At 31.2% G+C, this 69,181-nt stretch overlaps 7 protein-coding genes and 1 pseudogene across 9 annotated transcripts; 6 read left to right on the top strand and 2 right to left on the bottom strand.

Moving 5' to 3' along the window:
- The first annotated feature begins 4,028 nt into the window (after positions 1–4,028).
- Positions 4,029–5,526, top strand: LOC114415866 (annotated as a pseudogene).
- Positions 5,527–9,934: 4,408 nt separating this feature from the next.
- LOC114416480 (NADH dehydrogenase [ubiquinone] 1 alpha subcomplex subunit 2-like) lies at positions 9,935–13,442 on the bottom strand. The gene is made up of 4 exons (XM_028381352.1): positions 13,297–13,442; positions 11,861–12,043; positions 11,607–11,713; positions 9,935–10,495 (listed from the first exon to the last, which is right to left on the bottom strand). The coding sequence occupies exons 2-4, from the start codon at positions 11,944–11,946 to the stop codon at positions 10,392–10,394; spliced, it is 297 nt and encodes a 98-aa protein (XP_028237153.1). The 5' UTR covers positions 11,947–12,043; positions 13,297–13,442; the 3' UTR covers positions 9,935–10,391.
- Positions 13,443–14,101: 659 nt separating this feature from the next.
- On the top strand, positions 14,102–19,599 carry LOC114416479 (protein farnesyltransferase subunit beta-like). 3 transcript variants are annotated; one of them, XM_028381351.1, is made up of 14 exons: positions 14,102–14,319; positions 14,402–14,488; positions 14,596–14,701; positions 15,197–15,232; positions 15,787–15,869; positions 15,992–16,045; positions 16,448–16,499; positions 16,810–16,874; positions 17,748–17,804; positions 17,922–17,994; positions 18,100–18,186; positions 18,260–18,401; positions 18,539–18,663; positions 19,096–19,599. In XM_028381351.1, the coding sequence occupies exons 1-14, from the start codon at positions 14,159–14,161 to the stop codon at positions 19,333–19,335; spliced, it is 1,368 nt and encodes a 455-aa protein (XP_028237152.1). In that variant the 5' UTR covers positions 14,102–14,158; the 3' UTR covers positions 19,336–19,599. The 3 variants fall into 3 exon arrangements, with proteins under 3 accessions (XP_028237152.1, XP_028237150.1, XP_028237151.1); XM_028381349.1 differs by having other exon boundaries at positions 18,260–18,413; XM_028381350.1 differs by having other exon boundaries at positions 14,103–14,307; positions 18,260–18,413.
- Positions 19,600–22,643: 3,044 nt separating this feature from the next.
- Positions 22,644–24,807, top strand: LOC114416478 (U-box domain-containing protein 38-like). The gene has a single exon (XM_028381348.1). It carries the CDS (start codon positions 22,830–22,832, stop codon positions 24,384–24,386), a length of 1,557 nt encoding a protein of 518 aa, XP_028237149.1. The 5' UTR covers positions 22,644–22,829; the 3' UTR covers positions 24,387–24,807.
- Positions 24,808–34,310: 9,503 nt separating this feature from the next.
- LOC114416477 (snakin-2-like) lies at positions 34,311–35,688 on the top strand. The gene is made up of 4 exons (XM_028381347.1): positions 34,311–34,481; positions 34,652–34,726; positions 34,973–35,015; positions 35,236–35,688. Exons 1-4 carry the CDS (start codon positions 34,425–34,427, stop codon positions 35,418–35,420), a joined length of 360 nt encoding a protein of 119 aa, XP_028237148.1. The 5' UTR covers positions 34,311–34,424; the 3' UTR covers positions 35,421–35,688.
- Positions 35,689–41,864: 6,176 nt separating this feature from the next.
- On the bottom strand, positions 41,865–45,691 carry LOC114416476 (uncharacterized protein At5g50100, chloroplastic-like). Its single transcript, XM_028381345.1, has 7 exons — positions 45,292–45,691; positions 45,076–45,183; positions 44,386–44,442; positions 43,843–43,908; positions 43,637–43,697; positions 42,806–42,849; positions 41,865–42,320 (listed from the first exon to the last, which is right to left on the bottom strand). The coding sequence occupies exons 1-7, from the start codon at positions 45,598–45,600 to the stop codon at positions 42,282–42,284; spliced, it is 684 nt and encodes a 227-aa protein (XP_028237146.1). The 5' UTR covers positions 45,601–45,691; the 3' UTR covers positions 41,865–42,281.
- Positions 45,692–52,523: 6,832 nt separating this feature from the next.
- LOC114416475 (succinate dehydrogenase subunit 7A, mitochondrial-like) lies at positions 52,524–55,436 on the top strand. Its single transcript, XM_028381344.1, has 4 exons — positions 52,524–52,697; positions 52,789–52,857; positions 53,364–53,466; positions 55,018–55,436. The coding sequence occupies exons 1-4, from the start codon at positions 52,641–52,643 to the stop codon at positions 55,074–55,076; spliced, it is 288 nt and encodes a 95-aa protein (XP_028237145.1). The 5' UTR covers positions 52,524–52,640; the 3' UTR covers positions 55,077–55,436.
- Positions 55,437–58,475: 3,039 nt separating this feature from the next.
- Positions 58,476–62,039, top strand: LOC114416474 (LIM domain-containing protein WLIM1-like). Its single transcript, XM_028381343.1, has 5 exons — positions 58,476–58,826; positions 60,121–60,217; positions 60,296–60,336; positions 60,472–60,561; positions 61,559–62,039. The coding sequence occupies exons 1-5, from the start codon at positions 58,686–58,688 to the stop codon at positions 61,766–61,768; spliced, it is 579 nt and encodes a 192-aa protein (XP_028237144.1). The 5' UTR covers positions 58,476–58,685; the 3' UTR covers positions 61,769–62,039.
- The last annotated feature ends 7,142 nt before the right edge of the window (positions 62,040–69,181 follow it).

The raw sequence follows: 69,181 nt of genomic DNA, 5'->3' as shown, positions 1-69,181 counted from the left end.
CACCTTCACCAACACAACAAGGAGCTACCTTCACACACTAAACAAGGTCACAAGCAAGCACAAGGGGAAGTTGATGACAAAGTGAAAAGGTAATGTTTGCTTATGCTTATGAGTGAACCCTAGTTGCTTTTTTGGTTGGAGTGAAAAGGGTCTTTGTTGGTTTTGCTGCAAGATCCAACAACTCCTCCTGGGGAATCAAGCATCTTGGTCCGATCCGTTTCAGTTTTGGCTATGACTATGAGTATATTCCGTGTTACTAAGTAACCCTTTTTTCTCCTTTTAGAATAATCATGTAGCAATATTCAGCTTTAATTTGATTCGCATGACAATTAATTAAACACCGGTTTCTTTTTCAATTATATTGTTCTTCATCCCTCTCCTCATTTCCCACTTTCTGGGTGTGTATGTGTTTCTCTGATTAGTAGATCTCTGCAAAGAAAAAATTGGGTGAAAGTGCAATGTTTATTTCAACCTTTTTTTTTCTGCTAAAGATGTTGTTTATGCAGAAACTACATTCAGAGAGAAAAATTTAATATGTTATTGGCATTTCATGATTTATTTATTTATTTCAAACAATGAAAAAGCAACCTCAGGTATATGTTGTTGTTGTTTTAAAAGGAAGATATACGTTGTTGTAATTAAGAGTCTCCACTACAAGAATTCTTGATAATACATGCTACATACTTTTTTTTAAAAAAAAAAAACTTAAACTGATGGCTTACCGACTGTTAGTGATCCTTCTGTAAAAACCTGGTAGGTAATTTTTATCAATCCTCTAATATACGCTACGCCTCAGTAATACAAGCTCGTTCAACCACTTTGTCAACATGCTCTCAATCTAGAAGTACTCATGAGTCATGATAGTTATCCTACTAATTGCTTTGCTGGGTCTAACTAGGGTTTGCCAGTTTTGGCTATAAGTATCTTATTATTTCCTTTCAATCCTTAGCACGTATAGTACTAATCTTTACTCCCATACATATATGAAAAGAATATGCTCAGAAGTTGCTGACCAAAAATAATATATATGCTCAGGAGTCAAAAAACTCCACTTAAGATTAGCTATCTATAGAGACATGTTCAATTGCCTAACTAAAATAATAATAGAAAGCAAAAAGTCCTTAAAAGAATTGAATTTATATTAATTAGCCTGACACAATTTTACATTGAAATCTTAATTTATATATCATGTATATCTTATTTTAATCCTAGTCTTGAGTGTTAATTCTATGTACATGTGTTAATTTAATTTATGTATATCTTAATTTATACTTTATCTAACCTTGAATTATTCCTAGTTTACAAGATTTGGTGCATATTTGGTTCGACGACTAACTTCTCATATGAAAGACGAGGCTAACTAAAGTGCTTATCACAAATGACACAGCTAAAAGTAATCAGAATATATAATTTGCCAATGACTCCGCATGCTTCACAAGGAAGTCAATTCTAGACCAAAGAGTCAGTAATTGTGTGCTAAACATACATATGTAGCCGATTAGACACAATCTCCTAATTAGTACTATGTTGTGGAGCTTATCATTTTTCCTTCATGGTTCATGTCACAGTTTTAGAATCTAGGCACCGTATAAAAGCACGGTCACGGGCAAATTATTATTATTATTTTTTTACCGGACCTGGAACATGCTAGCATTGTCGTTATCACATATTGATTACATACCCATTTGTAGTTAATTAAGGGATCAAACTGCTCGCTATTTAATTCCATCCCTGATAATAAGACAAAGTCCATCTCGGCTTAACAATTCTGTTAATTCATTCTACCTTAACACTAGTGAAAAAGGAACATTCTAAGTGATTTTAGATCGATTATTTAATAACCGACAATGACAATATAATAAAAATACGGTAATAATTTTGTAATTTGCTTAAAGTTTTCTACATCAGTTACTAATAGATGTAAAATCACCTTTTTTTACATTTGTTATAAACCTTGTCTTCCCTCTGATGTCCCATTGCGTGTCTTGTCTTCCCAAATGTGAACCCTTCTAACCTACAACCTCTGTGAACCTAGCTTGGTCCTTGTTGTTGACGACAGGTACAACCACCATTGGTTGCTGTCATTGCTTCTCCTATCTAAGCCTCACCTTCTTCTTATTCGACTTGTTTTGGATCTCTGACCGTTCATCATTGTTTGTCATTCTTCTTCTTCATTAGGAAATAGACTTGAAGTCGAAACTCCTAATGAAATGACTATTATTTTGAACAGTTTATAAACATCATTTGCCCTTGACGGACGACGGGCAATACCTTGAATGCAATGGGGGCTAACAATGGAGTGAACTTGAGATCATAAAGTTGTTTAATTTCTAGAGAATCTAGGAAAATTGACTAGTAATTTTGAGGTCTTGGATAAATTTTATATTTGACTCTTACTTTAATATAATTTATTGGTTTTCATTTTATATTCTTCTAAATTTTTGAATTGCAAAATTGTTAAATAAAGTTTAATAATCAAGCAATTTTTACATGTTACTCAATGGTAATTCATTTAATCGCTATCTTACAATATAGTTGATCTAAAATTGAATCCCAAAAATATATATTTGAAAAAAATCACAATGACAATAATTTTAATAATTTTAAGTATTATTAATAATATTATATAAACATTATATACATGCATGAAAAAAAATATTTTCTTAATATAGTTTAATACATCAAATATGACATTAATTTTTTTTGCTAGTATTTCTTTTAATACCTTCAATTAAAAAAAAAACCTCAAGACCATTAATATCAAATTAATCCTCACTAAAACTTAAATTTAATTATTTAAGATATTTAATACAATATTTCTATCAATTCATTGTCTTTTAAAATTCTCAACTATTTGGGATTTAAAGTAAATGTAAACTAATTTAAATAAAATGAATTATTTATTTACAAGATCCAAAGAAGTAGTTGTTAATTGAATGTGTGATCTCATCATTATCATTTTCATCAAATTATTTTTTTATGGATCATACTAGTTTTATGAAATTTAATTGCTATATATTCATTTCAATGCATTCTTATTGATGAAAAAAACTCAATACCCATTTTTTGGTTGAATGCAATGTGAATGTAAACTATTTTTTTTTCTGTATTATTTAAAAAGAATAATAAATTTCTCAAATAATTAAGACAGAAATTAACCAACCGCAGCTTACACACCTTTTCTCACACACAACAATACATATTTAACCAAACCAAGATCGGTTAACAATAATACAATTAACAATTCATATAACAGTTTGCACAAGAATATTTGTTGTGTCTATCCCTTTCTCTCCTATACATCATTTATTACATGTTATAATGATAGAGAGATAGACACAAAATAAACTTGTAAGAATTGTTGTGTGTATCAAATCTCTAATTAATTTACTTACTTTCGTAAAGAATTTATTTACTATTATTGTCCATTTAGGTAACAAGCGTTAACTAAAAAAATTAATTTCATTAACTTTTAAATGCTACATTACTACTTAATTATTTATATTTTATTGTGTCATGCATTAAACAATAATTTAATTTATTTTCTTTTTTAATATCTTTTAAACTCGGTGCCCTTTGAAATTTTCAATATATAATTCTATCTTTTTTGTTGTTTCATTTTGTATACCCTTAAAACAATAATTAAAATACAAGTTATTGGGTGATAATATATAAGTTGAAAAACTGAATCCTTAATCTTAATTTTATACATACTCAATTACTATATATATAGTAACTTCAAAATAGAATTACACCAATAAAAATAATTTAGTGAGGGAAGAAGGCATGTTTTATCATTGCATATATAGAAACTTTTTGCAATCTGTGTTTACAACGTATAGATCTTATAATAGAGATTTAATTGAGTGCATGACAACTACAGAAAACAATAACACAATATCATGGAGGAGTAATAAACCCGTATTCAAGGACATAATTAATTTGGTTAAATACATATCTTATATTACAACTCGTGACTCACTTTTTTAAGAATCGTAATAGTTATAAGCATGTTATAAACCCGTATTATGAAGATCTTCATTCTCTTTATCTTTAGCATAACATTAGCTTGTGGTTTACTTGGAAATGTTGTTTCAAATGCCAATATTCTTCCATATGAAGTCATTTTTAAGTTTAGTGTGATTCTATAAGTGACACTCGAAATGCTGCTATATACCACCCAGTTATGCCTAGTAATAGTCCTTAAGGTTCAACATACTTTAAACATCCTTCTGGACGAATGTCAAATGGGCGACTAATCATAGATTTCATAGGTACATGGCTCTTCCTTTTTTTTTGAGATAGCTTAAATAAAATATTTGTGTGTGCAAGAGAGAATATGCCATAATATATCTTAGAAATCACACATTGTAGATTACACTAACCTATGATCTTTTTAATTGTAGTTGAGGCATATGGGATGCCAATGTTATCAGCCTATTTGAGTCTCACCGAAGGACAAGACATTAAGAAATGAGTATATTTTGCATTTTCCTAATCAAGAGCACTCAATAAGAATTCTTTTGAAGAAAAAAGAATCAAATTAGATGAAGCTGCTTATTCATTGAGTACTCAACTTGATTGGTTTAAGAAACTCATGCCCTCCCTTTGTAATAGCATAAAAGGTTTCACCAAAACTCTTTTAATAATGTTTCTACCAAATATTTGAAATTTTTTCCAATGTGACTAACAACGTTTATTCCATTTTATGATAGAGTGCAATAACTACATCAAAAACTCATTGTTTCTAGTGGGTGAGATTGGTGGGAATGATATTAATACAATAATCCCATATAAAAATATCACAGCACTTGGTGAATTGGTTTCACCAATTGTTGAAACAATTATCGATACCGCCTCCATATGTTATATCAAATTTATGTCAACTTCAATTTTAATAGACTAATTAAATTTGGATTTGAAATATGATTGATTAGAAATTGATTTTTTTTTCTTATATTTGCTAGGAATTAATAGAAGAAGGAGCAGTAAATCTAGTCATACCAGGAAACTTCCCAATTGGGTGCTTGATGGCTTACAATGCTTTCATCAAGTATTATAATGAGCAACTCAAAAAGGCTATAAAGATATTAAGACAAGAAAACACAAATGCTAAGATAACATATTTCGATTATTATGGTGCTACCGAATGTTTATTTCAAGCACTATGGTAGGTTGAGTTTTTTATTATGTTATTTTTTTAGATGAACAATATATAATAAAACATTATTGTTAATTTTGCAGCAATTTTTTCTTATCATGTTCATTATATTATGTTATGTAGGCTTTTCTTCCGATAAAATCGAGACTTTCAGAGCATGTTGTGGAAATGATGAACCTTACAATCTCAGTTTACAAATATATTGTGGAAGTCCTGCTGCAACAGTTTGCCCTGATCTTTCAAAACATATAAATTGAGATGGACCCCATTTTAATGAAGCTGCCTATAGGCTAATAGCAAAGGGAATAATTGAGTGCCCTTTTGCTAATCCTTCTCTCAAAGCCCCTCCTTTCAAGATAACTTAGAATGGAAGCAAGCACCGAGGAGAAATTAATAAGAATTTCAATATATTTTTATACATGTTTTATCCTTCATGGATGAAACAAGCAAAGAGTTGGTAGAACATGGATCTTGTATTCTTCAATGGAAAACCATTATTAATTGTTGCATAGTTATAACTCGTATGCTTTCTTGCCTAGGATAAATGGGACCAAAATGAAAAAAAAAGGTGCAAATGGTTGTTTTTGAAGGCTTTCGTCTTGTATCTCATTTGTTTGTTATGTTATAACCATGAACTATATATTGTTTTGTAATGACAACAAGTTTGATGGAATTTGTATTGTATCAATAAAAAAATCCATTAATTAGTCTATGCTGGTGTGCTACAAATAATGGGTGAGGGGCAACAATGCCAACTTGGTTAGGATTGCAATCCTCATAGTGATGCATTAGCATGTCTTTTTTACCTTAAAAAAAGTCTTCACATTTTTTTTGTGCGATCTTGTTATTTTTAAGAAAACAAGCTTGAATGATTTAATTGACTACTTCAATAGAGAAATAGATCAATGGTTTGATAGTCTCTTTAAACAAAAAATCAACCACTATGTGATTTGAATGGTGATCTTTATGCCCCTAGGAATTAAAAAAATGTCAAAAATTGATTAGATCGCATAATTTGATTGGACAACCTCTTTAAATTATAAAATTTATACCAATGTTATGAAAATTGATAGTCATTGATCCAGTCGAAATAGTGGATCAGTGGTCCATCTGGTGGACCAATAATTGTGTATCTATTATATATAAGTATATAACTAATATTATTTGATTAAGAAAAGTTCATCCATATTCCAAAATCTAAAATAACAACTGATAATAATGAGACATCAAGACGACATCGTAGAGGTGATCCATTTTTTTTTTGCGTGCATAGCTCAGTCCGAGTTTGTAAAATCAAGCTGAGTCATCGGGCTCCCTCAAAACCTATCAGGTTTGGCCGGATCATCCCAGGCCACATGCATGAACAGTCCAATAGTAAAACTGATCCGGTTAACTCATTAGATATCGGTTGAACCAATCCGACTAGTGGGACTGAACCGATTTTTATAACATTGGTTTATACAAATCAATTTGTAAATTAACAATAAATTGTCCAAATTTTTAATTAAATATATCACTTTTAATTTAATTTAAATTCAATTCAAATTCAATTCTAAATTGACTTGATTTTACAAAAAAAAATTAAAACAACATTAATTTTAAATCAAAGGGATATATAACTTTTCAAAGGCCTACAAATACGCTTTTCTTTTAGTTTTTTTAGGCAAAAGCTTCAATGTTTCCTGGGATTGACCTTGGGCTATATTATGAAAGATTCCAACCATACTACCAAAACTGAGCCCCTAATTGAAAATATCAATAAAATGTCGTGATGGCTAATTTGCATAGCCCCTCCCAAAAATAATCCCAAACAACCTAAAAATTCAACCAAAATTTAATATCTCTCTAGTGCTCCACAGACATAAAAACACTTGTGAAACTCGACCATAAATTTTTTATTCCCCAAACATATATAAAAAAAAATCCATAAAATCCTAAAAACCAATACATCCTTAAACCTGTTCAAAATCACTGAATCAATCGAAAATCAGTAAATCAAATTGGCTAATCAGTTTAATTGGTCTCGTTTAAAACTATTTTAAAAAAAAAAAACTTTCAAAACGATATTGTTTTAATTTTAAAAAAAGAATATGATAACTTGTAACATTTTAAGTGAAGTTTACTTTTTATTATTATCAATTTATATATGTTATGTTATTTTTTTTAATATTATTAGGATATTATATTAAAATATTAAAAAAAATTATTAACAATGTTCAATCTATCCCGATTAAACCATTAACTTTTAAATTAGTCCCTTTATTAGTTTGATGACTGGTTCTGACAACATTGGTTAAAACACTCTAAATAGTTGTTATGATTTAAAAATCTTGTAATCAAATCCTTCACTGATGCAACATTATTACACCTCTGTTAGTTTATGCTAATTAGATATTATGATTTAAAAATCTTGTAATTAAATCTGTTAATTCTTATGAGGCTTCTTTCTAGAGGTTACTGTATGCTAAATCCTTACTGCAATCTCAGCAGGTATATTTGTGTATAATCAAGGGAGAACTATTATCTGAAACCCCATTTTCAGAGAGGTCAATCAAGTGGCTGATGAAATAGCAAAGCAAGCAATGGAGGTGCATATATACTAGATATCATGTGTTTCTGTTTGCTCCTAATTTTATTTTATATGCTTTAAGAGTTGATATAGCTCGGGTTTTTTTCGCTAGAGGCTTTTAGTTTCTTCTCTTGTAAAAAATTTAAATTTAAATTACAATTTTTTGTGGTTTTAAAATCGCCAAAATTAATTCAAGCCCCCCCCCCCCCCAAAAAAAAAAAAAAAAAAAAAACTAGACCTTGACTTCTTTCCCTCATCTTCATTCTAACTTGCATAAACCATGCCCACTGGTATATACCACTTTTACACACAATAGATCTTCACTACCAACCACAGCGTACACACCTTTCCTCACACAAAACCATACATATTTAACCAATCCAAAATCAGTTAACAATGCAAACAATAGCAATACGAACCACCAGCTACCACTCCCCTGTGTACCCACTTTATGACAGACCCTCAACCATCATTGGAACCAGAATCAGCCATCCAGATTTAATAAGCACGAACCTGGAGCATTGACCCATTTAGAAAAGAGACTATAAATCTCGTTTAGGCATTTCACCAAACACCATCCACGCATCTGCCAACATCCTCACACACAAGCAACACGACTTGATTCTAACGATTTTAAATTCGTCAGAATTTGTAATTTAAATTTTTAAATGAATGTTAACAGCTTTTAAATTGCTAAAAATCGCATTTTAATTTTTTTAACTGACATGTCAGATATCTAAAACAAAAATTTCAACAAAAAAAATATTAGAGAACCAAAACAACATTTGCTCATTTGTTAAGAAATTAAAATATATTAGTCTTTTTTATTTTTAAGGGTTTATATATCCTTAACTTTAACTGCTGGCGGAGACAAGAACAAAACCTTTTTCTCATATTTGACACTTTTTGCAGAGTGAAAGAGGAGGGAAAACAGAAGCTAACAACTAAAGAAACAAGACAAAGTTTAGCTTCAAGTTTTCATTATATTATCTAATGTTTGGTTAATCAAAAAGGGGAAGGAAAGTGGGATAAAAAACTGCAGCTTTCATCGGATATTTTTCGGAGCCAAACAAATGGAATAGTTAGCTATAATTAGAAGAATGGTTAAGATGAATAATCTCGTCAGTGGTATTATTAATTTTATATAATAACTATGGACGAAATGCAAACTTAATTAACCTTCTGAACGTAAAAGAAACAAATCCATCAAAATTTGGAGACTTAGGATTTCAATTATAATCAATGCTCAAGTATATGTACAATACAATTTAATTAGAAAAGAAATAATAAGGACATTCTGAACATGGGAATTGAAACAACTACATTTTAATTTACTATTGCACAAATGAAAAATGGATTATGCCAACAGAATCAGTGTTTCACTATATCACTTCTCTTGTGCATTGAGCGGCAACAAATATTCGAATGCTTTCGCACAAAGGACACACGTATTAAAATTAGGGATTCCTCCCTACGCAGAATTTTTTTCTCTTCGTGGCTCTAGCAGCAGTTAAAATTAGGGATTTAGAAACCCTTAAAAAATATGAAATAAAAGAGTAATTACCATATTAGGATACCATGTCTGCATAATAAAAATAGTTAATCGCCAGGTTATATTATCCAATCAGCAATGTCAAAAAAAAAAGTTCAATCAACATAAACTAACAGAGTTGTAACGGTGTTTGCTAGTGGTAAGTTTAATAATAATATTCTTAAATTATCAAGACTTCCTTAAAGTATTTTTTAACTCTAAAGACAGATTTAAAAACTAAAAAACAATATAGAGACCTATACAGGTTAATTTAATCAAATAAGTATAAGGTGCTTCTACTCCAATGAATTTATCAGCCAAACTTGGAGTAGGGGGATAATCCAAACATGCTTTCTACATCATGTTTGCCGTTTGTTTCAACAAGTTTGGTTGAACAAATGGGAAACCAAATACTAGACATTACAGCATGTTTGCCGTTTGTTTCAACAAGTTAAAAAATGTTTTCTTTAACCATATAAAATTAAAATCCAGCTGTATCTCAAACATGCTTTCTACATCATGTTTGCTGTTTTTTATATATATTTCAGATCATGGTTACATAATACATGTATCCATGATCTAAATTGTAGTTAAATAAACATTTTGAAAGTTGAATGGAAAAATGTTCAAATTTTAATTTGGTCCCAAAATTTGCAAAACTGTAAGAGATGGGTGCCAAAAATGCAACTAAGCCTTTATATATATATATATTAGATCATGGACACATAATACAGGAACAGGGAAAGAAACCATTCCAGCAACATAAAATGGTCTACTACTTTAGGAGAAAACATCATAGATGGGTTTATGCTTTGGTTTTAGTTACACAGCCAATACAGAATCACGTTCTCTGGCAAGTCAACCTTTGACATAGACCAGTAGTCATATAATCTTTGGTCTGAATAAATCTCCCTCGACAAGTGTGCTCAACATGAAAAACCAGGGTTTTGAACTTACAATGAACAGTGTCATACTTGAAATGATGTAAGATGCAGAGACAGGCTGAAACCAGAGGCCATAGAACAGAGAAAAAAAAAGGCCTGGCTTATTTTAAATCAAACAGCAATTTGCAATAACAAGGGCAGCAAGAGAGCATTTATTCCACTTAAGACAGTGCATAAGCAGCAATATCAAGCTTTCAAAGACTGTCCTGCTTTTGACAAATCTTCAAGTGCCTTAAAGATCTGTGCTTCGGACAAGCCTTCCAATTTGATGCCTTTCTCAACACCCAAATCTAGTATTAAGGAACAAATTACTGGAAATCAGGGTCCATCACAAATAGATTTATTGAAAATGATGCAAATTAAAAATAAAAAAAAAAAGATACCTTAACAAGATATAATCAGAAAGGCACGTCAAAGATGGACAATATTAAGTCAGTTTGGATGAATTTCTCAACAAAAGAAGGAAACAAAATGAATCAAACTGTTCGCATAAGTTAAGATTAACTCGTGAATATCAAGTATTTTAGAAGCTGTCTCGTCTAACTTTTCCATAAGCATCCCTTTACTAGAATTCTAGCCTTGGAAATGTTTTAAACAGTTGAGTTTTACAATTGAAAAGCTCCCATAAGCTAGAAGCTAATCGAAAATAGATCATTATATGTAACTTCATGCCTTTCCTAAAGCAAGTGCAATATTCATTTTCCTTATTTTAGATTCTCCCTTCCTAAGAAATTTGTCATGCATACCTATTTTGTTTACATTACATAAGAAAGCATGTTGACCAAATATTTTAAAAAATGATAACATAATTTCTTTCAGCGGTAATCTAGAAGTGCCCAATAGGAGGGTATTTCTTACAACTAAATAAAAGCATGTAAAGTTATTGTGTTTGAGTATCAATTATGCCCAAAAAATAAAGCACAGATTGCAGAAGGCACGAACCTCATCCCTATGAAATTATTCTCTTGCAATCTAGATATATTAATGTAATATTTAATACATGGATGAATTCAGCAGGCTGAGATTTCAGCCATACCAATTCAACACCTGTACGGCTGAATTTTCAGCCACATTATATGATTTCACTGTGTGCAAGAAAGAAGCATAATTTTGCTTTTAGATAACAGTCAAAATTGGGATAATATTAAATTTTACTTTCTACCGACTACTAATACTATTATTTTTTCAGAACTTTGCAGCCCCAGATATGAAATTAAGGGGACAATGCAGATTAACCAATTTTCTGTCTAAGTGCATTAATGTCAATGCATAAATCCTTAGTTCCTATGATAAAACTAGGGCAGGAAAGGGTTGGTAACGGTGATACATAATATGAATGCAAGACTGAAGGTGACAAATTCAAATGAAAAAGATAAAGAATTAAATTTAAGATGGTTGTACCATATCTTGCCCATAATTGAGGTTCAACTCCACTGCACTCACGAATTAATATTGGCAATTTTGGGTTCAATGTCTTTAGTTCCTTATAATTCCTCTCCACAAAAGCCCTGAGATATCAAAAAAGAATAAGAACTCATTTTATATTCAAATACATATGACACGCAAGTATAACTAGTCAACCAAGCAATATACACAAATAATAAATAATGCTGAGAAATTTCAGCCCAAAGAAAGGTAAAATATCCGTTTATAACCTTGCAGGTGAGCTTGCAGGAGATGACTGGCACATCAAAAACCGAAGTTCTTTTATGTTTTTCGAAAGATGTCCTCTCCATGCCATTGCTTCCCCAGATCAAAGTTATAATATTTGTGAGTTTTACCTCAATACAAGGCAGAGAAAAAAAGGAGATATGGCCTAACAATGCTACTGCTACCACCTGAAATAGTATAAAAGGAAAAGCATGTGTTCAAATCCTATTCCACAATAGCTTTGAAAAATGTTCACAAATATCAAAAGTGCACTAAATACAAAAGTATTGCATGTCTAAACTACAAATAGTTACAATGGATAAAAAGGCCCAAAAAGATATTTCCATGTTTTTGGAGACATTTTTGCACTGTTTTCAATTGCACATAGGCGTAAAGGTGTAGATGCCAAGATTATGTAGAGTAAAACTGAAAACAGTAAAGTTCCAAAAGCAATAGCATTCTAAACAGTCAAGAAATTCAAGCAGATGGTGTCTGAAAATGTGTTCACCGAGTTTTCAAAAATTATTTTTCATTTTAGCCCAACCCATATTCAGTCTTCTTCCGATATGCAAGTAGCACTCAACACTAGGACCTAGAGAAGTTTTAAACCTCCAACTTCGGCAACTTGTTTGCAAGAATGCTAAAAGCATGAAAGAAGAACTACACCTTCCAAGAACATTACAATCTATGCCTAGTTGATATGAATATTCTATTATTCTTAAATATGAATCAAATCATGAGTAAATTAACTTGGCTGAAAAAATAGAATAGAATACTTGCAGCAAAAAATTCAACAGTTTTTCAAAACAAGGGGGTCCGGGGGAACAATTAACTCTTAGCAGGAATTAAGAAAAAAAAAACTAAAGCATTAAGAAATTTATAGCTGACAAATTTTTAATTGGAGACTCAACTCAGGTTTTTGTAACTAAATATTAGCTAAAATAATGTATTTACGGAATGTCTTAGTATTCTTTAGTTGATTACACTCAATAATGTTTTACATAAGAAAAAGAAAGGTATTGGACTCAAATATGAAACCCTAAGACCCGACCCATAAACAATACTGTTAGCTTGCACCGTCCCTATCCCTATGGATGAGTGAAAGGTCAGCGACGGCAAGATGGAGGCCGCAGAAGCTGTCACCGGCGACGGCGAAGGTCGCAAGGCCTTGTCCAGTGACGGCGAAGATCGCTATTTGACCCAACATGTTCCAGAATCCTGCGATTCAAACAGAAATCACGATTCCAGCGACTCTCGCGAATTGATACGAGAATCGCTATAGTAGCTATACTTATTACCATGTCCTAGACTATCAATTCGGATAATAGAAGGCATATTTATTCGAATCTAAGTAGGAAAATACGATAGCAGGCAACAATTTCGTAACATATAACATGGATTTTCTAAATAAATAAAAGAAAAAGGACATTGCTTGAAATACCTTAACTGTGCCCCAAACCGTGTCTGGTCTCGGTGTCGTTCAGGAAGGTAAAGAACGGAGATGAGTAAAACTGATAGGAATCGAAGCTCAGTGGGGTGGAATGGATGTCACTCAAAGTCCATCCAAGCCCAACCTTCTTGGGTCAGCTTAGTGGGCCCGTTTAAATGTTCAAGTCCATTCCTAATTATCCTATATTTTCTCTTTGGGACTTTTGTTTTTTCTATGTTCTTAATTTTGGAGTAAGGATGAAATTCCTTTTTCCTCCTAGAGGGATGTGTTCCATAAAACTAGTTGAGTTAAAAGCTGATAAATAAAAAATTATTTCATTGCATTATAAGTGTGTGGTAATATTATCTATTGAGATAATTAAAAAATACAAAATTACATTAAAGATAAAAAATAATAAATTTTTATCTTAAATATAAAAGATTAAAAAGAAAATTAAAAAATTAAAAAATTAAAAATTAACTTATTAAATTATAAGTGTTCAATAAAATTAATCTTCAAAATAAATAAAAAATAAAAAATAATATAAAAATAATAAAATCATGTTTTGTTAAAAAAACTTATAAGAAAATTTGATAAATGTATTAAGGATAAAAATAAAAATTTAATGTTTTAAAAAAATTTATTTCAAATAAAAATATTAAAAATTAGTAAACAGACTTAATTATCAAATCGTTAAACAACATTTTTAGCAAATAAAAAAAAATTAAACCTAACTAAAATATTATATAAAAGCTGTGTTTTAGTTTTTTTTAAAAAAAAAAACTAAACTAAGTTAAAAGATTAGTGAAGATAGTGTAGTAAGTGCTAACAAAACAAGCTTGACTCTTAAACTCTCGCAGTTTCTGGCGAAACCATGAGTGAAGAGAGCGAGAGAGATACGAATCCGGCGGCGGCGCCACCGTGTCCGACGGTGAGTCAACGGGACCAGTGGATGGTAGAGTCGCAGGTGTTTCAGATTTACCAACTCTTTGCCACCATTCCTGGCAGCGCCCAAAACCTCATGTATCTATCACAGTAACTGCAACAAACATCACTTCTCTTCATTCTCCGTTTTGTATTATTTCGTTTTCTTAACGTTTTTTTTTCCTCCTCGAAGGTTAGAGCTGCAACGCGATAATCACATGCAGTATCTCTCCAAAGGCCTACGCCATCTCAGTTCCGCGTTTTCTGTCTTGGACGCTAAGTGAGTCTCTCTCTCTCACACACACACTCTGTGTTTGTGTGGTTTGAATCTGTCGCAATTTCGGTTATTGTTTTTGGATTGAATTTAAACTTTGTGGTTAAACACAGTCGACCCTGGCTCTGTTACTGGATCTTCCATTCCATTGCTTTGCTGGGAGAATCCGTCGACGACGAACTCGAAGATAACACTATCGATTTTCTTAACCGTTGCCAGGTTTCTAATTCTAATTCTAATTCTAATTCCCCTTGCATTGCTTGCTTTTTTTTTTCGCTTCCATTGATTGCAAACTAATAATTTAGCTTTAAAACAGGCCTGTTTGGATAATTTCTGAAAAGCACTTATATGAGAAGGAAATAAAATAAGCTTCTCCATAAACTAAAATTAGCTCTAATAGCTTACGCGTAAGTTAAAAATCTGAATTTAACATTTTAAATTCTGATATAAGAATATTTTTAATTATTGACAATTTCTTTAAAAAAAATATGGCAATTCAATCTAGAGAGATAAAAAAGGATAGATTAAAAGGCACAATTATGTATGCACTATGTATTGAGTTTTTCTGATTGTGTCTGCCAAACATTGCCTAGCTGATCCTTTAGTTTTCATGTTTTATAATCTTTTGATTTAAGACTAGATTTCTTGGCTAGCCACATTTTTCTCGTCCCATTTCTATCCCTTCTTAAATTTCTTCTTCTTTGTATTCAACAGGATCCGAATGGTGGATATGCTGGGGGACCAGGCCAGGCAAGCAACTATTCTAATCTTTTGCCAATTTCTACTTGATTACTGAGCTATGGTTTTATTCAATTTGATTCCTACCTTCTCCTTCTCCAAATCTAAAACTTCATTTTTTATCTCTTGCTACCAACTCTAATGTATATGGATAAAAAAACTGACTAATGTTGTGGTTAGTTATGAAGTAAAACATGCTTCTATAATTATGTATATTATATAACTGCTGCTTTTACAAACACTAAAGAAAATATGTCAAAGGGAGGTTATGTCGTACTGTTTTAGTTGGAACAAATTCAGTTGAATAAGTTTAGGCTGTATTTTTATTCAGTTTTTATTTTATTTATGTTGTTGATTGTTTTTTTGTCTAATAGTTTTAATCTTTTATGTGTGTGGCATGTGCATGCTTGTGAGACTTATATGCTTTATATTTTTTAGGGTTACTTTCTTATTTCAGTAACTGTAGTCTTGGAAGAGTATAAAACTTCTCAAAATATAAGTTGCATGTCTTTCAGTGTTTGAGAAGCCTGAATTAATGATTAATGTCATTGAAATTTTCTCTACAGATGCCTCACATTGCCACAACATATGCTGCAGTTAATACACTTATTACTTTGGGTGGTCAGAAATCCCTGGCATCAATTAATAGGTGGTCAGTTTATGCACCCAAAGCAAGTTTATAAGATATTATGTTGCATTATTTATTTGCTAGAGTTAGTCTTCATTTGTGTGGAATTGATTGGTTTAGTACTTTGAACATATTATTCTCAGAGATAAACTGTATGGGTTTCTGCGGCGGATGAAGCAATCAAATGGGGGATTCAGGTTTGATATCCTATACATCTCTGCGACTTCAATTAACATTAAGTTATACTTATATCCTGTATCCATTTATACTTGTATTTGATAAATATGCACTAAATTTGTATAAATAAAAGATAACCATGTTGTGATATTGCTTACAAGTCCATATATTTACACACTGCTTGCACTTGCATCATTCACACCCTGTGACAGATTTTGATTTGCTTGTGTTTTGTGGAGCCAGTTGGGCAGACATTAATCCACCATCATACACAAATCTGAAGGGTGTGACTTCAAGTGCTGTGTTAAAATCATTTCTAAAAGCAAAGTATTCTCATTGTTGTTGACACATGCAGAATTGATTTGAGAAACCATTTTTCTTAACCCATTCTTTCCTTTTCCATCATCAAATACTTTATTCAGGATGCATGATGAAGGAGAAATTGATGTTCGAGCTTGCTACACTGCCATTTCTGTAAGTTGGTATCTGTCTTTATTTCGCACATGCTTATGTATGTATGCGAATGATCAGACATTTTTACTTTATGTATCAGCTCCATGCATAATTCTTATTTACATGGTTATTTCATTTTAGTTAACATGGCTAATGGCTAAGATAGCATATTACTAATTAAGAATTACAGGGTGTTTAAAAAAAAAACTCTTGGCTAAATGAGACAGTTTTGCTGTCATCATGACTTCTATTATCTTTCATATCAGAGGGTTTTTTTTAATGGTATAAAACAGTGTCTATTGCTTAACATAGAGATTCTTATTGGAACCAGGTTGCAAGTGTTTTGAACATTTTGGATGATGAGCTGATCAAGAATGTTGGAGACTACATTTTAAGGTTAGTTTCAAGAAGCAATAACTTTAATTTTGGCACTAAATCTTACTGTTTGTTTCCAGCTTGGAGGCAATGTAGAAGAGAAACTTCATACAACTTAAACTCATTATTTTTTGTTTCTGTTGCTTAGATTGTTGATTGATTTTCCTTAATAAGCTCAATTGGCAAGCATCAAAATATGCCTGCATCAAGCAAACTCTTTTATTATTTCTTCAGTAACCATGTGTGGCCTCACAAGTGACCTTTAAGTACAGCCACTGGTAATAATTGGAAGCTGCACAATGTTAATACAGATTTTTCTCCATTTTTTTTTATGTTCATTTTCTTGGTGCTCTAAATGGTTTTTGGCATTAAGGAAAACTATTTTATGATCCTTTCGTTAATTTACCTTAAATGGGATTGGGACTTGTATTATTTGAAATTTGAAAGTGAATTCTCTCCAGTTTTTGGTGCTGCAAAGTGCCTTTGGCAGTTTTTATGTTAGAATTAGACATGGTTTAGATGGCTAATTATTGTTCCAGCTATTTGATGGCTTTGCACTGCAGAACTTAGGATTTCTTGGTATTAATGTCAGTCCAATAGTCAACTATAAATGAAATAATTAATAGGTTCTGCTAATGAGTGCCTTGAGGGTACTGTTAAAAAATTAAAAAAAATAATATATATATATATATATATATATATTTATTCAAAATCATGTTGGGTTGCATTTGAAATCACAGTAGGAGTACAATGATAACACCTATACACAAAATTTTTACTTTTGATTCTTTAACTTCAATCTTAAGGGCATTTGCTTACATTTTAAATAATTAATTCTTCTTGTGTAGTTATGCAATACATGTTTTATTATTTGGTGTCTGTGGTTCTTTGCAGCTGTCAAACATATGAGGGTGGCATTGCAGGTGAACCTGGTTCTGAGGCTCATGGTGGGTATGTGTCATCATACACTCTCCCTCCCTCTTATTATACCACTTCACCAAGAAAGGTGTGATTAAAAACAAAAGGAGGTACAAGGCACATTCTTATTCTTGACTATTTGTTTATCAGGTACACCTTTTGTGGATTAGCTACAATGATTCTGATTGGTGAGGTTAATCGCTTGGATCTGCCTCGACTAGTTGTAAGAGAATTGTTCCTTTTCTACTGGCTTCCAGTTCATAAGAACTTTTAAGTTTCTGACACTTAAGTTATATGAACGATTTAATTATCTGAGGCATTGCATTAGGACTGGGCGGTATTCCGGCAAGGTAAGGAATGTGGATTCCAGGGGAGAACAAATAAATTGGTGGATGGATGCTATTCCTTTTGGCAGGTGATTGAAATTTTACTTTTTCTTCATCAATCTTCTTTGTGATATAGTTCGATTGAAACTTGAATGTAATCAGGGAGGTGCTGTTGCTCTATTGCAAAGATTATCTTCCATTATCAATAAACAAATGGAAGAGGCATCACAGACTTTTACGATATCTGATGTATCTGAAGCAAAAGAAAGTTTGGATGGGACCTCTAGTCATGCAACATGCCATGGTAAGCATGAAGGTAGGTTGACTTTGAAGTACATGCTTGAAAACTTTATATGATAAGTTTTCCCCTTAATGATCTATATTTCTATCTAATTTTATTTTTCATGCTATTAATACTTTGTAAAATTTTAATTCTTGCAGGCACTAGTCAGTCCTGTTCAGCTGATTATAAAAGTATCGGTTATAACTTTATTAATGAGTGGAGAGCACAAGAACCACTTTTTCACAGCATTGCTTTACAGCAATATATTCTCTTATGTGCACAGGTCTGCATTTTATCTACTAGTTCCATTTCATGATCCTCATATTTCTAATTTCTCTCTTTAGGTGCCTTGTTGATTTTTGGAAATTTTGAATTGAAAGTTTAGCTTTATTAATATGATTGCATCTTGTCCAATAATTTGAACATTCGAAATTTTGATCCATCTGACATTATGTTTTGTAAACATACAGATGGATGATAAGTTAGAAATTTTAAATTTCTGTATGAACTTTGACATAATCAAAATGTTAGTTGAATCATTTGACTCCTTGCCAAAACAAAAAGGCGTTGAATCAGTTGTTGACTTCATTTTCAGACAAATTAAAAACAAAGTTTAACCTTTTAGTAATTAATTTCTTTTAACCAATTCTATCTTTGTACTTACATTGCTAGCTTCAATTTGTTGAAAATTGCATTATTGTTTGGCTTGATGCAGGACCAAGCGGGTGGACTGAGAGACAAACCGGGTAAACGTAGAGATCACTATCACACATGTTACTGTTTAAGTGGACTCTCATTGTGCCAGTATAGCTGGTCAAAGCACCCAGATTCTCCACCGCTGCCTAACCTAGTATTGGGCCCCTACTCTAATCTCTTAGAACCAATCCATCCCCTCTTTAATGTTGTCTTGGATCGATATCGTGAAGCTCATGAATTCTTCTTTACTGAGTCCTGACCACTGACCTGGTTTTAGCTGCCAACATCTTTATGTATACTGTAAAATAAATTCATTGGATTTGGAACAATGCATATAAATGTAAAACAGCATTGGATTGATAGGTTTTATGTCTCCGGGTTTTGATGATTATTGATAATTTGACATGGATATGTACTGTTCCGAATGGCAAGATGTGATCTGTAACTTATCTCATTTAGTGGGATAATACTTTGTTGTTGTTGATATGAATATGTATATTCGTAAAACAGAAATTTATGTCTATTGTGTTGTGTTCATATGAATGTTCTCATAAAACAGAATAGGCAAGGGTCTAACTTGTGGAGGGGAATATGTAAGAGTTGGGATCAAGTTTAGCAATTGCTCTCATGGAATATTGGAGATGGTGAGACGGTCAGATTTTGGGGGAATGAATGCTTGGGTGCCTGGGAATGGGAAGCTGATTGATGTAGCCGAAGGTGCTGTTCCTCATGAAATCTCTTTGAAAAAGTTTCTGATTTTCGAAATGATCCTTTGTTTGTAGAAATTTGGAGATGGAAAGGCCCTGAGAGGATTCGCACATTCCTTGGGAAATTGGCTACCAATACTCTTTTAACTAATGAAGTTAGGCATGTCAGGCACTTGGCTAATGACCGTTCTTGTTTGCGGTGTTTGGGGGTTGACTGAAAATATTGATCATATATTTCGGTTATGCCCAATTACAAGAGTTGTGTGGTACCTTCTCTTGCCTGCGTCTAAGCACCAGGATTTTTTCAATCAAGATACTAAGACGTGGATGCTTCTGAATTTTAGGGATACCGCAATGGTTAATGGTAGAAGTTGGCTCCTCATTTTCGTTGTTGCTTTAGATATCATTTGGCAAAACAGAAGCAACTTCATATTTCAAGGTCTCACATCTCAACCTGCTGACATTGTCAAGCACATTTTGTCTAAGGTGGAGGTAATTGATGATAGCTTGCAGCAGTTTGTTTGCTAATTTAAATTATACTGGGAGTAATGGGAGGGCTCAGGTCGTGATTTGTTGGGTAGCCCCTCGTGCATGCCAATTTAAGCTGAATTGTGATGCCTCAGGGCATGTTTGGATTTCTGTTGGAATGGTTTCAAAAGTATATTTTAGAGTAAAATCAGTTTGGGTTATGTTTGGCTACCCTTTAAAAGTATGTTTGATGGTAAAATTTTGTCTAGAAACTAAGTTTTGGAGAAGGAATACTTGAGAATATTTTGTAAACTCAGTTTGCAAACTTAATTAAATCAAACTTAAGTTTGCAAACTTTAATCCAAACATGCACTCAGTTAGCTTGGATGAGAGGAAAACTGCAGCCAGTGGTGTCATTGGAAACCACTTTGGAGCTGTTATTTTTGCCTTTGCTGCATTGGGTTCGGTTCTGTGCTACATGGAGAGTTATGGGCAATATATATTGGGATTGGCATTGCTTGGAACCGAGGCCACAAGAATTCTTTTAGTAGAGTCTGATTCTCAGCTTGCAATTAACTTGCTGAGACACGGATGTGCATCTTATCACACTTGTTTAGCCTGGTGCAGAGTATTCTCTCCTTCATTCAAGCAGGAGGATGATTGGAGTGGGCTAATGTTATGAGAGAAACGAACCAAGTCGCAGATAAACTAATCATGCCACTGTTATGGTCGATGTAGATGCTACTATTTTTCCTAGTGGGTTTTAATTGATCTTCGGTGGAACGCATTGTCCCATCCAAAAACAAAAACTCATAATGAAATCTATATTTTATTTTTTTAAAACAATGAATGAAACCTTTATCTAAAACCTTATTAAATAAGTATTTTAATTATAGAGCTTTTACCCCAAATGCACCCTTAAGTAAATCAAAGTTTTTTTCTTGAAAAAAAAAAGAGCTATGATATTTTACCATAAAAAAAGGGAGACATGAAAATACAAAATTATATTCTTTCATAATAATAATAATTACTTATATAAGACCCATTAATTTTATTTGCTCATTTTTTCTCATCATATATTATCATATCTTTTGCTAACATGAGAATATCTTTTGTACCAAAAAAATGAGAATACCTTGATTCTAAATTAATAATATATTTGAAAAGAAAATCCATTTCTCTCTTTGAATCTTCCTTTTCTTCTATACTGACCAACTTTTTCACTTGATCTCTTGAAGCCTTAAAAATCAAGATTCTAGAGAGACAGCCAGTGCTTGGACCAATAATTTTGTTAACAATTTATGTGAGATATTATCACACGCATGAGCGAAGACTTTTTATTTTTCTAATTATAAAGTGTCATGAATATTATTAATCTATGGTATAAGTAATAATGGAGTACCATGAAGAAGAAAAAGTAATAATGAAATATTTTGGTTGTGAGTTTATTTTGAAGGGGTAAAACATAATACATAAAACAGTCACTCATCATTCATCAAACATGGAGCACAAGGGATTATTATTTGTGCCGAGAACTATGCCTTAACCAAAAATTAAATAGTCTCTTTGTCATATCTTCATCCTATTGTTTAGTATTTTTAAATAAACTTGTTTACTGTTCTTTTTCTGGCACAAGCGAAGAAAGTTCACCTTTATAGACAGACATTTTGCTCTTCAAGTGGGTTGTGGATTGTGCAGTAAGTACATGCGTTATCATTCACAGATAATCACACCTCTTATTATTTAGTTAAGGTTTCAATTTATAAGTTCCTATCTGTGTATTAGAGAAATTAATCTTCAAGTGATTTTTAGTATCTTGAAAGATTTTTCTTTTTTTATCTCAACCAGAGGATATCTTGAATTTTAAAAAGAAATGCAATAACGTACGTGCGGTTTATTTTCCTCACTGATTTCGCATCAAGCCGGAAACAAAAACTTGAAATGCATCATGCACGTACATAACATCATAACATATAGTTTGATTTTTGAAGGTGAGACCTGAGAGTAATAAATAAATAATATTCCAAATCTTATCGAGAAAATAATAATTTACAATACGGCGCAGCATTCGTCATTCGCATGAGTTGACTAGTCAAAGTCTTGAGTTAGATGTCAAAGACAGAGGGGACAATTTCCTCGCCCCACAAAAAAAATAAAAAATATATATATATATATATATATATATATATATATATATTTCAATTAAAAAAGAGGGGGAAATGACACTCACGCCACAGTTAAGAACTCAGTAATTAATTGCTCTGGTTAAACACTTGATTAGGCAGTGACTTTTCAGAGTTCTGGTAGACAAAATAATTACTAACTTTCAAAAAAGTAACAAAAAATCATAAATCATAAATAAAATTTATAGATTTTTCTCAATTCATGTATTTATGTTCCGAAAAAAAACTTATCTACTACCGTGAATCCGTGAAACTATCTTTGGAGACCGCAACGGCTTCAGGAACGAAGCGATTTGGAAGACTGAGTCAGAGACTCTGAATGAATCGGTTGGAGAGATAAGTCATAAGAGATCCTTGACAGAATCCCTTGTTCATTCCGAAACCGCTACAAAATCATGGGTGGCAACGGCAAACACAGGTGGAAATTCAGCTTCCACCGTTCCTCCAACCATCCTCCCAAGGAATTCACCTGCCCCATCTCCGGCTCACTAATGTCCGACCCTGTCGTCGTAGCTTCGGGCCAAACCTTCGAACGACTCGCCGTTCAACTCTGCAAAGACCTCAATTTCTCCCCCAAGCTAGACGACGGCACCCGACCCGACTTCTCAACCCTAATCCCCAACCTCGCCATCAAAACGACAATCCTCCACTGGTGCGACAACGCCCGCACCCAACACCCGCGCCCTCCCGATTACGCCTCCCTCCAGCGCCTCGTCTTAGAACAAAAAGAAAATGACCGCGTTAGGGTTTCCGAAATGGAGCTTCTCAACGCCGTCGCCGACCTCCCTCCCGTCATCTTCTCCCACGCCGCCACCGAGTTAGGCCCCCGAGTCAACCACTTCAACTCGGGATCCTCCTCCGAGCAGGAATCCGTCATCATCCCCTCGAGTCCGGGAACTCCGTTACCGTTAACTATTCGCCCGACGTGCTTCTCCTCTTCCTCCTCCTCCTCCTGCGAGATCGAAATCGAAAACCCTAACACCCCGGCGTCGGAGGAAGAAGAAGGACTATTAAAGAAATTGAAGAGTAACGAGGTGTTTGAGCAAGAAGAAGGCGTAATCGCGCTGAGAAAGATCACGAGGAACAAAGAGGATGCTAGGGTTTCGCTCTGCACGCCGCGGGTGTTACTAGCGCTGCGTGGTTTGATCGCCTCGCGATACGGCGTTGTCCAGGTCAACGCGGTGGCGTCTCTGGTCAACCTTTCGCTAGAGAAGCAGAACAAGGTGAAGATTGTTAGGTCAGGGTTTGTTCCGTTCTTGATTGATGTTTTGAAGGGGGGACTGGGTGAGTCGCAGGAGCACGCTGCGGGCGCGCTTTTTAGCTTGGCTTTGGACGATGACAACAAAATGGCGATCGGCGTTCTCGGCGCGTTGCATCCGTTGATGCACGCGCTTCGTGCCGAGTCCGAGCGGACCCGGCACGACTCGGCGCTCGCACTGTATCATTTGTCACTTGTACAGAGCAATAGAATGAAACTGGTGAAGCTCGGCGTGGTCCCCACACTTCTCTCGATGGTGGTGGCTGGGAATCTGGCGAGCCGGGTGCTGCTGATTCTCTGCAACCTCGCCGTGTGCACGGAGGGGCGCACGGCGATGCTGGACGCCAACGCGGTGGAGATTTTAGTATCACTGTTGAGAGGGAACGAGTTGGACTCGGAGGCGACTCGGGAGAATTGCGTGGCGGCGCTTTACGCGCTGAGTCATAGAAGCTTGAGGTTCAAGGGTTTGGCTAAGGAAGCGAGAGTGGCGGAGGTTTTGAAGGAGATTGAGGAAACGGGTACGGAGAGGGCGAGGGAGAAGGCGAGAAAGGTGTTGCACATGTTGAGAACTGTGGGAGATGGAGATGGTGATGAGATTGACGAGTTTTACGACTCGGCCGGGTTGACTCGGAATCGGTACCGAGCTGGTGCTGCCAGGAATAGCGACAACCTCGTCAACACGACCACGTTTTAGGTCTCTGTTTCTCTAATTTTTCGACAGTTTAAAATATTAGGAGAAGGGTTAAATTTGTTGATGATGAAATGTGTCCAGTAGGAAAAAAGAATGAATAGGAAAATAAACTAGATTACATGGTGTTTTGCTGGTGTAAATGATTCTCAACCTGTTTTTTTATTTTTTAAAATTTTTGCTTTTGTTGATGGGTGTTATATTGTAGTCTGTATGTAATCAGGGTTTAGGTGAATTTTCGATTGTATGGTAATGTGTACATAATTTATACTTACTGTGTAGTGTTTACTATTTTGGTGCACAGAAGACAGAGATCTGCAGAGTGAATTGTGGATTGGTTTTTTTATATGTAAAGGTGGATGTCACCTCGTATATAAACTATACGAGGGGCCAATATTATGCACATGTCACTCACTCATTAGTATGATCTTAACTTCTCATTTGGAAATTCAAATGCCACAATATATACATGCAAAGTAGCATCACTTTTTAATTAGGGACAAATTCACGTCAGGTGTTTAAGGAAAATTTCGTTGCCTGATTATAACAATTACTGCACCTGACTGTCTAGAAACAAATTGATTTTTGAAGATTATTAATTTTTTATAGTAGATGTTATTAGCAAGATTAAGTTTCTTTTGTATAGACAAGCATACCTGTTGTATTTGTTTTAGCATCTTGATATAGGTCTTTTTGTATTAGGAAAACTTTTAATTTTCTCTAGCTGCGAGGTATGTCTCGTTTATTGTTGTATCATTTTGGGTTTAATATAATTTACATTTTTTATAAAAAAAAAATAGCATCACTTTTCCTGATGCAATTTTCTTCTCTTAATTTGGTCTCCTGCCTTCTCAGTAAGCTCCTGAGAAATGTGTGTGAAAAAGAATTTGACCAATTTCATTTTATCTTGAGTTTATACCTAGCAATTAGGATTCTTGTCTCTGGCAAGTGAGTTTCTATCTATGAGCTGGTTCCTTTGCGTTTCATTAAATAATAATCAAAGTTGTTGTATAAGACCACATTATATGGAAGAACCTAATTCTAAACTTTTGAAGTGAAGAATGACAAAAGGAAGTCTAATTTAGTTGTTTGAAATGGCAAAATGTGTAAGTTATTGATATCTATGGAATGGTTGATTTCTTTGATAACAAAAAGTCAAGAATGGTGCCAAGGAGAGTCCAATTTTCAAACATCAATTACCTAGCTCTACCACAACCCAATCAATGCCTAGCCCTACAGTGTACTCTGGACTTGTTGGCTCGCTCGGGCTTTGTTGTCCAACTGTACTGCACATTTGCCAAGGGTCTTCGGGTTTCCTTCTGGCTAAGACAGTAAGGTGAATGCTTGCTTGGACAATCCCTTTAATAGACTCAAAATCAATAATATAAAAATCTTTTTTGCTTTGTACACGGTAACTTCACTTACCTAAATCCAATGAGGGCATTTTTTTCTGTTATTAATTGGTTTTGTTCTCCTCTGATCACTCTCTCTAATGTGGGTATTATGCATGACAAGCCTTAGTCTTGATCAAGTTATGAGACTCTTGAGACATACTCCAAATGCTTGCTATTGTTTTCAATCAGAGACCCTCCTGTAGAACCTGTCACGTGAATTTTCTTCCACTTCCTTTATCGTTTTGAGCACTACCTAAGCAACCTTTGGCTAGTTTAGTTAAATTTTTCAATAAGTATTGAAGTGAGAAGGAAATAAAAACTAAAGAGATAAAATGAATTAAATTGCTTCATAGTTTTAAAATCAACTCGAACACCTCAACTTGTGAAAATGTTAGAAGAGAGAACATATAGAGAAAGGTGAAGTGAATAAATTAATTTTAATTTGTTAGACAAGTTTAATAAATTTACTTCTTTGATTCGTTTTATTTTTAAATTTATTGAGAAGTTTACTTTGAAGTGGCTCTTAATTTAATGCATACATGCTCTTAACAATCACCCACCATGCAATTATATATTTCCTTGTCAGCTGTGACCTGTGTAGACTTTCACTTAATTGAATTATATGAGGTTTTCCCAAATTCTTAATTTAGTGATTTTGATTGAGTGTTTGGTGGCATTATATCATAATAAAGTATGTCTTTCAAAATCATTCCAGGTTAACAATTCTTTTGCTGTCCAAGGTCGTTATTGCTGAGTGCAAAGATGTAGAAAATGTCGTTTGACCTGGAAGAGACTCAGCTAAGGCTTCCTTTCTAGCATTAACTGTCTAGTTTGAGAGAAGAGGCAAATTATGCTACAGAGTATTTGCGAAACTCTTCCACTAGAGACTGAAAAAATGAAGATTCAATAACATGAAAAAAAATTAAATCTTGATTATTCCATAGAGGAGACCTTCTTAAGGCCAAAGTAGCTAGGTTTTCCAACCTAGTTATGCATAGAAAAGCATTGTGGGGGCAAATAACATTATTTTTAAAGGCTCTGGATGGATGATTGGAAATGGTACCAAAAAAAATATTAGAGGACCGGTAGCTTCCAGCTAATCCATATTTTAAGTTTTGTAGACTTTGTTGTTGATGAAACTTGCATTACATTTACATAGCCAGAAGAAAGATGTTATTGATTTAAATTTTGTCTCGTATGAAGCAGACCAAATAAAAAACACTTCTCTTAAACTTTCTTCAGCCAGAGGACAAAGGATGGGAATATTATTTTGTCAAATCTTATAATATTGTCCTGCTTGAGGAGGAAATCAAGTCCCAAGCTATTGTTCTTCGGGATAAATAGAAGTGGAACAAGTTTTGGAAGATTTTGGTAACTATGTTTTAGAAACCAGATAAAATGTAACACACAAAGAAACTGAGATTATTATTATTATTATTATTATTAAGAGTTAACTATACAAAGGGTGAAGACTTATATAGCAACAAACAAACTCTCTAACTAACTCTAACTAGATGATACTGAAATTACAAAACATAATAATGGGTAAGGGACATTATACATTTCACATTTGCCAAGAGTACTCTTTTAAGTGAGACAGAAGCAGAAACTGCAGAGCATTTGCTACTTACATTACATGCCCTTTGTCCCATCTCGTTTGGTCTCCCTCCCCACTTGGATTACATCTAACAAGTGAAGAAGATTTTGGACGATAAATAATGGTTTACATTTTTGGAAGGGTAGAACTAGAAGTGATTAATTTTTTAAGCATAAACCTTTCACCCCTAATTTGTTGCATAAAAAATTAAAAATGAATATAGGTGCAGGATGCTTGACATATGGTACAACAGGGATTAAAAGAAGGAACGGATTTAGGAATATATCAAAAGGAAGGCTAAATTTTTTTTTACATAATTATTTAAATATTTAATTTCTAATAAATAATTATTTAATAAATAATAAATTTAAAAAATATTTATTATTAACTTTATGGATAAAATTAAAGATATGATCTATTACGAGAAAAATTTTAAGCAAATACCAACTTAAAATCTTATTTTTCTTATATATTTTTACAAAAGAACCTTTTTGTTCCAATGACAGATTAGCTAAGCGGCAAAAGCACCAGTCTAGGGTCTTTTTAGAAACTATTTATCAAAAGAGAGTTGTTTTGAAACTATTTACCGGGGGATCTGTTTGTTTTTATTTGTATTGCGCCAAAGGCAGATGCGCAATTTAACGGGGAGCTGACAAGTGACATTGATTTGTTGTGCCAAAAGTTTTGCGCAATGGGTTGCTACACATGTAGTGGCGCAATCACTTTTGGACAGGCTATGATAGTGTTGACTGCTTCGGACACCGCGTGACCAACTGAAAAGATGTTGTGACATGTCAGTTAGAGCAACCCTTTGCTCAAATTACCTAAGTACAATGTATTGTGTGAACATGTCACAGATAAAGATGGTATACGTTTCATTTCTGATAGTCATGCAAGTATAAAGTCAGTCGTTGCTAATGAAGCACTTGGGTGGCAACCTCCCCATGCTTATCATGTTTACTGCGTGTGACATATCGCAAGCAATTTCAACCACAAGTTCAAGAATGAGAAACAAAAAAAAATGTTGAAAAAATTAGGTAAGATTTGACTTATAATATATCTTATTTTTTATGATAATTTTACTGAAATTGGTAATGACTAATGTGCAAGATACATTCCTTGCAAGCATATATTCGATAGGAATTTTGACAAATTTTGTGATTTGAGTCTTGCCATAAAAACATGGATCAGTAAGGGTGTGTGTGGTTTGCATTTTCATTTTCTGTTTTCATTTCTTGTTTTCATTTTAAAAAATAAGAGACCTAATAAAAATTTGAAAAAAATAAAAGAACGTAATTAGAATATTTTTAAAAATTAAAGGACCTATTAAACCTTTTAATAATAAGATGATGAAATTGAATTTAAAAAACAAATTAGAGGATCAAAATAGTAATTAAGCTAAATTATTATATTATTTTTGTATTATAATTTGAAAAATTAATAATAATTTATTTTATTATAAAAGAGTTTAAAAGAAATGTAATAATACGGATGAAAAAAGAAGAAGAAGAAAAAAAACAACATTACTCACATGATCCATTCCACCAACTCGAGCTCTTCCTAAGAAGGGTCTTCATGTTACCTAAATTATCCACATAGGTATATTTATAATAATAAAAATAATCAACATTTTGCATATGTTAAAACTATTATTGCATTGTATAATGAACATAATAAAAAAATAAAACCTTTGAAACGAAAAGCTAATATACTAAAAACAATTTTGAAATATCGATATAAATAAAATGTAATGATTGATTAGTTAAATAAATAAAGGCAATTTAAATTACTTTATAATTTTATTTAACTTATTTATCTACTTTATTAGTTGAGCTCAATTAGTTGAGTATAATGTGTGAGTTGGTGTATATCTCCTCACATATTTTATAACAATTATTTTTATAGAAAAAATTAAATTTATAGAAAAATATATATTTTATTACTTGCTTAATAATTCAATAATTCATGTTTATGAAAAAATAAAATAAATAATCAAATTCTCATATCATTATTCAGATTTTAAAAATCTAACATATATTATAGAAAAATAATTAATACTATTACTCCCTGTGTCTCATTATTATTAGTATGATTTTAGATTGTTTTACATGGATAAAGACAATCAATAAATGGATAAGAGAAAATAATATTTTATAAAAATAATTTTATCATTTTTTTTACCAATAAAAAAACCTTATCATTATTGATTATTTTTAATTATTTTACCCATCATTAGGGAGAGAGATGCACTTCGTGACTCTTTACATATTTTAAATAAAAATAAAAATAAAACATTTAGAAGTTAACCAAAAAAAAAAAAGTGATTAACAAACATGAGAGTAGTTAGCAGTTATTAGGAGTAGTATAAGTTTGAAAACTGATAAATGATAAAATTATCTAAAATTTGTGGACACCAAAAATGGATATTTTCTTTATTAATAATATAAATATAAGTAAAAAAAAATAATTAATATTATATTAAAAAACTAAAAATAATACTCTCTCTAATAATTTTAATAAGAAACAAATGAATATATTGTTTGATACTAATTATAAGAAATATGAAAACACTTCTTTTACATTCTTAACTTATTCTAAATGATATTCATTCACTCTCTATGTGAGTAAATATATTTATTTATCTATTAATAATACAAACATACTTATTGGTGGATAAAATGTAATCCTTTGAATTATGTACAATATCATTAAATATTTTTACTATTTTTTATGAGTATTTTTTAAAGGCTTAAATATAATTTTAATCTCTAATGTGAGTTTTTTTTTTCTTTCAAAGTTGAAGTTATTTTTTTAGTCCTCAAATTCACAAAATGTTATTTTTAGTTATTTTACAAAATGTGAAATCAAATAAAAAATAAGATATTTGTATTTTTTTAATTTTTTTTATCGGGAGAATTTGATTTTCTATTTTATAATAAGTATGATTGTTTGGCGATTTGAAATTGTCAAAATCATGTCAATAAAAAAATAAAAATAAAAGCTTTTAAAGCAATTAATGGATTTTTATTTTTTTACCAACTTGATTATGACAGTTTTTAATTATAAGAAACATACTTTAAAATATAAAATAAAAAAATTAAACTATGATCGTCAAATGTTATCACAAATTATAAGTATATTTTATATGTTTGGTTTGCATGTGTAGAAGATTAAAAAAATATTTTATAAATTTCAAGAATTAAAAAAAATAACTTTAAATTTAAAGGGTTAAAAAATAACTTAAAAACATATTAAGTATTTTAAAATAAAATTTAAATTTATAATATTATTAATTAAATTCACTAACTTATATGTTTATACTAGTATTGATGAATTATTTTTTTCTTGTATAAAGACATAAGAAAGTAATTATTTTGAGATTTTTTTATACTCAAAAGAAGTATTATTTTATTTAGATGCTTAAATTTCCGTATTTATAATGAAAAATATAAAACAAATTGTAAATCCCAATTATACCAACTGGCAGAGGTGACGTAAGTGCCAGCTGGAAGGCTGATTCTTTGATAACTTCAGAACGCCAACTAAGCCAAAAAACCATTTTGGTAGCAAGTGGAACCCACCATAATTGAAATAAATTAATTTTATGTATTTTAATAAAATTAAATCTTTTAATTTTTTTAATCAATCGATTCTCTAAACACACTAATTAAGCTTTGTTTTGTCTTTAAAAAAATTAACATTTGTTTTAGAATAATAGTAACACGCTTTACGAATTACGAGCAGTAATGGATTTGTCGTTTTATTGCGCGACCGAGTACGGAAGGTACTCCATGCCCTATGAAATCATTATGATTCACAACTCACCTGCTTTCATTGTTATCACTGACACCAATGTCCACATTATCTGTCTTTTCAATTTTCATTTTAATTTTAATTCGCCTCCTTGTTTATAGGTACCATGAGATATTATACTATTATTAAATACTTGTATAAGAAATCGTTTAATAAATAATGCTAGATTTTATTTTAATTATTTTTTCTATATCATCGTAAATTCGTAATTATAAAAATTTACATCAGAATTTATATATATAATTATATACAGGGACGAACTTACGGGGATGATCTAACACATATATGATATAATTATATTATATTGATATTAATTATAATTATAATATATATATATATATAGAAAAGATATTGTATTTCTTTTTTAAAAGGGACATACGAAAATGATTTGATATTATATTTATTTAAAGAAAATATTATTATCTTTAAAATATATTATTATTTTAAAAATATTATATAATCTTGTAAATTTCACACCCTTGCTTTGTCAATTTCTTCACGTACGCTAATACCTGATACTTCTAACTTTGTTATGTCATTACTTTGCTGCAATTTCTTTAGGCAAACTACAAAGTTTGAGACTTTTTTTTTTCAGATTTCATATTGTACTTATCAATTTTTCTTCTTTTTCTATTCTTAAATTTTGGTTGAATTTGTCTCATATTTAATGTTGTGAGCACCTATATGTAAAATCTTTTGTTTGGAAGGGAAACAAGGTAATATTAATTTTTTTTTCCTAATTCTCTTGCCACTGTTTATTTTCTATTAAGATGATAAAAAATAATTTAAGATAAAACATGTTAATGAATCTCTTTATTTTAGTTTAGAAATTATTTTACATTCAAAATTCATGATTTGTTGTTGTTGTTATTATATGGTCTTGTAGATAATTGTTTTAATGGTTAGAAATTAGAACATATATATTTTTTTACATACATTCAACATGTATATGGTGTTTAGTTTAGAATTTTTTTAATTATTTTTTTCAATTGTCACAATTAAGAGATTATATTTAGTTATGATAATTGTCAAAAATAGACTTGAAAATAAAATAAAAGGTACATTTCTAATAGATTGTTTGATTACATATATTGAAAGAAAATTTGCTAAAAAAAATATAACACATGATGAATTTTATGATATAAAGAATTTGTATAAGTATGGGAAAAAAAGAATATGCATACAATTTAAATAAAAAAATGATATATTTAAATTGTTAATCTATTAAGTAAAAGAAGCTTAATAGTGATAAGAGCGTGGTCCTACTATAATCTAATGTTGAGTACTGGTACTAGTGTCTGGGTTTCTTCATTTGAATAGTAATGGTGTGAGTCAGAATGGGTCTGCTCTTTTTCTGTGTAATGCGATATTATGGATTGGGGTTGAGTAAATAGTACTCCTCCAGCCTTCTTCCAGCTGTCGCAATTAATGCCATCCACTTAATATCAACGTCAACATCTTACAATTCTTCACATTTTTTTCATTCAATACTACAAACTATTTTACGCGTAATATATATATATATATTCTTCGTCTCAATTTTTTTTTTTTAAAAACATGTCATATTAACATTCAATTTTATCGTTAATTGAAAGTTGATATTAAGAATATAAAAGAATTATTGAAATAATATATCAATTAAATAAATAATATTTTAAAAATAATAACATTAAATAAAATAATTTAAATTTAAATTTTTTATATTTGAGAGAAAAAAGATAAGATTTCTTCTTCTTATATCTAAGACCAGGTAGAATATATATAAATACTAAGGATTAAATTAGACTGATATAATTTAAACAATTATTTTATTATTCTATAATTTAATATAAAATATAATTTTTATTTATCTAATCACTAAATTATATCAACATATTACAAAGATTAATTGTGTCAAAAATTAAATTACAATAAAAAAGTAATTAAATAATTTATATTTTAGTATGAAAAATTTATATTGAGTTTTTTAAAAAATATTATTCAATTAAAAATTATATAATAATAGAATATTCGATCAAGATTATAAAGTGTAGTTTGATCATTCTTATATATATATATATATATATATATATATATATATATATATATATTATTCTTTCAATCTCAAAATAGTAGTACAAATTAAGAAAAAAATAATACATATATATAAAAAATAATTTTATAAAATAATCTTATATCATCATTATCTCATTTATAGATTTTGTTGTCAATCATTCATATTATAAGAAATATAAGTAAAAAATAATTAATATTATATTAAAAAATTAAAATAATAATTATTTTGAAATTTTTTTATACATAATTATAATGACGCAAACTAACTATATAATATTATGTATTTCTTGTGTGAGATTTTATCTGACAATTAATTTTCCTTCTAGTTTCATTTAAAGGTAAAGTGACACCTTTGTGAGAAAATTTTGCAGCACAGATTTTTAGTAACTTTTTTCAATAATTTTAAACTTAAAATGTTACTTAAAAAAATAAGTATGTTATATATAAAAAAAATTAAGGGTTTATTATTTTTCTTCTTAAATTTCTTTTTAATGCCTAATCTAATTTTTGAGTAATTCAAATCTATAAAACACGGAAAATAAAATAAAATAAAAATCATAAATTAAGAATTATAAGAAAAACAAAAATTATAATTTAACCTAATTTTTTTTTATGCAAACAATGTTACCCCATCCCACTCCCACTATACCTGACACTGATCACCTAACACGGATGTCTCTGCCATTTCTTAAAACAAAATAAAAAATCACATTTTTAAAATTTTAAGATTATAAGATTATATAACATCATTATTTAAAATTTGGAAGTTAACAACTAAAATTTTAATTTAGGTATTTATTAAAAATAGTAATTATTAAAAATTTAAAAGTTAACAACTAAAATTTTAAATTAGTTAGTAGTATTTATTATTTTACTATGATAAATTTTTCGTTATCGCCATTCTTCCAAAATGATACCTCATATTTTGCAAATCTTATATACGCATGTCATATAATTTATATGGAAAAAGAAAATTTCAGCCATTAACGTTAGATATTTTGGTAATTTCACTGAAAATATCCCAATGCTGCATTTTATTTCGTCTATATAATGCTACTATGCTAGTAATGTGTGAACTGTGAAGTGTATTTGGTCACTGACCTATCTTGGTAGAGATTTGAAGTTTAAACCTTCAAATTAATCAAACCATTTTAATTTGCCTATAGATTCTGAGTCACTGCTGCTATGGCGCTACGCGTACTTCTTGTGTTGGGGATGTTGCTGATGTTGTGCCTTGTTAAGGTATACACACTAACACCAGTGTTATCTTGCAGATATTAATTAATAAAATAGTTCATATATAGAATTTTGTTATGCATTTAGCAGCTTCAGTCACTTGAAGCTGAGAGTCATTTTATTTACATCTATTTTTATCCTAAGTTTTCATCTTTTGGTGGTTTCTCATGATGCAGGTTTCATCTGATCCAAAGATAGAAGAAGAAATACTGGAAGCAGAAGAAGAATTGCAGTTTCCCGATAACGAGCCAGTATGTTTTAAAAAAAATAAATTATAGCATCATTGTCTATTTTATGTTTTGTAAATTTCTTACTCTTAACTTGTTTCTTCCCTTAAAAACATGGTTCTTTTTTTATTTTAAGCTTTATAAAAAAATATTTACTTCCAATCTCTATATTTTAGTCTACTTTTAAGAATAAAAATGTATTCAACATTACTTGTTATTATCTCAAAGTGACTATAAATTAATGGTAACTCTTGTTTGAATTTTCTCCAGCTTATCGTGAGAGACGCGAACAGAAGGCTAATGCAAGATATGGGTAATAATTCGTCAATAATCTTTACTCAATAACAAAATTATTGGTTCTTAAAATAGCCTTTAAATTGTCAAGCCAAGGGCAAATAATTTTTCACAGGGAGTTGGGACATTTACCTTATACTGTAGTACTTACTTTTCATTCATTATTCATTTATTGGTCACATTGCAATAATGAAATGAGGGGAAAGAAATAAACTTTGAATATTTCATGACTTTTTCAGATTGTGGTGGGTTGTGCAAGACGAGGTGCAGTGCACATTCGAGGCCCAACTTGTGCACTAGGGCGTGTGGCACGTGCTGTGTGAGGTGCAAGTGTGTCCCACCTGGTACATCTGGAAATAGGGAACTATGTGGAACCTGCTACACTGATATGACCACCCATGGCAACAAGACCAAGTGCCCTTAGAGAAACAAAAAGCTTCATTAGATTGGCCAATTTGTGCTTCGTTCATTATGCATCAAAGTTTAAGTGTACTCCTATGTGGGGTGCAATTCTGTTTACTATAGCGATGGATTTGTGTGCACTACTATGGCTATATTAATTGACTGTTAGTGTTTTTATTTAGGGTGTGCCTGTATGATTGATGTGATGAGCTAGTCATGTAAACTTTGTGCCTTTGTTTGCGTTAATATAAAATGTAGTACATCACTGTACCTTTTTATTTCCCACTTCAGTTCTGGTTCCTAATTCTTCCAAATCTGGTCTTAATTTAGCCGTAAGTGTGAGCTTATGTCATAAATTAGGGAGTTAAATGACTCGTTGTGTCCCACTAATTTCACTAATTCAACCAAGGTCAACGTTAATTCCACTAATTTTGAATTCAATTTTGATATACATATTATTAATAAATAGGATTGATTGAATCTTGTCTTGTAATTTTTGGTCTTAATTAAGTCAATTATGAATTTTTTATATATAAACAAATATGAATTTAAATAAATAATTATTCAACTTTTTTGGGTTAGATAAAAATAAAGATAGTTCCGTACAAAGCTGAGCAGCCCTTTCTTGTGTTGTTTCGTTGCTAAAAAATAGAAATATAAGAAATGGGAAATAAAAGGTTAATTATATATTAGTAGTTTTTATAAAACCACAAATGTATTTTTTTTTTCTAAGTCCAATTAGAGAATACTTTCTGACAATGTAAAGTCATTTTATTTTTTTTACAAAAAAACAGTTCAAGAACTAAAAACTTCTAAATTTTTTTTATGAAAAGACTTGTATTGAAAACAAAGACAATTGTAAAGAGCCAAATAAATAGTTTAACATTTATAATACTTTTCTGAAATCTGCTTAGGAGGATAACAGGATTGGAACCAAAGAGTGCTACTGAAGGTCATGGAGCCCCCCATGGTCTAAACTCCAACGATAACCACAGATTCCTGTTTTGTTTATTTTCGTAAGTCTAGTTTAATTTGAGTAATTTGTTTTGTGGTCCTTGACTCATTGGCACCAGCACAACACCGATTGTGACGTTTATTTTAATAAGATGCTTCTCTCTGATGGGAAAACAGATGATCATTTGTTTTAATTGATAATTTATTATGCTTGGTCACTTTTTATCAGCAACATATAAATATGCACACACATATATTCGAGTAGTGGAAGAGGCAAGGGAGAAAACTTTAAGTGTTTAGGATGCTACTCTCTAATTAATTTCTCTATTGTTTTTTGCCTAATGCTAACCAGTTAAGTTAAGACACTGGTTAACAAGTAAAAGAGAAAATGTTTTTACAACATAAACAGAGGGATGGATTTAAGAAATAGGCCAATCATGGCAAAGTCCAACACCATCAAATATAAATTCTAATAAATAAGCATTAGCACACTTATATTAGGATTCAAATCTATAGTTAAGCAAAAATCAAACACGTATTTAAGAAAATGTAAAATTAATTATAATCTCAATGGCTAATTATTTAAATAATGCTTTCTTTGATATTGATTATAAAAAAACATATTTCATACTTATTAAAAACTTAATTAATTTCATTAAATAATGTTATTTTTAATTAAAAAATAAATATTTTTTTTTAAATTATTTTTTGTTGAAACTTTGATATTAAACATAAAAAAATTCTTAATCTTATTAATGAAGAGTATTTTAGAGAGAATCCCATTAAATAAAATATATCTAAGTTTACTTATATTTGAAAAAAATAATAATAAACTTTTATTACTAATAATCAAGATTTATTACACTTTTTTTTAAAGTATATTCTATACAATTTGTAAGATTAGATATCTATAGATAAGTAATTCGATATGTCTATAATAGATTATGATATTATTTTAAAATCTTAAAATATGAATTATAAATTTAATTTAATTTTAAAATTCCCTTGTAAGATAAAAATTGTTTCCTATTTATATACATTATTTTATTCTTAGCATCAGTCCACGTGAAATCTCCAATAATTTTTAAGGATTAAAAGTTGCTTTAAAATATTATAGAGGCATTAAATATTTGAATTTGCACATGCAAATTACCTGCCACTGTCGGATAAAAAGGTACAGTTGCATTGTGTGGATGTCTCTTTTTCACTTTTTTACTTTTATTTTTTTTATAGTGGAGAAGAGATGGGGTTTAACTGTTTAAAAACATCTTGATCACAAATTTTTAATTGCTGTGCTCGGAATTGGAGGCCATTACATTTTCTCTTTCCGTGCAGATTTGTCATTTGTGAACAAAATAATGATGAAAAGGCTATAATAAGGGCTTTGATGACATCTGTAAAGGTAAGCTCATTTTTTCCAATTATCAAATAGAGACATTGGATCAGTATATATTACTATCTTCTTTTCATATATATATATTTTTTATATTTTAACTTTTTATTCTTTTTTTTTCAAAACATATAATATTTTAGAATTTAAAAATTTAATTAATTTTTTTCCTCAAATATATTCTTATTTAATACCACTAGTATTAGTGATCAATGTATCAAAGATTAATATATTAAATAAAAAAACATTTTAGTCTAAATACACCAATTTTAATTCTATTAAATATTTTTTAATCTCAGGGTGGCAGACCTACGGCATGTCTAGGGGGCATTGCCTCCTTTTAATCTTTTTCAATTTGCTTTTTTATTATTAGGTAATGTTAAAGAGATTAATATTAAATAGTTATTTTTATTTAGGAAATTCAATTAAATATGTAAATAATATCATTTTTATGTTATTTATCTTTTTAATGTTTGATAAAATATTCTATTCTTTTTATAATATTTATTGTATAGATAATTATATTTTTTTTGCTTTTTTGGATAAAATATTTGAGTATTATTTATTTTTCTTATAATGTTGTTATTATTATTTTTTTAAAATTATAAATAATTATAGTTTGTAATTAAATGATTTTATTAACCTTTCTCAATGGGTTAAACTTACAAACATTATATAAAAGATTAACAACTTAATTAAATTTTAAAACACATCAACAAATATTTCATCTTTTTATAACCATTTTTTATAGGTTAAATTATAATTTTGATTTTTTTAATTTTTTTTTTATAATTTTGATCTTCAAAAATTTTATTATAACATTTGTTGTTCCTAATTTTTAAACTTTATAATTTTAGTTTTTCTTTAATTTTTATGTCTTGACGGTTATATTATTGATGTTAACTATCTATTTAGATGACTTGACATGTTTAAGATGAATTTATTAAAATATAAATATGATTATTGGTTATTTTTAATCAAATTAAGTAAAAAATTTAATAAAAAAATAAAGAAATTTTCTAGACTCCATGCCCCTTCTTCCCCCTTTCTGTTTTGGTCTTCTCGGATTGAAGAGATTCGACATCAAGAGAACTCTTCCTCCCTCACTTAGCTTTATCCATCCATTTGTTATCCTCTTCATTTTTTTTTTCTGTTGTTTCCGCTGATGAAGCTTCCAAAACCTTCATTTTCTCCATGGATTAATCCGCCACCTAGCTTGGGCCAGATCCACCCTTGATGTCGCACTCTCCTTGTCCACGTCGCAAATGATATTGGAATTCCTTTAACTTTTTCTTAAAATTAATTTTGACTTAATTTATCAAAATTTAAACAAAAATCATGTTTTTATTTTAATAAACTCATCTTAAACGTGCCAAGTCAAAGTCAACAACAATAATATAACATTCAATGCATAAAAATTAACACAAACACCAAAATTACAAAGTTTAAAAACTAGAAGATCAAATGTTATAATAAAATTTGAGGGATCAAAATCACAAATTTAAAAATAGTGGAGTACCAAAATTACAACTTAACCTTTTTATATTATCTTTGTTTCTCTTGTTTTATTATATTTTCGATCTCAAGATATAAACTCGTGCTCAATATAAATCTTAGGAAAACAAATTAAATGCACTAAAAATTTGTCATAATTTGCTTTCAAAGTTGTATAATTTTGATTACAATAAATATTCTTCTTCTTCTATTTTTCAACTATTTGAAAGTTAACTATTCTTTAATGATTGTCAACTACTATTTTCCTAAAAGATAGTGAGCAACATAATTTATTCAAATTTGGTATATTTTTATAATATAATTTAATATAAATTTTGTAAAAAATATATGGTTAGCATAAAAACATATTTTTGTTATGAATTTATTAACGTTCTTGGTGAAATGTGTTATCATTTGTAATTTTGGGTCTTTAAAAATATGTTTATTAAATATTCTCAATTCATTTTGAAAAATACTCCTCTATAAATATTTTTTTTTTTTGAATTTGAATGCTTAATTTTGGCTCCCCAGCCATGAAATCTGGGGATATGGGGACTTTAGCCCCCCTCCCTCAAATTGCTTTAATTATCTATGCAATAATATTTTTTTAATATATAACTATAATTAATAATATATTCTAATTAATAATAAATATACTACTTCTAGCATAAATAATATATATTATTTCCTATAAAATAAAATATATTAATAAATCTGATAATTAATGCATATAATAATCTTTTTAATATTGAAAAAATATTAATCTTTTTAATAATATATATTACTACTAATTATAATCTATCCTAGAGATATATATACTAATTAATAATAGATCTAATAAAAATAATATTTTTATATCTTTTCATCAATTGTTATTATTTACACTAGTTATGCTTTATGTATTATTATAAGTCTTATTTATTTATATATCTAATTATTAACATTATACTATAAACATATTTATATATATTATATATAATTGTTATAAAATTTGATGAATTTTAATTAATTATTATTTTATTTGATGTGTTTGTTTCCTTTTTTATTGTGAATCCTATTTAAATGTAATTGTATTTGTGAGACCAAAAAATCTTTCAAAACTTGAAAAAAAATATATAAGCAGTGAACAAATGTATTTTCTTCTTGTATTATTTGAAATAAAAATCAATTTTAATTTTACGTGTAAAATTAATAAATAATTTTATAAAAAAATATTATTTATTAAATATTTAATTTTTAACAAATAGATATTTAAATAATTAAATAAAAAAAATAAAAAATGTATAAGAAAGAGGTAGTAATGTTTTCCTGTGCATATCTATAATGTGTTTCTCTAAAAACAACCGGAATTTATGCACCGTTGCATTTATAAAGTTTTGAATTCACTAACTAACGACATTTTTCATTACTGTAGTGTGCCTGTGCAAATTGATGGTTCCAAACAGAGGCAGAGGAACTTGTCGCCATTGCTGACCACGTTTGCTTATATGTTAAGTTTCTTCTTTGTTGTGTGGTGTGTTCTAATCTTCATGTTTTTTTTACTATAATCTTTCCGTAGTGTAGATGATAGGAAATGTCAGCGGCAAGGGACCATGAATGCTTGACCTTTCAATGCTGCAGTATGAATGAACATAACTGATCCAAATTGTTTGTTCTTCAAAGTCACTTTAGTTTGATAACGATCACGAGTACACATTATTTCCTTTGTCACAGTTGCAGTCTTATCCGAGTGTTACATTTCTGTCCAACCTCAACGATTTTTGCAGCTAAGCAATTCAATAGTCTAAAAGTGATATATCTTTGTTGATTCATATAGAATATGACAAGTTCAAAGAGATAAATTTGGTGACTAGTTCAGTTTCCCGTGAAAAAAGAGAGAGAATGATTTAGAGAGCTTACTAATTTTTTCACACCAAGTCAAGATTGTAAAATAGTTTAGTTCATATATCATATTTGAAGTAAAAAATAATCAATCAACCGAGTGAATCCGAACCAATTTAATTGTTCTAGTTTGATTTGGATTGTCGGGATTATCGGGTCAATCCAATTCAATGAAATGAATTCCTATAGTTGGTATCTATTGAAGGCCTTGGAAAGTCTATGGCCACTCATTACAGTTTGGCCAATGGTTTCATTCATACTTTAATCTGCTTTCCTGTACCAACCAACCTCAGGTGACACATCTCATGGAGCCAACTTCTGGAAAGAAGTAAGCGAAAAAATACTTAACATCGCTACAGACTTCACTACATGTATCATTTGGAGGCATGGGAATTAACACAGTTAAACAAACCAGAGGAATTGAGGGGTAAGGGGAGGGGTTGTGAAGGAGTCTAGAAGGGTTACAAAGTGAACCAGGTGATGAGGTTTTGGTGGTGAGTTGGTGCTAACTAAGAGATTATGGATGGAGGAAAAACCGAAGAGATCTAGAGGAATGCCTCTAAGTGGAGTGAAAGTACTGCAAGAGCTGGCTAGTCTAGGTGGGAAGTTCAAAGAAATATCAGCTGAGTTTATTAAGATTTTGATGACGGGTATAGGTAAATAACTAAATATAATTGATTCAACCAGCAGAGGTAAGGGAATTTCCAACATTACAACAGTACCTGCCACCCTCATTAGGTAAATGAATGCACAAAATATGAATTTGTATGTTTAAATATATGTATTTGTAAAATAAGCTTCTTAATATGTCCCTGCCATCTCAGTTGTGATAAGTACCAAAGCATAAATGCTGGTAATTCAGCAGATGCTGGTGTCATGTAACTTGTACAATCTTGAAGGGTCAGCTAAGACTTCATGGAGACTACAGGGTTAAATACAAATATATTTTATTTACACACATTTTTATGCCAGATGCATTGCAGCAAAATTGGAAAACGGTAATCAAATGCATATGCTATTACGGACAAAGACGTAAAATGTGACACTAATCTATGTTGGATTCTTTTTGTAAATGAGACCATAAAAGACCTGCTTCAAAGGATGGGGATCAAATATGGAAACAAATCTCATAACGAGCCTTTTGGAGTCAGATATTAAGGAAATTTACATCTTGCAAGCATTGCTGTCTTTGCATACTTCACCCTACAAAGACAGAAAACAAAATATCAGATAAACACTAAGCATTACAAACTGATATTATCAAGCATATTAAAGTTATACTATTGGACAGAAAAGCCACGGGGCCAGAACAAATACGTAAAAGTCAAACAAACTATTGAAGAACTCTCTAACATTCTGATCAATGTATACCATATTTTAGCATTTTGTTTTGTTGGTATGAAGCATCATATATACTTCTCCTCAACTAAGTTATGCATTAAGTGCTATTTTGTTCATTATAAATAGCACAGGCAAAATTATGTGTCTTTAATTTTTGCAACATAAGTTCAGGTATACCTAAAATAAAAGGGATACAGACTACAAACCAAGACAATGGATCATAATTTAATCTCAATTGTTCAAATTTTCATGATGATGAGGAATTCCATTGTTTCAAAATTCAGACTATTCTGCAGACACATTCTTGCTGAATTTAACATGACACTTTATGTGTTGAGTATGTCTACCTTCTTCTTTCGAGTTTCCAATATTTCTTCTATAGGAGGCCGTCCTGGAACCAAAAATGGACAATTAACATATAAGTTGACAGAATCTTAGCATAACGATACTGGTTAGCTTATAGAGGTACGTCTTGCTATCAGGCGGTGGAAATTTTTACCATACCACATAAATAGTTAGAGATGAAAAATGCAACTAAAAGTGATAGTCTTGCTCATTGATGGATTGCTTTTGTCATCAAGAGTGATTAGAGGATGTCCTATCACAATAATTCTAAGCTTCTCAGGCTTATAACCTGACTACATTATTCCAACTAAATAAATATTAGACAAGTGCATCAGCCCAGCTAAAGGAAAAATCTATATATGGTATTACATGTAGCCATAGAACAATCTGATGGACCAAAAGTCCAGAATGAGGAAGTTGGACTTGAAAACCTAGAAGAAAGCCCAACCCTGACATATGCTAATTAAGATGTGGTTTCTAATTCTAAATTGCTACATAGGATGGAGGAGGGAAGGTTATATATACTTATATTGTAAGAGACTGCATGGGGATCATGAAGGGCAACATCGAGTTTGTTGAGAAAATTGTAACTGAGAGGTGTAGCTCTTAGTGTGAGGGAGTGAGGTTCTGTGCGTTTCTATCGTGGTTCAGGTTGTATTTTTCCCTTTTGAGTAAAATCCTGTTTTAGGGGTTTGGCAGAATCGAGTTCTATGAATAATAATACGACAGTTTTTTTCCTTTCATTTGTGTGTCTGATTCTTGAGTCTATCACAATGACTATATAGCTACAAGGAAATTTTTGGTGCAATTTTTTTAATGTGCATTGCTTTTACCTGTAATTTGAAGACGGTATTTAGCCCAAACACCATATATGGAATCAGCAATTTTTGCAATCTGCAAATATTTTTTTCTCTCCGTTAATGTAATATATAAAGAGATAAATAATCTTTCTCTTCAGTGAGCAATAAAGAAAGGATTTCTGCATGTTGGATGAACAACAACTTAACAAGTCCTTCTAAAGTATGATAGGAAGACTTACTGGTTCATATTTTGTAATGGCATAAACCCAACCAAGACCAACATGTTCGTATAATCTCCTAAATGCCTGCAGAATGCACCACCACCGTTAAACACATACATATATAAATATATAAAACTTTATTGCAAAGAAAAGTAAAAATAGATTTTCATAATGAAATGTGGAACAAGTAACAAATTTCACTCAACAAAAATAGATTTATATTTCACTACCATATATCCCCTAATAGTCCTCTGCATTTTGGGACATCTTTTTCTTATTGAATGAAGGTAATCAATCATTGGTGGTACACAAATTTCATAATTCAGCAGCAGGATATATTATTTATGTTGAAACTGCATATTGATATTTAAGTCTTACAAGGAGTACACTATAATGCATATAGAGAATGAACTGTGAGAGCAACAATAACTGTTAGTAATGTTCTAATTTCTGAACTTAAAATTCATTTGAGTATTCAGAAGCATTATTATTGAACCAGGATGCAGAGAAGTGGCAAGAATTCTCCTAGGTTAGAAATGAAGATCAGAAAAGAAGCCATACTTCAACATCTGTAACCACAGATCCATCTGAGAGAATAGCATGAATTCTTCCCATAACCTAAAAGCAGAAACAAACAGTCATTAACTCATTATATTATATCGCTTCACACCTGCAAGAGATGATTGAAACCTCACATATCTATGCACCATATAACATCTATCAATTAGCAAATAACCCGTGAGCCTTCATATAATAAGAATCTTCAAATAAAACAACCAATTTAGTACGAAGTTGTTAAAAAATTTAGTGAATGAAACAAAAGTCTAGTAATTGAACTGCAAAACCCAAAAATATATAAAATATATATATATATATATATATATATATATATATATATATATATATATATATATATATATATATAAATATCGAGTTCAGCAAGGCTTGTCTTCACTCAATAAACCGTGAGAGTAGTTTACACTTCAGTCACAAACCAGTTTTTTATTTATTCTGTGGGATTCAAAGACAAACATCTATTTTATAACAACTCACGCAACCAACTGAGCTAGACTCTTGGTAGTGACAAACTAGTTTGCGGATAACTAAATATAATTTATGTAAACTTTTACACTAATTGTTAAACTTGTTAACTAAAAACAATTTATGAATGATGCAACTTAATAAAAACATAAGAAAATTAAACATGAGAAGTGATAATTGGCATAGACCATATATAGAGCGAAGACTAACAGTTTCGTAGTCAAGGCCTTGATTCTCCTCGGGAGAGTAATCATCAGAACCTATATCAACGAACTTGATTGTGCCGTAACTCTTATTCCTCTCTCTTAGCATATTCACCTGATTACAACAACAACATGCAAATTAAACACTCAATCAAAATTCAAAACTCAAAAGAGAAGAATTATGCGCAACAAACAACACATGTTATAAACTATAAAGGAGAACCTCGCGCATGCAGAGGGGGCAATCTCCGTCATAGAGCATTTTAATCTTCCAATCTTTAGGTGACTCGTTTTGTTCTTTCTTAGAAATTTCAGGTTCCACAGTTGCGTCACTTATGGCTCGAATGTAGCAGCGTTGAGACCGTGAGGGAAGTGGCAGAAGAACGTTGTTGCGTGGATTATGAGAAGGTTGGTTATGGAATTTGAGAGTGTTGGGGTGTGGAAGTGAAAGGAATGGTGGGTTATGGGGTTTTGATATGCGTGAGACAGAAGCAGAAGCAGAAGCTGCAGCTGCTGCAAATCTCAGAATCATTGTTCTTTGTTTTTGGTTGATGGGGTCTGTGTGTGTGTGATGGGTTCTGTTGAAATTGAAAGAAAGCAGAGGCAGATTCGATACTCTCGTACGTTGTTAACCGCACACGCTTGGAGTACGTGGCAACTTCGGGGTCACCCATGTTAATGACGTACACCATTTGAGGTTTATGTTTAGCTTCAACCTTTTCTTCAATTTTTTTTTTGCTTCAACCTGAAGCTATTTGGAGCTCTTTTTTCACAAGGGAAAACTGGATTGTTTTTTTTTTTTTTTTTTCAGATCAAAGAGTTACTTCATTTGCATATTTGACATGTATCTTGTGTAATTTAGGACCGATTGAATGACTTTATTTTATATATACACACACGGATACAATAATACTTCTTTCTTCGCAAAATAAATAAAGAATTAGGTTAGTCAAATTCATAAAAAGACAATTAAGAAAGTCAAGTAAATTAATCCAATCTAACCAATCTTACACATTTTTCAATTAATTCATGTGAATATTCCGGTCATGAAATTAAGAATTAGTTCCAATAAAATCAAGCATTATTTAATATTTTTTTAGACTAATCCTCTGTTTGATGTGAGAAATGAAAAATAAATGAGACAGAATAGAAAAAAAGTAAAAAATAAAATTGTTTGATTGAAATTAAAGAGAATAAAAAAGAAATAAAATATTCATTAACCAAATTAATCTGTTAACAATAGGGTTAATTTGTAAAAAGGAAATATAAAACTAAAGCAATCAACCATTTTGATTGGTTTAACTTTTTTCTCTCTCACTATATTAAATAAATCAATTCAAGTTCAGTTCATCGCATACGGATCCTCTCCCATTCTTGACGGGAACCGGATGTGTAGTTGAAACATTTTCATGCGTAGGATCATATAAACGGCTCCAATCATGCCATGTGTTGTATCTTAATTTTTTTTCAGAGTCAAACAAAAAAATAACACTCTTCACTCTTCTCTCTTTCTCTGCAGTGTAGGTCCCGAGAATGACAACATATCACCAGACAATGTTGAAAATCTCATCCTCCGCCACCACCAGACATATGTTGACAATGTTACGACAAAATTCAATGGAGGCATTAATTGTCATACCTCAGACATACATTAAATTCCATTCAAGAGGGGGACACTAAACAGACAACATTCATGGAGGAATTATTCCGCAATCCTCACCTGATCAATCCCAATAATGCCTCTCAATTAGTGCAATCAACGAATTCAATGGAATTTGATCACAATGATTCCAACCACATAATCAATAGTAATAATGAGATCATCATTACTGAAAAAAAAAAGACGTTTGGCAGGAGAAGAAGAACCCCACGTAGCAGCCTCCTCACAGACCAACCTTAATCAACCATGCAAGTCCAACACAAAAAACTCTTGTTCCTAATTTGTATCAGAATTTTTTATTGGCAGGCCTTGGCAACCAGCCCGCCAAGGATAATGACTCTCCTCAGCTAGAACTGTCGAAGTCTGGGCAACCTGAGCGCAGTTCCATCACTCTGTGGTCTAGTCCGATCGTATCACGTTGATGTTTTATTTCTTTGTGAAACTTTGGTTAGCGCTTCTGGTGTTGAAGACATTATTAGAGTACAACTTGGTCTTGATTTCTGTTTTGTTGTAAACTCCATCGGTCGTAGTGGAGGTCTGGCCCCCCTTTTCTAGAGAAACCCATTCACTTGCCATCTTATCAATTATTCTCAAAATTTCATTAATGTCCAAGTTCAACAACCCAAACAACAAATTTGGAGATTAACTGGATTTTATGGTTTTCCAGAATGGGACAAACAAAAAGACTCTTGGAACCTGATTCGTAATCTAGCTGCAAACTCATCTCTCCTGTGGTTGATATTTGGTGACTTTAATGACCTTCTTTCTAATAATGAGAAGATTGGTTTGGTCAACCACCCCTCTTGGCTTTTTAGAGGTTTTTGTGAAACCCTTATAGAATGCAATCTTCATGACCTCCCCATGAAAGGTTTCCATTTTTTAAAATGCTTGGCTTCATGATCCAGATTTAAATGAAATGGTGGAAAGAAATTGGTTTTCTTCTCCAAATGACAATTTTCTTGATAAAATATCTTCTTGTTCAAAGGAGATGAATGATTGGGGAAGGTCCATTAGAAGAGATTTTCATGATAAAATTGAAGCTTGCAGAAAAGATTTAGAGGCCTCATGTCTATCCAATGATGCTCAAATGCTGGTATTTTCTTGGAAGAATCTTAATGGTGTCAAAGATAAAAAAATTTATGGTGGAAGGATGGTGATGTGAACTCTAAATATTTCCATTCTTCGGCCTCCTCAATAAGAAAGATGAATCTCCTCCCTGGCTCGTGAAGATGGCTCTATTGTTCACGATCATAATGGTAAAAGTGATGTAGCAATTTCTTACTTTAAAAATCTGTTTTTGGGGGATACTTTATGTAATGATTTTATGCTAGTTATCAAAAAATCCCTTTGTGTGTTTCTGCCTATGACAATGAGTCACTTCTAACCCTTTTCTCTATTGAAGAATTTAAATTTGTTCTCTTTGACATGAAATCTAACAAGTTCTCAAGACTTGATGACCTTAACCCAACTTTTTTCAAGAGATTCTGGGACTTATGTGGTCCTGAAATTTTTCATGCAACTACTATTTGGCTAAGACTTTGGCACACTTCCACCTCAAGTTAACACCACCACCATTGTCCTTATCCCAAAACAACCTAATCCTCAAATTATGAGTGATTTTTGGCCTATATCTTTATGCAATGTCCTTTATAAGATCATTTCCAAAGTCCTTGCAAATCGTTTGAAAACTCTTTTCCCTAAATGCATCTCTTTTGAACGATAAGCTTTTGTTGAAGATCGTTCCATCCTTGATAATGTTATGTTGGCATTAGAAGCGATTCACCACATGAAATGTAAGAAAAAAGGCAACATTGGAGAGATGGCTCTAAAAGTGGACTTCAGTAGAGCTTTTGACATAGTTGATTGGAGTTATCTTTTGCGTCTTATGGAAAAAATGGGCTTCCATAAAAAATGGATTGGGTGGATGATACTCTGTCTAAAAACTGTTTAATATTCTATTATGATCAATGGTGAGTTAATGAAATATTATTTCAGGAAATGGTCTTGGACAGGATAACCCACTGTGATCTTACCTTTTTTTTTTTGGGAAAAATGTAAATTATATTAAACCTAAAATGATATAACAATAAACGGAGCATACCCCGCAGTTAAAGAAAATCAAAAGTCTCTCTAATACAAGAAGATTTATATCAAGATGTTAAAACAAATGTAACAGGTGCGCTTGTCTATACATAAGAAACTTAATCTTACTAATAACCTCTATTACAGATGATAATCTTAAAAAATAAGCTTGTTCCTAGACAGCCAGATGCAGTAGACTGTAATTGCTATAGTCACACAACGTAATTTTCCTTGAACACCTGATGTGGATCTGCCCCTAATTAAAGAATTAGTAATGCGCTGTAAAGAAGTGAAACGCCTGCAGAAAGGAGCCAAATCACGAATGTGAGCCCAAACTTGGAGAGATTTCTTGCAAGAAAAAAACAAATGAGCATTTAACTCAGCCTCATTTGAACATAAAGGGCAGAGAGAACTCTTGTTCAAAAAAGCAACTTTGTCAAGAGTAAGCAGCTGGTTCCTTTTAGCAAGTCACAGAATGAAAGACATCTTAGGGAGGAATGCTGGGTTCCATATAACAGAACACCAACTAACAGTAGGCTTGACACCTCTAATGTATTCATAGACTTTGTCAACAAACAATTGTTCATTGGTGCTCCAAGATTGAATCCTCTTTTAAGCCTCTTCCGTACTTAACTCTTTGGAGATAATAAAGTCCCTTATTTGAATGATTTTCTTTATCAAAACTGAATCTGATGAAGAAGTATTGTAATTTCACACATCGCTCCCTCTGAAATAGTAATGGTGAACCCACCGAACCTATAGAGAATCTTTCTTACAATAAAAGTCCCACAGGATACGGGAAAGAAGCGCAAGGTTCCAGTCCTTGAGATTAAAAAGTCACCTTACCTTTTTATCTTATGTATTGAGGGACTCTCTTCACTTGTAAGAAATCATGAGAGAAAAGGTGAAATCTATGGAGTGAAAATGTGTAGAGGATCCCTTATCCTCACACTTTTTATTTGTTGATGATTATTTTTTATTTTACAAGACTAATATTAATGAGTCACAATGTTTAAAAGATATTCTGGATACCTATGGTAGAGCATCTGGTCAACTCATAAACTACCAAAAATAAAAAAAAAATTTCCTGTTCCAACACTACAACAACCACCAAGACCAATATCTCAAGCTTACTTGGAGTGATTGAAACAATTGGTAGAGGCAAATACCTTGGCCTCCCTTTCATGGTTGGCAAAAGAAAAAAAATGAAGTGTTTGCTTTTATGAGGGAAAGACTGAACGAGAATAAATAATTGGTCCTTTTAGAACTTATCAAGAGCTAGTAAGGAGGCTTTAAATGAGTGTTTTCCTGCTACCATCCACTCTTAAAGATAAGCTTCAGAAAATGATGAACTCCTTTATTGGGGTTCCAACTCAAATTCTAGCAAAGGAATTAGTTGGCTACAATGGGACAAACTTGCTATGAATAAGGAATTGGGAGATATGGGCTTTCGACAACTCCATGCTTTTAATCTTGCTATGCTAGGGAAGCAAGGTTGAAGACTTATGACCAACCAAGATACTGCAGTTTTGAAAGTATTCAAATCAAAATATCATCCATGAGGGAATTTTCTAGGGTCCAACGTAGGTCATAACCCTAGTTTTATATGACATAGTATCCATGCTTCACGGGTAATAGTAAGTGAAGGGATGAGTTGGAAAATTAGCAATGAAAAATCTATCAATGTTTGGTCTCTAACCATGGCTCAAGGCAAAGGAAAATCCTTTTGTTACCTCTCCCATATTGCACAATTTCGGAATTTATTGGTGGGTGATCTCATAGACCAACAATATCACAAACGGAAGGTACACCAAATTTCCTTTTTTTAACATTGATGATGCTATGAAATGCTGTCAATCCCAATTCTTAATCCTAATGATGAAGACAAAATGGTATGGAAGTTTACAAGTACTGGATCCTATTCGGTTAGTACAGCATACCACCATCTAATGGAGAACATTTTGTCAAATGAACATATCAAAATGCAGGCAGATTGGAGGCTGGTTTGGTCTCAAAGTATCCCTCCCAAAATAAAAAAATTCTTGTGGAGATCCCTTAGAAGATGCTTGCCAACTCGGTAAAGATTGATCTCGAAGGGTGTTCAATGTCCCATGCACTGTTGTTTCTGTCCACAATCCTTAGAAAACGAGTGGCATGTTTTTATAGATTGTGATAAGGCAAAGGAAATATGGAAGGCAACAAACTTTTGGCATCATATTCAGCCGAGACTCGACACAACAGAAGGCTTTAATCAGCTGCAATCTCACGAACAACATCAACTTGCAGTCATCCTTTGGATTATTTGGAGAAATAGAAACAACAAGATCTGGAACAATGCAGAACCCAATGCCAACATATCTGTCTCGCAGGGACTTCAATTCTCCGTCGAATGGCTCTCGGTTCGTGCTAACCAACATCAACAAATTCATCATTCTTCTCATCAAATCACCTCTTGGATTCCCCCTGCAGCTGGTTTCTTTAAATGCAATTTTGACGTTGCCATATTCAAGGAGGAAAACACTTTTGGTATTGGCTTATGCCTTCGGGGTGCTGACGGAACCTTCGTCAAAGCTTACTCAGAATTTCACCAAGGAATTCCAAGACCCGAGGAAGCAGAAGCCTTCGCTCTGCACAAAGCTCTCCAGTGGGCTGCTCACCAATATCAATGGTAGAATATAATTTTTGAAACGGATTGCAAAATGGCCAATGATAACATCAACTCGAGTTCCAAAGGTTCAAGTGATTTCCACCTTTTACTTTGCTAGATGTACAGCATCTATTCCTTTATTTTCAAACTCGAATGTGAGTTTATTCAGAGAGACAAGACAATGTTGTTGCTTACAAGTTAGCAAGAGCATCAACAATCTTCGTTAGTTCTCATGAGTTCAGTTGTAACATTTGTATTACAACTTATCCTTAATGAAATGAGATGGGTTTGTTTCCTTAAAAAAAATTATATTAAAAATGATATTAATACTGGCTTATAATTAAATATTATGCAAAATTGCTTTTCATATATATATATATATATATATATATATATATAATTATTTTTTTGTTCCATTATAATAGTAAAAAAAATTCTCTGAATATAATTATCATTTTAATTTTTTAATATAATATTAATTACTTTTTTCAACTTATGTACTTTATATATTAATGATTAATTATAAAAATTAGAAATAAATTAATAATAATATAAGATTAATTTTATAAAATTATTATTCTGTTTTATTTATTTATTAATTTTTTATATGTGTAAAATAATTTATGATAATAATTATTTTGGAACAAAGGAAATAATATCTTTCTTTTTATGCATTCTTTATTAACACTTAAAATTTATTAAAATTACGTATTCAAAGTTTATTAAATACAAAGTGTTACACATTTTTATAATAAATTTTAATCAAATGTATTAACAAATATATAGGGTTAATCAAGGTTCCACTTCCTTAACTTTTTCATATTCTAATTTTTAGTATGTGAATTCTTTTTTTAGTTTTAATTCTTTATTTACTTTTATGGCTTAAAATTAGTTTAAAATATATAAATATGAGAAATTAAAAATGAATAAAATAAAAATTAATCTTAAATAATAAAAATAATTACGGGTTAAAATTCGTTAAAAAAACCTTTAAATAATTAAAAATTGAGAGAATAAAAATTTAATTAATCCAAATATATATTATTGTAAACCAAACTTTCCACAGGGTGGTTTTTATTCATTTCGGGAACTCTCCTTTCACCTAGCTCGAGTCTTTTCTTGCTTCCCGGAGCTCTGAACTTGACCGACGCCATTTTCACATCAAAACGCTTCAACTAAAAAAATGGCGTTCTTGTGGAACAAAACTAGTATCGCTTCCCATTTTCGATCTCACTCTCAGGTATTCCTAATTTTTTTTAACATAGCAAATAAGAATCATTTTAGTTGTGATTTCTGTTTTCTTATACCGAAAATCCCTTTTGCGTAAACAGAAGACTGAGGGTTTGGCTTCTTTTCCGCGCCGTCGATTCCACGTCGAACCCGGGGCTCGTGAAAAAGCTGTAAGACTTAACTTTTTTTGTTTTTTAGATTTGTTATGTTTTTTTTTTTTTCACGATTTAAGTAATTTGGTGCATCTAGATCACTTATTTCGACTTGTAATTACTTTGATTTTTAAATTGGCCAGGGGAAAATTAGGGATTAAGAAAACCTCATCCGCGAAGTTAGTCATTAAATATTGAAGGGTTTTCTTTTGATTGATTCATTTTGTAAACAAATATTGGGATTCAGGATTAATTCTGATCCAGTCTCCGCGAATTTTTCATTTGGCTTCAGTATTGCAATGAATAGGTAGACAATTTATTATTCAATGAATCGTTGAAAGAAATACTTTTCTTTTGAAATATTTGTATTTTTTATATTTTTTTTATACTTTTTTCGAATTCGTTGCAGTACTTCACTTAGCATGCGCAATCAGTCTTGGCACATTTGTGGTTCTTAGCAAGCATAAGTTTCGTGATTTCTTTTGTTTGCCCGTGCATAATTTAATGCCTGGATTTTGTGGCAGCTCTTGGCAGAAGATGCAACGCTGAAACCGTTCAAATCATATAAGAAGAGTGTAAAACAGCTCAGAAAAATTGGGAATGCTCTGACAGTTGTTGTTGTTGCAGGTAGCAGTCTTTTAACTCTGATTTTGATGAAATGAGTGAGGGTTTGTTTGGGGTTTGTGATTTGTGAATGGAAGTTGAAAGACTTTTGATGTGAAAAAATGGAATTGTGAGGGGTGCTTTATTATCTATCAAGGATTGAAATTGCTTGTTAATGAGCTGAAAGGTTTATGTTTGTTTGAGCGGACTTTGTTCTTACAGTTTATGTTTGTTGTTAACAAGCTGAAAGATTTCAGACTGCTGATGAAGCATTCTGAAGTTTGTAGTCTGGTAGTTGCCAGAACATTAGTGAGCATCATGATTTTTTCTGTGAATGTTGTTTTGTTTCATTTCAAATTTGTTGGCCTTACTCTCATTCTCATATCATTGTAGTCTTAATAAACTACAATAACCATAATAGTTTTGAACAAAACTTAGATCAATGTTTTTATATTCTTGCCATCAAGTTCTCAAAGCAGGTAATGACATTGTGGATGTTTTTGTTTCCAACATCAATAGCTTCCAGCCTTCCATTGACACTAAGTTGCAGAATTTCAGAAAAAATCCATGTAATTGCTTAAATTAAGAATTTGATCTAAAGTTTTTTGAAAAAGACTTTTATGATTTAATCTTACCTGGTTATTCGAGGAGGGCGGCGAGGGATGGGGTGGTGTTTGCCAAACTAAACAAACCAGTTAAATGCACGTAAGGGATTCTGGTGTTGGTAAGCTTCAAAGGAAAAATAAATTGTTCTAATCTGTGTTTGAAATTGGTTTCTCCGTGGTCAAACTTATGAACAGCTTAATTGGAAATGGTCTGAGCCAGATTTGATGTTTGACTTAGGTAAAGCCCTTGGTGATTTGGAAATCCAGTATGCCTCTGCAGTTTGATTACTGAAACATATTCACAAATAAATTTTGGTTGCTGAGTATGATAGATTATGAAATGTATGTCATGAAATAACAACATTGAAAAGAGGACGTGGTCCTTTAATCCTTTGGCAGTGGAGCATTTTGGTTTTTGGATATTGCTTTGTTACAGGGCCTGTTTGTGATAGAGTCAATAGGTCATTTTTCTTGCTGAGTATATTATGTGTATAAAATATGTTTCCTTCTACACTTTTCATTTCCTCAAGTATTAGCAAATAGCAACTCTGAGCAATATGTTACTTGCATTATTGTTTGATTTTTAGTGTCTGCTTGGCTTTGAAGGTCTATTTATATAATCACTTTCAGCAGTGAAAAAAATATTCTAGCATTTGCTAGATGTTAAGAAGTTTCAAATTTTTGTTTAATTTTTTTAGCTTGTTGAAATCTTGATTTCTCAGTTCTTTCTTTCCATGGACCCCTTTGGCTGTGTTTGGCATAGTCCACAACCAGAAACAGATGTGAATAATATCAAGACAACCCTCATTAATTGACAATTTTGCACACACTGAAAATTTTGTGATACCTATTTATGTATATTTGAATATACACTAGTTTGTAATGTCACTTCTCTTGAAACAATCATACTAGTTTCTCTTCCTGTTCCATCTTTTTCAATGTTCTTGTTTGCTATTTTATTATGTTTCAGGATGCTGTTACGAAGTATATGTCAGAGCTTTTACAAGAGAGGAAGCTCAGAAACTGTAATGTCCTGAAAGTTCTGGATGAAGCAAATATTGGGAGTTAGTTTTCTGTTTTGTTGTATTTTTGTGGCAACAATTTGGACGTTATGATTAGCCATGTCAGAATAAGCAGAAAAGCATTTGAACAAAAAATTGCTTGCTTGTGCATTAGTTTTTTCACCATTCCAAATGTATACTGTCTGATGATAATGCTGATTGGCTGATCACAAATCTGTGGCTTCAGGTGTGAGAAATAGATAGAATTCGTTCAACAAAGTTTGCGGGCTAGTTATTTGAGGGAGTGGTTGTGATGATCTGTGACATTTTTAATGCTTCCATAATCAAGCTTTGCCTGAAATGTTGATGAATCTGATAATCATATTAATGGGAATTGTAAACTGGTGCTGGCCAAGATATTTTGCTACTATGTTTAGCCCATCATTGCTGGGATGTTGGATTTCCGTGAGGCTGATTAGGCTTAGGGCTCTTCCAACAAAATTTTAGGTTTAAAGTAAATTTTGAGATGTCTTTCTAAAGTTAATAATATTTTATTTGAAATTAACGACTAATTAATTTTAAGTGAGAAAGAGTAATAGAAAAATTTGATGTTTTATAAAAAAAAAAGTTTTTTTTCTCTAGTAGGGAATTCTTTTCACACAGAAGCAATTAGTTAATAATAAAAGTTAGGCTTAATTGTTTTTTGCCTCATTATTTCATTCAATTAAAGTAACGAGGTTTTGAAAATTATGGGACTTAATTGAAGTAATAAAGGGTACTATTGACTCGGTTTTAAAAATTATAAAATTGAATTGAACTCTAAATTAATAGTGAGACAAAATTGAAAAATTAGATGTTTTATATAAAAAAAGTTTTTTTTTCTCTAGTGGGGAATTCTATTCACACAGAAGCAATTAGTTAATAATAAAAGTTAGGCTTAATTGTTTTTTGCCTCATTATTTCATTCAATTTTGTTCCACTATTTTTAGAGTTCAATTAGGTGTCAGTTTTTAAAACTTAGTCCATATTAACCTTTTCATTCAATTAAAGTAACGAGGTTTTGAAAATTATGGGACTTAATTGAAGTAATAAAGGGAACTATTGACTCGGTTTTAAAAATTATGTAATTGAATTGAACTCTAAATTAATAGTGAGACAAAATTGAATTAAATAAATAGTGGGATAAAAAAATAATATAGCCTAAAGTTATATAAATAAAACAATTAACATAGAACTACTCATTTTTTTCTGAGGGTCTAAAAATAAGGGTTTGGAGTTTGGACCGCTTGCTGGTGATTAGGTTGGCTTTCTTTCTTGAGACGTCGTTTAGGTCGCTACCTACATTTGGACCAAAAAATAAAAGCCGTTTACGTACATATATTGGTCTAATATTCTTTTCTTCGTGTTCGCTCTTTAATTTACGTTTTTTAATACATTAGTAGATGGGTAAAAAGTGCAATTAAACTTTTTTTAAGCCAAAATTTAATAGAGTCATTACTCAACCCATGTTAATAAAACAATTTATTTTTGAATTAAATGAATACAAATAAAGCTAATTAATGAACGCAATTGCTTACAACTAGTATCGTCTATCTTGGGTAATAGTAATCCGTTGCGGGTAGAGAAAACAGATAAATTAAGGAGGTGTTTGGTTTGCCTTTTTCATTTGGTTGGATTTTTTAAAATATTTTCCGTGAAAATGAAAATAGAAAACAATCCGAAAATGAAAACAATAAAATTTCGTTTTCATATGAAAACAAGAACCTCATTTTAGTTAAAATGAAAATGAGATGACAATGAATATAATTTTAAGCAAATTTAAAAATATAGAAAAGAACAGAAATCAATATATCATAAATTTTCAGTGTTTTTATTTCCTAAAAATAAGAAATAAGAAGTCAAACCATACATATTTTCAGAATTCTAATCTTTTGAAAATAAAAACACTTCTCAGAAAATAAAAATAGAAAAATAAAAATAAAAAATAAAAATACAAACCAAACACACCCTACATGTTTTGCGGCTTTCGAACTTATATACTTTTCCGTTGCATGCTTTTATAATTTTTTCTAACGGAACTACTTCATTGTTTTAATATTAATGATTATTTGGTTTGCAAAATCGTTTTTCCTACTTATTTTTCTGTTTATATAAATTGTTAGAATTTTTTTATATAAATTGTTTCTTTGAAAAGAACTATATCTGAAATAATGAAAAAATATTTTCATTGCCTTTTCTATATACAAATTTGAAAGCAGAAAATATAATAAAAATATCGTAAATCATTTATAAAAAAAAAAATCTGAATTGTGTGTACACTATCTTAAGAGAGTTACGTAAGAGTGTGTGTCTACATATTAAATATTAAATTTTATTAATCCAAGTTGAATTAAAAGGTTTCATTGAGTAATTAAGTTTATAAAATTTAAAATTATTGAGAGTTATCGAAGTAAGCAACTTCACAAAGAGTTATTCTTGAAAGAACTCTCTTTACATTGTTGAGCTGGAGAGAAACATTATTGAAGTTAATATATATATATATATATATATATATATATATATATATATATATATATATATATACACGGCCAGACTCACTTAAGATGTGTGAAAAATTATTTACAGTTTACATTGCTTGAGCCTAAAGAGAATTTAGAATAATTAACTTAACAAAAAAATAATAATTAAGATAAGTCATTCGTATAGTCTGATGATAACGAGTCTATTCTTAATTGAACTAAAATTAGTTTTCATTTGATTTAACTGAAAAAAGCAATGATTTAACGCTTAAATTCGGATAATTTGTTTAATAGTGGTTGGTCATTATTTTGAAAAGGGTTTGATACTTTGATCTAATATCTGCTTTCAGAGAAACAGATACAACTGGAAATACCTGGTTAAATGCGAAAGAAAAAAACCAGTAATTATTTTTAAGGATACTTCCACAAATATAAAAAGAAAAAAACTAATTCTCTCCCTTTAAAACATTAATTAACATTATTTAATGTTAACTGTCTCAATAAAAATTAAATTATTTCCTAATATACCCTCTGTATTTAATTGCATAGGACAAAAAGAAAATGATTGTTGAAAATAAAGAACTATATGTGCTGCGACCTCTTAATTTTGAGAGAATGAAATAATAACGAATATGTGCTGCGAGACACCCACTCATGAAAAGTGAAAAGCCACTGAAAACACGACAACATTCGTGAACATCGCGATATGTTCGAATCTGTGTAGAAAAGAGAAAGTAATGTGTTACTACATGCCCACTGAATGTGAGATACCTGCGGTCAATGTCATCAATGGTACTATGGTCATTTACTAAGCCCAAAGCCTTCACCACCAAACTATAACTCACCAAAGTCATTATTATGATTATGATTCATTAGTACACCTTTTTTATTATTTTATATTATTTTTTGTCTATAGTAAGTTTGAAAATTAGGTACTACATCATATGCATGATCAGCATTTGTAACTGCTCCTCTGAATTTTTCTGAGTCTGAGCTGTTGATTCTCCCAACACAACTAAAAAAAAGAAGAAAAACTTAGAGTGGTAGTTGTAGGAAAGCAAGAACAGTGAAGTGTTCTCCTAATTCAGTGAGTGAGGTTCTGAATTCTTCAACTTGAGATGATGGCATCATTTGCAGGGACTACTCAGAAGTGCAAAGCATGTGAGAAGACTGTGTATTTGGTGGATCAGCTCACTGCTGACAACAAGATCTATCACAAATCATGTTTCAGATGCTACCACTGCAAGGGTACCCTTAAGGTTAGATCGCGCTTTTTTTTTTCGTCTTACTTCAGAATACACCAAGAGCAAGCTCAAGTGCATGATCTGAACTTGAGTTTTCTATGTATGTGTATGTATGATTATGCATTTGACTTTGATCACCATATGCTTTTATTTATAATTTATAAATAAAACCCACATTTTTGTTTGTTAGTTTAGGGTGTGGCTAGTTCGTCTGATTCATTTGGTTCTTTCTTGGATTAATTATGATTTGCATATATATGCTTGAGTGCATGGTGGGTGTTTCATAAGGAAACTTGATGTGGTTACCTAGTAGAAAATGTGTTCTGTTTCTAGCAATGATATAACAGTGTTTTGTGCTTAATTTGAAAAGAATTGTTAGAGAAAATGAGCAGTTTAGTCATAAAATTGAGGATGGGAGAGATGATATATTAGAGAGGAAGATCAAGATTGACATAGGGTGAAGAAGTAAATACATGGTTTTGAAAAGCATTATAGAGAATATTGTGGCCCTGAGTAGTTAAAAGCTCGTGTGATTAATCTAAAGGAATAGATCAAGGCTTGATATTTTTATTAATTGAAGTTCAGGTTATAGCTGCTATTCACTCCTTTTCTTCTTTTCTTCAGACTTCAGACACTCACACACTTCTCCATATGTCATGTGATTCCAAAATTTTCTTTAGACCATAAAATTTCTTTTTCTTGTATGATCATGCATTTTTACACCTTTTGGCATGATCCGACAAGCACACTTTGCACACTTTGGTATTCTGCTGTCCTTTCTTCTGGTGGTAACCTAAAAGAAACTGCTCTCATATATTTCGAGTCTTTCAAAGCATACCATTAATCTGAATGCTGTCTTATTCAGTGATATTTGAAAATGGGATGCACATTAAACTATAGTCATTTATTTCTATGGTGTCCATTTGATTAGTTATTTATTTTATTTTTAAATTAGATACTTAGTCATATGAAATAGAAACCAATGTCTGTTTGGATGAAAGTTTGTTATTGTGTGTTAACCTTTTGGTTGAACCTGCAAAGCACAACATGCAATTAATCTAATTGTCTTGTCTTATTCAATATGATATTTGATCTTGGGACACATTAAATTGAAATTATTCATTCCCATAGTGTCCATTCGACTCTATAATTATAGATGTTCTAAAAATAGAATCTGTAACACGGTCACATTAAATAGAACATAATGTCAGTTTGGATGGTTGTTTTCCTAGAAGCCTAAAGCTTAAAATGGTCAAAGATCAAGTGATAGATACATCTTTAATCCTCTTTTCCTCATGCATCCCTGCAGTTGAGTAACTATTGTTCCTTTGAGGGTGTGTTATACTGTAAGCCTCATTTTGATCAACTCTTTAAGAAGACTGGCAGCTTAGACAAAAGTTTTGAAGGTGAATTGCTGTTAATTAGTTGTGGCCGATTTTATTTCTTGTTGTTTTCTCTTTAACTTTTATATTTATTGCTTGTAGGTATTCCAAGAACTGCTAGACTTGAAAGATCTACTGATCAGGTTTTCCATATCTGATTAACTACAAAATATTTCTTCTCACCCTTAGAATTCTTATTTAGTGTTCTCAAATGGAGTTTTTTTTTTTATACCTTTCTGTTTAATTCTCATATGGTAAATTCTGTCTGGAATCTTCAGGTCCAAACCAATAGCAAGGTTTCAAATTTGTTTGCTGGAACTCAGGAAAAATGTGTTGCTTGCAAGAAAACAGTTTACCCAATTGAAAAGGTATATGACTATTTTATCAAAATTTTCTTCATATCAAGCCAAAGTGGTCGATCTTTATTATCGAAGTCTTACTTCTAAATTATTATAGAGTAAACTAAGAAGTCTCATAATCTCTTAATTCAATTTCTCTGTATACTTTCATCAAATTTAGACCCTTATCCATGTGGAGACTGAAGACACAAGACACCTAATTTCTTTGCTCAACATTATCAATGTAAGAACTTACATAGACTTAAATTCGGTTCACGCAGAAATGAAATTAAAAGCTAAACCCTTATACTCAACATAGATAGTCCATCTAGCAAATGATAGCTTAAAACTATAGGAAATCTGAGCTAACGATGCTTCAGCTTTGCCATTGGCCACCTACTGTATTCAATGTTTTTCTGAAGTCAAATATTGAATTAGTACAAAAGAGTAGACATTAGCAAAGTGAAAGTGGTGAAAAAGTTCGTATCCTAGATGATTTCTGATTGTCTGATAGTGTAAAAAATTTTACACTAACAATGTATCAAAATTAAACTCTAACAAAATAGAATTAACCAAGCAAATAAAGATCTATGTTGGAGTAAACTACAGATGACTGGCTTAAGCAACCTCTTCCACTACAGCCCAGAAATTAGAAGACAAGATACTCATTTTTATGTTTTTTTATCTGATCATTGAAGAACATATATGAATTGATAAACCACACTTGTTTCTCTATTCACCTTTTTTTAATTTGGGAAAAAATCAGAAAGGAGTAAGTCCATTTAATTTCTGTATACTTACTGGCAAATGGCACTGCCAACACTTTCTTTTCCTGTTGGTGGAGAAGGAGGCACATTAACAACATAGTTTTATGTCTTTGTTATCATTATATGGGTGCATTGGTGCAACAAAAGGAAGAGGAAGATACAGAGAGTTCTTGTTAACTTTAGAAACAATTTTAGTGTTTAGCATCATATATATTATGTCTTATATTAATAATGGCACACTGTGCACTGTTCTTTTTCAGGTAGCTGTTGATGGAACATCTTACCATAAGGCTTGTTTCAGGTGCACTCATGGGGGGTGTGTAATTAGCCCCTCAAATTACGTTGCCCATGAACATCGTCTTTATTGTAGGCACCATCACACTCAGTTGTTCAAGCAGAAAGGTAACTTCAGCCAACTTGACAAGCAAGAAAATGATGAAGGGGTGACTGAGAACACAATAACTGAGTAATAGCATGCATGCAACTTTCAAGTTACTTTGGCAATACAAGTTCAGTTGGTGACTCATTTTAAGGCATCAAATGCCCTTGTCTCAATCCACATTAAATTCTGTTTACTGTGTATGTGAAAAGTTTTGTGAGACAAATTTTGGGGTTGATAATTGAGAAGAATTAGTAGATAGTTTGGCTTAATTATACGGCTGACCAGTCTGCATTTTTCTTTGAAGCTTAATGAAGTTTGTATTTTTCATTATTGTGATAAAATCTGGTTTTCTCTGTGTATTTACTGTTGCTTTTGGTTATTCGCATCAAAAATATTTCAGACACTTTGTATCGGTACAATGAATTTCTTCATAATTTTTTTAGTTTAATTGACAACGAGGAAAAAATAAAGAACATCGCTGTTCTTGGAAATTACCAAGGAATAGTTGAAGTATTAACTCAAGAGCATTCATGTACGGCTATTTAAATGAGTTATTTATCTTGATTTTATGAGTTTTATATTGTCACATAAATTTAAGCACTCTACACTAAATTAAAGTGAGCGAAAGTTAAATCAAAGGATTGATATAATGATATAAGATGTCACTGAATTCATAAAAATAATTTATTTAATGGGAGAAGTGTGCAAAATTTCGGTTGAAGCCTTATATCTTGATATAAAGTAACAATGTATGTATGATATTTCAAAAGCTTTTTATTTTTGGAAGTTTATAAGGTTTAGGGGTTAAGACTATTTTTTTAATCAATTTATTTTTTTAATCACTTTAGCAAGAGAAGTGTGCAAAATTTTCCTTGGAGATTTTTTTAAAATGTCATGAAAATAATGTTTCTAAATATTTTATCAAAAGAAAATAATTATGTACAAAAAGTTTTAAATAACAAATGACTATTTTATAAACTTTTATGATTTGTGTAACATTAAAGGTAGAATTATTATTCAGTTATTGTCATCCTTACACGACTTAAAATTATTATTTTTTATTTGAAACCACACTATTAAAAAAACTAAAATCTCCTTCTTTTTTTATTTACAAATAGCTATATTTTTTAGAAAACAAAAAACCTCAATTTTTATTATCCTTGTTATCAAATTGAAGAACCAGGAGAGAAGATACGAGGGAAACATATATTCACTTCCCTGATGCATGTAATCTAAACATTACGGAAAACCTTTGAAGGGGGGATTTCAAAATTTCAGAATTTGAAATGCTAAAGATTTAAAATACTTTTGTTTTAAAAAAATTTAGTTTGTAAATGATTTGTTTGATAAATCAATTCAAATTCCTAAAATTTTAAATTCTTAATTTGGATGGAGCAATTTAATTCTTCCACATGCAAAATTTTATTTTTAAATTCATATTTAAATATTAAAATTTTAATATTATTTAATTTACTTTTATTAAATAAGATTAGATAATATTTAAAAATTATTGAATATTATTTAATTTACTTTTATTAAATCTTTGACAAAAACACTTAATTTTTCCAAGAGTAGGAAGATTAAATAAAAATTTATTTTCTTGAATTGTGACAAAAAAGACTTACTTTTTATTATATTCATCAATCAAAATGAAAATCATATATTATTTTTACAAATCACAACCAAACATGTCCATCATAGTAGATTCTAACCCAAATCCACACTTTATAAAAAATATGTCATCATTGACAAAGGTTTTGATATAATTGTATATTAATAACAAATTGAAATTTTCATAACACATCAAATATCATTCACCATAACACATCAAATATCATTCACCAATGTGAATAAGAGTCATATTATAAAAATGAGCATGACATGCGTGAAATACAAATTAAAACAAAATGAACATTAGTTCCACACTAAAAAGTTTTGAAAGACAAATTTAATCATAGACTCAAGCACTCAAGTGTCATATATATACTGGAGCATCCTTGAAAATACCGAAAAGTCCTTTGGATTAATATGCACAATTACACACAATAAAATAAGTGAGAGTGACATATATATTTGGAAACAATGCTAGTTACACCACAAAGTGTGGTTTATTAACTAGCATGAGAAGCAAAATCATACAAGACACCTAGCCAACTATTACGTTAATTATAAGCATCAAGACACCCGACACATAAAAAAATACATATACCAGAACATAGCTATTAGTTGTAACGACAACCATCGATCCATCAGTCATCAGTACATCACATGAACTTTAGAATCAAGATTTTGCTACCACAACCGCAAATACATATACCAGAACATAGCTATCTCACACAAATTATTATAAAATAATAATTGGATGTCTTACAAGCAATATTTCTAGGCAGTATAAAACGCAAAAGCAAATCAAAGCTTGGAGTGAAATGCAGAAGCATGTAAGGTGCAGAACCTAATCAATCCAAGATGACGAGGAAAACAAAACAAGATAGTAAAATAGAACAGAAAAATACAAGTTACTCATCAAGTTTCAAGTTTTAAAAATACGCGTTAAAACATAATCCTCCTTCTGCTCAATTGGAAGTGCTTTCACGATAGCTAAACTATTTTGGAAGGTCAACTAACCATTTAACAACTTTAACCCATTGTTGTTTATTAAGGTTTTGTATCAAATCCACCTCATCTAACACTTCTCGAATATCATTTTCATCAACCTTTTCATCATATGCTTGTGTCAATCAATCAAAAGATTCAGCCACTTGTTTCATCAAAGCAGTTATTCCATCTTTTTCTCTAGTCTTCCTCCTTTGGGGTTGTACGCTAGTTGAACTTGAAGATTGTCCCATTCTTTTCAAACCAAATCCCAATTCCTCTAAATCTATAGAAGCACTGACATCCTCTAAACCCATAAATTCCACTTCGTTTACTCCTGTGCTCATGACTTCATCAACATCCATAATAGTTTCAGCTCCACGACCAATGACTCTATCTTTAGCACACAAGTCCATTATATAATCCCAATTTGGAATTTCCTTGAATCGGAAATTTAATTTTATCCCTTTTATGTGACTTGAAAATAAAATATAAAAAAAAGAGTCAATAATAGCACCAATTAAATATTATATATAAACTACTTACACTAACATACTCGGTCCATGCATTTTCATCATCAACAGTAATCATGTATTTGGTGTCATCCCAATCAAATCCACTATGACTAAGGATTGACTCCATACCATGATCTCCAAAGTTTGATCCGGTTTTTAACATTCTTCCAAGTGACTTGGACTTTGAAATTAGCAGATAACTTTGCAACTGCGGTATTGTATGCTACCCTTTTCCAAGCTTTGTCACTCTTATTGTCCAAATTTCTTTGATCTCTTAGTACTTCATCCAACACATGTTCCATCTCCAAATTCAATGTAAAATAACTTCTTGTTTCCTCATTTTTTTTCTGTCACCTTTTTCCTAAAATCACACAAATAAACAGTCTCTCTTGGCATTAGTGGGTTGCTCAAGGATTGAGAAAAAGAAAGAAAGGGGAGAAATTCTGTTGAGGCAAAGATAACAAAGAACTCGAATTATTTGCTTCAAGAAGTGAGTAAAACAATCTTCTTCTAAACTTTCATGGTACAATTCTTTTATGAACGATTTCTTCTACGATGTTCTTAATATAAAGAATTCAAGAATTAATGGTGTTTTAGAATAGGTATAATTTCTTTAACTAATTGATTTGCATTGTAGTGTGTTGCGCTAATATTTCATCTGAAGACAACAAACTTCAATGATATTTTATTTTGTTATACGAGGATGTGCGAGAGTTCTTTTTCTATTCAAATATTTGTGTCGTAGAATATAAATATAAGTCTACTGTTTTTGACTTATGCTAGACTATATTATATTTAATCTTTGAATAACAATGGTAAAGGAAAATTTGGGATATGAATGGTACACACACAAATATATGTATGTATGTATGTGTATATGTGTGTGTCATAAATAGATAATTTTGAATTATATGATACATACCTTCATTTGCGATGAGAAAAAGATTCTGGATACCTCCAACTATGATGGGGAAGACAGCGAGATGTCAATGCATGGAATATGAATTCATAGACCTTTTGAAGAATTTAAGATCTACACTGGTTTCAGGACCAAAGAATTGAGTCTTATGATTTTGGAAATCACTAAGTTGTGTATATTATATTTAATTGAATGCGTTGAGGTGTTTCCATTTATATAAATATTTTATTTATTTAGAATGTCATGAATTGTGATTGCTTTAATATGATTTTTATTGGTGTATACACACACATATAATCTTATTTTAAATTCATTGCGGATACCATGATTGATTTTTTGGATTACCACGCCAGCTGAGAATAATATTATTTAGAAACACTCTAGGTTTATCTTTTCACTGGGATTATCATCTCATTAAAAGTGTTGTTTTCAAAGTACGATGGAGATGTTGTTAGAATTGAGGAGACTTAGTTACTTCTAGATACATTTTTAGCTTTGTTAGTACTCAGAATAATATATGTTGATTGTGACTGATTTTGTTATATTTTTAGTGTCTGTTATTTTTATATGCTCATATTTGAGAATAATATTTTTACTTATATAAAAACTTATTTATTTGACTTTATTTATTATACATGAGGTATTTTCAAACTAATATAATTTTGAGATTTTATATTCTTTTTAGTATGGGTTGTTATTTTAATGAAGAGCATTACAAAATCAAAATCAATGAAACACAAATTTGAGAGAAGAAATGCACAGAGATGATAGAGAGAGAAATAAGAACCTATAAATGAGTGGAAGAAAGGGTTGTGATGAACAGAGAGAAAAATCTACTAGTCAATAGAGATCGCGATTGCAAAGCGAGTGAGATCGCTTTCGAAAGCGCAGAGCGTGTGCCGAGAGAGAAATAGCGTATATGTAGAGTGCGAGAGCGTGTGTTATGTTTCGCGATTGAAGAGTTTTAATTCCTTTGTTTTTTCTAAGAATTTAAAATTCTCCTAAGTTAGTATATTAAAATGCTTCATAAAAATGCTAATATTTCAATTACTTTTAAAATATCATATCCAAATGGATTACATTATAACAAGGCATTTTAATAGCACGGTTGAAATACTTCACCCGATTTAAATCCCCCAGCCAAACATACTATCAACTTTTTCATATCTTCCACACTAGCCTTGCATGCAAAATAATATGATGCACACACAAAGGGAAAAATAAACATTCCAATCCTTTTTATCATCATTTTGTTTACCCAATTAAAAGCAAGAACCAAATTTCTCAAAAGAATCAATATCCTTATTCAGCTCAGTGATTGCCTTTATGTGATCAGCATCTTGCACTGCAACTGGAGTTCCCAAGCTCGGGACGTGGTGCTATCTTTAGTTGTTAATTCTTTTTGGGCGATTTGGACTACCAAAAATAAGCTTTGCTTTGACAATGCCTCATATTCTTTTAATGATGTGATTTAGGCTATCTCCTACACATCTTATCTGACAGATGCTCTTCCAATGGCCATATGAAGCACTCTTTGCTCTTCATAAAGCGTTTTCTATGGTCATTCACCCCCTAAGCCTCAGAGTATCAAAGAGGTTCTCTGGTACCCTCCCCCCTCTGCCAGGTACAATCAAATGTAGTACTGATGGTGCGGCAAAAGGCTTCCTGGGGCATGCTAGTAGCGGCGACATTTTTTGGGATCATCGTGTGGTGTTGGTTATTTAGAAAGACGTATAGGGTTGTAGCAAGAACAAGAGAAAGATATTGAACTATAGAAGGCAGTATTTTTATTGAATAGAATAACATGCATTTATATAGCAATAAGAAAATCAGAATCCTATAAAATTTGCTATTGATTGACAAAACATATGCCTAGAAAAAAGAGAATCAAATATTCTAATTAGCAAATTATTTGACTTTTTACCGCCTACATATTAGGAAACTTAAAAAGGTGATTTGGCAGCTTCACGAGTCATTGCAATCAACATTCCTACTTGACACTGAAGCTTCATATTCCAAGTCTAATCCTCAAGAACTCAAATTTGTTTTTAGGAAGCACCTTTGTTAGAATGTCAACATTTTGATATTCTTTTCTACAATGAACAAGCTTCACTTTTCCATCCTTCTGAACTTCTCTTAGAAAGAAAAACTTGATCTTGAAGTGTTTTGTTCTGCCATGGAACACTGGATCATTTGCAATTGAAATTGTAGCTTGGTTGTCAACAAATATCTGTGTGCTTTCTTTTGATTATGTGTGCAAGTCTATCATGAGCTTTCTGATCTAAAGAGCTTGGTTTACCACAACAACAATAGCTATATACTCTACTTCTACTATTGATTAAGTTATAACTTCTTGTTTTTTAGAACAGCATGAAAACATACCAGAACCTAAAGTAAAGCAAAAACCTGAAGTGTTCCTCATATCATCAACACATCTTGTCCAATCACTATCAGAATAACCAAGAAGATTGAAACTTTTAACTTGACTGAACCTTATTCCATAACTAATTGTGCCTTTAACATATCTAAGGATTTTTTTTGTTGCTTGAAAGTGAATTTCACTGGCACAGTGCATGTACCTTGATAGTAAACTCACAACATACATAATATCTGGTCTGGTTGCTATCAAATACATCAAGCACCCTATTAAGCTTTTGTACAACCTTTCATCAACCCTTTTAGCTTCATCTGTTTTGCAAAACTTTTCCTTTTGATTCATTGGAGTTCCAGTTGGTTTGCACTCTTCCATCTTGAACTTCTTAAGGACTTCTTTCGCATATTTTTGCTAACACACAAATATTTCATTACGCTTTTGCTGCACTTTCATACCAAGGAAGAATGTCATATTTCCAAGGTCTGTCATTTCAAAGGCATCTTTCATTCTTTTTTTGAAATTATGACTTCATGTAACATACAGATCATCAACATAAAGAGATACCACAAGTATGTCATTATCAACCTTTTTGACATAAAGGGTAAATTCACTTGGACTTTTTACAAAGCCTAAGTTCACCAAGTGTGCATCAATTCTACTATACCATGATCTTAGTGCTTGTTTTAGCCCATATTAGGCCTTATTCAATCTATACACCTTCTTCTCCTATCCTTGGACAACAAACCTTATGGTTGTTCAACAAAGATTTCTTCCTCAAAGTACCCATTCAAAAAGGTGGACTTGACATCCATCTGATGTATAGCCCAACCATTTTGTGCAGCAAGCACGAATAACAACTTTATCGTAAACCCACTTGACTCCAATAGCTTTCTTATGATTAGGCATGTCCACCAATTCCTGTGTCTAATTTTTTTCAATCATCTTAAGCTCCTCCTCCATTGCAATGATCCATTTTTTATTGGTTGCAGCCTCCTCATATCCAACAAGTTCCACGATAGAAACATTACACCTTTGATAGATATCAAAAAGTGATATTGTTCCTCTAACATGTTCTTCGTCTACGTTCTCATTCTCCTTCTG

The sequence above is a fragment of the Glycine soja genome, chromosome 6 (assembly GCF_004193775.1).
Source record: "Glycine soja cultivar W05 chromosome 6, ASM419377v2, whole genome shotgun sequence".
Lineage (NCBI taxonomy): Eukaryota > Viridiplantae > Streptophyta > Magnoliopsida > Fabales > Fabaceae > Glycine > Glycine soja.
The sequence above is the reverse complement of the archived record's forward strand: the minus strand, read 5'-3'. Positions and strand labels throughout refer to the sequence as shown.

What these genes read in the sequence shown, in the direction of transcription:
- LOC114416480 (XM_028381352.1), bottom strand. Translation starts at nt 11,946, where the DNA reads ATGGCATGGAGAGGACATCTTTCGAAAAACATAAAAGAACTTCGGTTT. An exon ending in CCTGCAAGCTCACCTGCAAG is followed by an intron (nt 11,714 to 11,860) that starts GTTATAAACGGA and finishes TTGATATCTCAG; the next exon opens with GGCTTTTGTGGAGAGGAATT. An exon ending in TCAATTATGGGCAAGATATG is followed by an intron (nt 10,496 to 11,606) that starts GTACAACCATCT and finishes CCTTAATACTAG; the next exon opens with ATTTGGGTGTTGAGAAAGGC.
- LOC114416479 (XM_028381349.1), top strand. Translation starts at nt 14,159, where the DNA reads ATGAGTGAAGAGAGCGAGAGAGATACGAATCCGGCGGCGGCGCCACCG. An exon ending in GTTGGAGACTACATTTTAAG is followed by an intron (nt 16,875 to 17,747) that starts GTTAGTTTCAAG and finishes GGTTCTTTGCAG; the next exon opens with CTGTCAAACATATGAGGGTG. An exon ending in GGTTCTGAGGCTCATGGTGG is followed by an intron (nt 17,805 to 17,921) that starts GTATGTGTCATC and finishes TTTGTTTATCAG; the next exon opens with GTACACCTTTTGTGGATTAG.
- LOC114416478 (XM_028381348.1), top strand. Translation starts at nt 22,830, where the DNA reads ATGGGTGGCAACGGCAAACACAGGTGGAAATTCAGCTTCCACCGTTCC.
- LOC114416477 (XM_028381347.1), top strand. Translation starts at nt 34,425, where the DNA reads ATGGCGCTACGCGTACTTCTTGTGTTGGGGATGTTGCTGATGTTGTGC. An exon ending in TGATGTTGTGCCTTGTTAAG is followed by an intron (nt 34,482 to 34,651) that starts GTATACACACTA and finishes CTCATGATGCAG; the next exon opens with GTTTCATCTGATCCAAAGAT. An exon ending in AAGGCTAATGCAAGATATGG is followed by an intron (nt 35,016 to 35,235) that starts GTAATAATTCGT and finishes TGACTTTTTCAG; the next exon opens with ATTGTGGTGGGTTGTGCAAG.
- LOC114416476 (XM_028381345.1), bottom strand. Translation starts at nt 45,600, where the DNA reads ATGATTCTGAGATTTGCAGCAGCTGCAGCTTCTGCTTCTGCTTCTGTC. An exon ending in CTGTGGTTACAGATGTTGAA is followed by an intron (nt 43,909 to 44,385) that starts GTATGGCTTCTT and finishes TGCATTCTGCAG; the next exon opens with GCATTTAGGAGATTATACGA. An exon ending in ATACCGTCTTCAAATTACAG is followed by an intron (nt 42,850 to 43,636) that starts GTAAAAGCAATG and finishes TTTTGGTTCCAG; the next exon opens with GACGGCCTCCTATAGAAGAA.
- LOC114416475 (XM_028381344.1), top strand. Translation starts at nt 52,641, where the DNA reads ATGGCGTTCTTGTGGAACAAAACTAGTATCGCTTCCCATTTTCGATCT. An exon ending in CCGGGGCTCGTGAAAAAGCT is followed by an intron (nt 52,858 to 53,363) that starts GTAAGACTTAAC and finishes ATTTTGTGGCAG; the next exon opens with CTCTTGGCAGAAGATGCAAC. An exon ending in GACAGTTGTTGTTGTTGCAG is followed by an intron (nt 53,467 to 55,017) that starts GTAGCAGTCTTT and finishes ATTATGTTTCAG; the next exon opens with GATGCTGTTACGAAGTATAT.
- LOC114416474 (XM_028381343.1), top strand. Translation starts at nt 58,686, where the DNA reads ATGATGGCATCATTTGCAGGGACTACTCAGAAGTGCAAAGCATGTGAG. An exon ending in ACTGCAAGGGTACCCTTAAG is followed by an intron (nt 58,827 to 60,120) that starts GTTAGATCGCGC and finishes GCATCCCTGCAG; the next exon opens with TTGAGTAACTATTGTTCCTT. An exon ending in CAGTTTACCCAATTGAAAAG is followed by an intron (nt 60,562 to 61,558) that starts GTATATGACTAT and finishes GTTCTTTTTCAG; the next exon opens with GTAGCTGTTGATGGAACATC.